This window comes from Oryx dammah, unplaced genomic scaffold (assembly GCF_014754425.2).
Source record: "Oryx dammah isolate SB20612 unplaced genomic scaffold, SCBI_Odam_1.1 HiC_scaffold_2, whole genome shotgun sequence".
Lineage (NCBI taxonomy): Eukaryota > Metazoa > Chordata > Mammalia > Artiodactyla > Bovidae > Oryx > Oryx dammah.
Genome location: NW_024070186.1, coordinates 130777806 through 130849894, shown reverse-complemented (window position 1 = coordinate 130849894; position 72089 = coordinate 130777806). Strand labels below are relative to the sequence as shown.

The 72089-nt window shown below is 37.7% G+C and overlaps 1 non-coding gene across 1 annotated transcript; it reads right to left on the bottom strand.

The window, feature by feature from the left end:
* Positions 1 to 34368: 34368 nt before the first annotated feature.
* Positions 34369 to 34441, bottom strand: TRNAW-CCA. The gene has a single exon. It is a non-coding gene; the product is annotated as a tRNA-Trp (tRNA).
* Positions 34442 to 72089: the final 37648 nt, after the last annotated feature.

Here is a 72089-nt window from a genome sequence, read left to right as displayed (position 1 = left end):
CAGTGGATGTTGGTAATCTGCCTTTTCTAAAACCAGCTTGAACATCTGGAACTTCATGGTTCACGTATTGCTGAAGCCTGGCTTGGAGAATTTTGAGCATTACTGGTTAGACATGGACAAATGGTAAAGAAAAACTAAGACGAATTTGTCTTTTAACCGTAAAAGTGTATATTTTCTTTTTTTCTTTTATGACCCTGTTTTTCTTTCTTTAGTCTTGGCTTTTTATATTGTTTTGCACTCTTGACAAAATTTATGTTATAGCTAAAAGTATTAAGAGTCAGTTTATAGGTTTTAAAGGATGACTGTGAGCGGCATAGCAGAGTATTGAAGTACAAAGGCTTTCTCGTCAAATGAACGTGTATTTAAACGATTATTCTACTTTTTTTTTTTTTTTACAGGTAAACCTGTACTTAGGTTTTTAAACTAAAGATTGGAATAAAAATACTATTGACTTCAGGATTGTGAGAGGAACTATATTCAGTGATGTAAAAAGGACAGGAGGATCTACAGAGTAGTCAATCTTTGATGCTAGAAGGGGTGAAACATGATCCCCTAGCAGAGGGTTCAGAAGGTAGGGAGTGTGGATAGGGGATTTATGCAACTTCTATTGTCTTTCTTCCTTTGAATTTCATGCCTTAGATTCTGATTTCTACACTATACCAAGACAGAGTGTCAAATAAACACCATAACTAAATAACATTTAGTTATTTAGTCACTTTCTGGATAAGAATGAAAGTAAATTTAGAGAACAAAATGCAATTCATCCTTAAAAACACAGTTAAATATTAAATATATTATCCTAAAACAATCTCAGAAGTAAGTTTGTTTAGGAATAAAAAAAGTTAATCAAAGGGAAATAATACATGATATCTTAATCTAGTTCAACAATATACAGGAGGCCTAAAATCAACTATTAATACCAAAAATAGCAAAAATAGTTCTAAATAAAGGCTTCTTCCATATTTGCCTACATTATAGAGAACCTTAACATGAAGGGATCAAGTGGAAATTTGGAGAGAAGCTGAGAAAGGGAAGGAATGCCAAGGTTTTTACTCATATATCAAATCTGACTCTCAGAGTATAATGGAGAATAAATGATTCACTTCTCTCCTGATTGATACTTGACTCACATGAAGATTTGTCAGCTTGGGGCTAGCAGTAGGGGTGTGTGGTGTTAGGGAGAATGGGAGAGGGATCTCTTTAGCAGAAAGCTTTTGTTTTTGGAGCAGGTGACACTGAGTTTTCTAGATGTTGTATTGCAATTACAGAAAACTTTTTGCAGACTACATGGTCTATCACTGCAGTTGAGGGGTGTGGGGGAAATCTGGAGGAATATCTCATCAAGAAACCATGGAAAAGAGTAAAAGGAAGCATGGGACATATGGTGGATGAGGTGGCCAAATGAAGACCAGAGAAAATGGACACCATGCAAAAACAAACATCATTTTTAAAGTTTTGCATATTTGGCTTTTTCAGGTGCAATCATCTTGTAAGTGTAATGAAAATAATCTAACATGGGAATTAATTTTCCTTCTTACTATACACTCATTCATACAAATCCTATGACACATTAATCAAAAGAGGTGTAAAAACAATTGCATGGGTACTAACATCATACAAACTAAAGCTGCATTGGAAAAAAAAAAAAAAATCTAACAACTGGACTTCTCCGGTGTATCCTCCCTTATGAAAGAAATTAACAGCAAATCAGAGCAAGACTTACATGATTGAAGATCCTGCTGACCTTTTAAATCCTGACAATTTGATCTTTTCTGGGTATTTCCAATGGCACTATCGCTAACAGTAATGTACTGGAGTCATGTTTTATACTTTGCTCCTCGATTGTGTCTGATATATTTTTCTTTAATTTCTAACTGAGAGAAGGCCCATAAAGAATGTCTGGAGAAAGGCAGCTCTCCTCTGAGACATGACATTAGAAGAAAAGGTCTGTTTTCAGGTCAGCCACTCCAGTGGAATTACTCTCCAAGGGCAACACTGTTTCTCTGAGGGAAGGTGTATCTTCCCCCGTTGCCCTTCACAGAACTAATGAGATACACAGTTCTGCAACGCCAGCCACCTCTTGGACTCACCACCTAGTTTATCAAGGGAAAGTTGACTCTGGGAGCAACTACAAAAGGGAAGCTACTCTGATTTAGGTGGTGCTGAAACACAGGCGAGGATTTCTCCCTCCTGTCTCATTTGATCATTTTTCATGCTTTACCTCTGCTTCTTGGGGCCGATTTATCTTTCCCCCCCGGCATGCTATGCTTTAAGTGTTTTCAGTTCTAACTGGAACTTGTCTTTGAACCAAGAAGATTTACTTCTCTCCTAGTTCATTTCTTCCACTCATTCCTGTTTATTCTCACCCTGGCTCTTACAGCTTTTTTCCTCTACTATGTGAGTGTTCCATCTATTTTCATCTGTCCTCATCTCCTGCCTGAGAACCCCTTGTGTAGTACAGTAGAAAGACAGGGGGATTTGGCTGAAAGATTAGGCTATGTGACCTTTGGCATGTCAATCAGATTTCTCTCTCTACAATGAGGATGTTAGATTCAGTTATCTCAGTGATCATCCTAGCTCTCATTTGCTGGGTTTCATGTGTTCTCACAGTGTTCATTTTATCATGCAAGCACAGAACACGGGTATTTGTTTCCTACTGCTGCTGTAGCAAATCATCACAAATGCAGTGGCTAAAACAGGACAAAAATTTGTCATTCTATAGTTCTGTAGAGCAGAAATCCGACACAGTCTCACTGTGCTAAAATCAGGATATTGGCTGGACTGTGTTCCTTCCTGGAGTCTCTAGAGGAGATTCTTTCAAGAATTCAAATGATCAGATTGAGTATGTTTTGATAATTCAAGATAATTTGATAATCTATTGATTTCAATGTCAGGAGACATTAGCTTAATCACATCGGCAATTACCCTTTTGCCATGTAAGGTAACATATTCACAGGGTGTGAGCATCGTGGGGGACCATTATCCTGCCTACCACAACATGTTACTTGCTAACACAAGAGTTTAATGTCTAGTAGCACCAAATTGAGCCAAAGCAATCAGATACTTCCCTTTTCTGCTTTTCTTGTTTCAGAAGGATCCTGGAATGACCCAACTCAACCTCAAATTGTCAGACACTATCAGTGTCTGAGATATGCACTTCGGAAGCCACCCCATACCATCTTTTACATTAGCTCTGAATCTCTATTGTCCCTGCTCAGTCTTGCAGTATGTTACTAAATGTATTCTAAGGACTGTTCCTTCTCTACTAAATTGTCAATATCCTACAGCAGGATTCCATTATTGGTTTCCTCTCCTTTGATCTTCAGTCACTCTAAGTGGCTGCTGCTTTCTGATGATATACTTTACGTCCCTAATGGGGACAAACCTGGACACTCAGATTTTGGCTTCCTGCTGTGGTATCTAAACCTTTGAATAAAAGGAGTAATATTTATCTAGCCCTCTAAACTTTTTCTTTCAAGATTCCTGCACCAGCCGTATACTTCATAATCCTCTCCAGCTGTCATTATAGTTTCTGGGCCGACTTCATGGGTGATGGACCAAAGCGATCACACAGGGCCTCACACTCAGAAGGGGCTGGCACGCTAAGGATATAAAGCTGTTTGTTCACCATCTAGAAATTTTTAATAGCTCAGTTTGGGATTTATATACTTTTGTATATTTATAAAAAGTTTTATACTTATAAAATATAAATTTTTTATATATTTTAATATATTTATAGTGCAATATGATAGTACAACTGAAGCGCATACTAGTGGCTTAGAGCCTTGGTTCACTGACCTGCTGATTCCTTCTGCTTCTCTGTCTCCCTGGGGTGGGTTCACTGCCACCGGCTCTCCATCCCTGCCCAGTCATTTGGTCACTTGTACCATCCTCTTCCCTTGGCAAAGTCTGGATGTAGACAACGAGAGAGATGAAGTCAGTACCCAGTTGTAGGGTAGAGCTCTGAACATCAGTGAAGACCTGCAATTGCCCAGCCACTAATCTTGCCCAAGGAAAGTGACTTCCCTTAGCAAATAAAAATCACCATGACAGATACAGTGAGGCATGGGAAAAAGAAAAGAAACATTTTTTCCTCAATGTTTTGGGTATGGTACCCTAAATTTTCATTTTATACCAGGACCCATCAATTATGTAATTTGCCCTAATATTTTAGTTCAAGATTTCTGAATTTCAGCACTTTTGACATTCTTGGCTCAGTAATTGTTGCGAGTTAACATCCTCTAAGTCACAGAATATACAGAAGCAGCCCTAACATTTACCCACTAGCACCATCTCTCAGTTGTGACAATCCAAAATGCCCCCTAGAAAGAGAGTAAAACTCTCCCAGTTGAAAATCACTGGTTGGTTTCTAGAAACTTAATCCTGGCTCTTGAGCTTCCTATTTGATGAAGGTGCTGATATCTATACTCTAAAGTGAAAGTGATAGTGTTAGTCAGTCTGTTAGTCAGTCATGTCCCACTCTTTGTGACCCCATGGACTATAACACTCCAGATTCCTCTGTACATGTAATTCTCCAGGCAAGAATACTGGAGTGGGTTGCCATTCCCTTCTCCAGGAAACTTACGTGACTCTTACTTTCTAATATTGAATAGCATCACAGATTCCAGACTGAAGGCTAGATTTAACCTTGATTACTAGTATTAATCATTTGACCTTGATTAGCAGTATTACTTTGAGCAAATTACTTAATGGCTTACAACCTGGTTTTCTGACCAATTAAGTAAAATCAATAGTAATAACAGTAAGTACAACAGAAAGTTGTTGTGAGAATTAAATGACACAATATATGTAGAAATCTTAGCATTGTGCTTGGATTGGCACATAGTGAGTAATCAATAAATGATTTTATTATTATTACTATTAGAGTCAACTCTGTCACTACTAGAGAACTTGACAATGTTGGCTCCTTAGAAGTACAAATGTCTCCCTTTTACTGATTTTTTTTCATTAACCATTTCATTGTTTAGCACAATCATTAGTAGTTTTGGCTTAGATAAAGTTTATCTTTATTGTTCTAAGTTAACAGTAGAGGCTTTCTTAGAGGTCATGGGGTCCTGACAGCAGAAGCCAACATAGTTGTGTCATTTCTGTTCTGCATAGCAGCCCAAATGCCATCTCTTTACATTTTATCTCATTTGAACCTTCAGCAGAATTGCTGTTTACTATGGGAGTCATTTACAGAGTAGAGACTGACTGTGTCCAGCCTACCAAGAGTCTTTCCATTTCATCCATCTGTCTTCTCTGATTCTTTTAGGGCTTCTTCAAGTGCTCACCAACCCCAAGAAAGGCCACTTTCATAAAATAATAATTCAAATCATATAAAAGTAAATAGCTATTATTTTCCAAAAAAAGAGAAAATGTTGATGCCTCACGTGAGTAATAAATAATTACCAATAAAAAGCATGTGGACAAAACCTATAGACTTAAGGAAGAACCTGTGAGGGTATAGCACAAGAAAAATCCTTTCACAAATTACACCATTTACAGATGTGCAGAAAGTTAAAACTAGTAGTGACTAAAAGTAACATTTCTGGGATAAAGCTACAATAACATAGCATTCTTATAAAAGTAAATATTTGGATTAAATATAGACAACATCATCTTTACACACACAAACACAGTGTAATCAGGAACCTGTTGGGTAAAGCATCATTTGAGCAATAAAAGCTTCAGCTCCTTCTTTCTGACTTTTTTTTCAAATAATAGGTAGGAAGTTATTCAGACTGACCAAAGAGTCATTTGAAGCAATACCTTGAGTCAGTTGCTCACCTTCAAGTTCCTTGCACACTTTTTTCCCTCCTAAAACTTTCAAATAAATGAAATAAACTAATTTGACTAATCACTTAATTTCCTGGATGGTTTATTGTTATATTCAAAGAAAGAGCAGAGGTGTTGTTAAATATGTTGGCAGTGGATTCAGCTGAGATTTGTGTGTCCATAGCTCTCTGCACATGACCCGTTACTGCATTCATCAGTTTGTATTCTAATTATGTCATCATTTTCCATCTGGGCACTGGACTGTCGTCTCCTTGTGCCAAAGTGCCTGGCATAGGTTATACCTCAAAACATATTCACTAATTTGTGAATTATCTATGCTTCAACAACTTCCACCTGCTTGAATATTTTTTTTTTAAATGATAAAAATGTAAACAGAAAACGTTGGGAAAATCAAAGGCCTGTAATGGAAAAATCAAAGTACTATAGATAAAATACAAGCCTGTTATATCAAAAATTGCTTATAAACTCTTACTTGAAATGAGGATATATAGTTCCAATTTTTTAAAAAGTACTAAAACACAAACACAGAAATCCTTTCCTTTTGAAAGGGAAGAAATTTGATCATGAACCAAAAAAATGCTTGAATGGAACTGAAATATGCTATTTACCTAATGTAAAAGAATAAGCCTAAGTCTTAAAAATTAGAATGTAAAATTAAAAACCTTTTATTATTAAAAAAAATTATACTCATCTTGGTTGTATTTTGGGTAAGAACTTTTTCAAAACAGATGACGTTTCCTTCATAACCTAAAATGTTTCATGCATATTCATTTAGATTCCTAAGAGGATCTCATTGTCTCATCCAAGAAAGAATTAATAATCCTTAATGGTTTCCGATGACACTTTGTCTTTGTCCCTTTTTCAACTGTGCAGATGACTTTAAGCATACAAATGTTCCTGTTCATGCTTTGACCTCTAAAATCTCTTGCATGATCACAGGATTGAAAAGAAATCATTCTTCCTACACTATCATGAATTTTGTATTTTTCTTTTACACATTAGAAAAAAAAAATGTACCAGGTTTACTTTACATATTTGAACCACATATCTGGGCTTCCCTGTTGACTCAGATGGTTAAGACCTGGGTTCAGTCCCTAGGTTGGGAAGATCCCCTGGAGAAGGAAATGGCTACCCACTCCAGCTTTTTTACCTGGAAAATTCCATGGATAAAGGAGACTGGTAGACTACAGTCCATGGGGTTGCAGAGAGTTGGACCCAACTGACTGAGTGACTTTCACTTTTACCACATATTTAGAAATAAAAAACAGCAAAACAAGAAAGAGATACTTGTTGAGTCATAAAGAAAAACAAAGTACTGATTATAAAAGACCCTCTAAGCCTTTATGACCCACTCCAGTGTTCTTGCCTGGTGAATCGCAGGGACGGGGAGCCTGAGGAGCTGCCGTCTATGGGGTTGCACTGAGTCAGACACGACTGAAGCAATTTAGCAGCAGCAGCAGCAGCAGCCTTACAGAAATGGGAAATCACGGGAGTTACTAGAAATGAGCAAATCAGACAGACCTGGGTTTAAATATAGCTTCATGTCCATACAGTTCCCTCAACTCCACAATGGGCATAAAAATAGTAACTTATAGCTTAATAGGTTACTGGGTTTCTCCAGTGGCTCAGTGGTAAAGAATCCACCTGCCAAGGCAGGAAACACAGGAAGCACAGATTCGATCCCTGGGTCAGGAAGATTCCCTGGATATGGAAATGGCAACCCACCCCAGCATTCTTGTCTGAAAAATCCCGTGGACAAAGAAGCCTTGTGGGCTACAGTCCATGTGGTCGCAAAGAGTCAGATGCGGCTGAGCATAATAGATTATATGGCTGAAATGAATATAAATGATTTAGTAATAATATGCTGCTGCTGCTGCTAAGTCACTTCAGTCGTGTCCGACTCTGTGCCACCCCAGAGATGGCAGCCCATCAGGCTCCCCCGTCCCTGGGATTCTCCAGGCAAGAACACTGGAGTGGGTTGCCATTTCCTTCTCCAATGCATGAAAGTGAAAAGTGAAAGTGAAGTCATTCAGTCGTGTCCGACTCATCGACCCCTTGGACTGCAGCCTACCAGGCTCCCCCATCCATGGGATTTTCCAGGCAAGAGTACTGGAGTGGGGTGCCATTGCCTTCTCCTAATAATATGCTACTGGCACCTAATAAACACATACACATAATATAGCCTGTTCAAAAGTTTATTTAGAAGTTTATACTATGTGTAAAAATGAACCATTGATGATTGAAAGCTTCTAGAGAGGGTAGAAGGCATGATTTGATTTCATTCTTCTCCCTCCATTATCTTGGTCTGATTTTGAAATGAAAGCAATCTTTCTCTCCCCAAGGCCTAAACTTTTTCTATTTGGTGGTTAAGCAGGGGGAAGACAAGAGATAGCTGTCTGCTTACATCCCTGGGCATCAACCCAAATTAGGATGGCATTTCTCATCCCATACTAGCTCTGTTTCTATCTGTATCTAGGATGTAGTCTCATGATAGTCTCAGTTAGACTGTGTGATATTCCTTTATGGGGATACATTACTCATTCAAAACTGGGCATTCCCTCAGATAATGGCAGATACTTCTCTGTATGGCCTGATAATGATCCAATCCCCAAGTGCTCCATGGATGGTATATTGCTTTCTTCAACTGACCCACCTAGAAAGTTCAAAAGCTTTTGCTTTTCTCCCTGCTTGATCCACTGTGCTCCTTCCTATAAAAACATGACAGCTACTAAAGGTCTTTCTAAGAAACCTGGTATGGGAAAGGCACTCTTTTCTTCCCAGGCACTCTATACCAAGTTACAAACAACAGGGAAAAAATTTCCCTCCCAGTCTCCCAGCTATTAAATCTTTGGGTAAGAATCATGAACCATACTCTCAATTCATTGTTGTTTAGTTGCTAGGTTGTGTCTAGCTCCTTGTGACCCCATAGACTGTAGCCTGCCAGTCTTCTCTGTCCATGGGATTTACCAGGCAAGAATACTGAAGTGGGTTGCCATTTCCTTCTCCAAGAGATCTTCCTGACCCAGGGAACAAACTCAAGTCTCCTGTATTGGCAGGCAGATTCTTTATCACTGAGCCACCAGGGAAATCCACTCCAAATTCATACACATCTCTAAACTCTAAGTGCAGTTACCAAGTTTGCTCAAAAACTACTTCATCCTGTTCCTCTCTGTTGTTCACTGAGTAGTTTTTGTTTTGTAGATTGCAACTGAGAAGCCTCAAGCCTAAGGCCAAGAAGTCAGTCTCCCTTTCTTTCAGGGATCTCTAATCCCTTTTGATTCTCTCTGACTGTAAGTTCCACTGACTGGTGAAAGTAAAGGGGTAGGATGGGTTAGGTCCTTTCACCTTGAATAATTCATTCCCCTCAAAGCAGATGATCCCGGATTCTGAGTCTTCCCTCTTCTTTCCCACCCTCAGGTACAGCCTTATATGATATGGGGGCGGGATGGGGGATGGATGATAAGGAGACAGAGGCTTGTTTTATCTTTTTCTGATGAAAATGTGGAGGAGGATTCCACCTAGTTATTGTGGGGGTAACTAAGCTACTTCTTCACCTGGAGATGGAATAATCTAGTATGCAGAGAAAATATAAAAAACCAGCTATAGTTAGGGCAGTGGAAGAGAACAGAAATGAGTAGATTGAATGTTTTGAACTAAAGCGATAGCTCACATGAGAATTAAGATACGAAACAAATAACCAAAGAAGTGGATGGGAGTATACCACTGTAATAATCTGTTCATACTCGTTTGGGCTTGTCAATAACTAATTTTTCCCAGACTGCTTCATTATGTATACAATATAGTAAAGACGTTTGAGAGTTAAGGAATATTAACAAAATCCATATGCAACATTGTATTCCCTTTTGCATCATGAAGACATGGATTCTGTGTCACAGATGAGACTTTCTTCATCACTTCATTGGCTTTGTTTTGGGAATCCTGCTGGTAACTCATTTAATTGTTGGCATGGCTCCTGATGAATAGTAGAGTTGTGGGGGTGACAGTTATACAAGTTTTTCTGCTAGAATTGTTTTATGTTCCTATCAGGATTGGAAGTCAAATCTACATTTTAAAAATATATGGTCATGTTTCACTTTTCTTCATTCATTTTTTGGTGCTTTTATTATTTAACTTCTTAATATCTCAATTTGATTATTTGAAACCATAACTGGCAAACCGTATATTTACAGTTGCAAGTAGTCAGGGAAAGTTATATTTTGTGTTATCCTTAGGCATCATAAATTCCTGAGTGTTATGCGAAGTATTAATAGAATGAGATGCACAATGGGGGATTCAGTTTTTAATAAAAGTGACTCATTTTTAATTATAGCAATTAAGATCTTTTTATTGGCAAGAAGACTACCACGTTGCAGTTGTAAGGCTTTGTTTCTGTGCTTCCACTGGGCTTAGAATATATCCTACACTTTTGAGGATGGTTATTTCCAAATCTCGAGATTACTAAAACTAGAAAAGTGATATACAGAAGGCAGAATTTTTCAAAATATGTCTGAGGAACTGTTTTTATCTTTAGAGGCTCAGTTTCTCATCATATCTTATGAAAAGACAAGAAAAAGCAGCAATGCCGAAGGAATGAATATGCGCCTTTGTGGAAACCTTGGTAGAAAATATTTTGTCACTCTAACATATTGTGAATGGATATTACACTTCAGCTTGGGTATATACTTAAATGATATGTTTTAAACAAATGACATTTTCATTTGTTCACCCTCTATACATGATCTTCTTAAAGATGAAAACTCATACAGTAATTAAAACTACCAAAATGCCAAGTCTGTATTAGTTCTATTACAGTGGTAGACCTAATTAAACCTGAAAGTTTCCCATATTTTCACTGACATCATTTGTGTTGTAATTAACATGTTTTACAGGTAAGACAGTTATTTTCAGGTAAAGTCTTTCATCTTGTTGTGTTTAAAACTACAAAATTTAAATAATAAAACTATGATTATGAAAATTTCCTAGCCACAAGTTCCCACATGATACGGCTCAACACCTGAGCAAAAATGAAAGGTAATTAAATGCAGATGGGTATAAGACTACAGAAGTCTAGAGCACTGCCTAGCATTTCTATCTTTTTGGTATATTTTAACAATATTTGCAATTTGGCAAGCTATTTAAATGAAAGTATTATTCTGAAACTATAAAAATGCATCTTTTTGAGCAGATGGCATAGAAAACTACAACAGTGTAGATGATGAAGAATCAGAGAACTATATATAAATATTATGATGACACCTGGAAGTCTGTAAAATGTATATAAAGTAGCATCACAGTTGGGAACATATGAATCTGTAGTCTGACATATATACAAATACATACATACATCTTTTTAGATGTAAAATGTTGGACTAGGTAATACACATATTCAATAGATAAGTAACCAAACATATTTCTTAATATCATTACAATATTTACAATGGGTTTTTTAACTCCCATATTTTACCTAAATTCATTTCAGTAAGAATTAGTATAAAGAAACAGAGCCCCATTTATAGTAGTTTTCTTTTAAGTGGAACAAGATTGGAATAAATGGGGAAAAAAATGGCATTTCACCTTACTGGTCATCATAAAAAATGAAAGAAAAAGACATGGCTGTTAATAGAATGATTTGATCTGTTGTATTGATGGGCAGAGATAAAAGTGCTGAGAACCATACCTCAAGTTGGCACAGCTCACTGAAAGCAAATTTGCTGTGAATGATGATAATTTGTACTGAAAGAAATTAGTGCCAATTTGATTAGGAACTGCCCTTCTGTTCAGATTGCAGTGGCTAATATATCCTGTTGCAGTTACAGCTTTATCTAGGATACAGGAGTAAAACAAAAATTGTTCATAGAAGAAAGAGAATGAATATTTTACTTCTTTCATTTGTAATCTTTTGGAGGACCAAGAGAAGGAACAGGAAAGAGATGATATTTAGTTTACATTTCATGAAAAACTATACATTTTTTCTACCTGTATTTGTTGTTCATTATTCAGTCACTCAGTTGTGTCAGTGCTTTATGACCCCAAGCACTGAAGCACACCAGGCTTCTCTGTTTTTCACTATCTCCTGGAGTTTGTTCAAATTCATGTCCATTGAGTTGATGATGCCATCCAACCATTTAATCCTCTGTTGCTCCCTTCTCTTTCTGCCTCAATCTTTCCCAGCATCTAGGTATTTTCCAATGAGGCAGCTCTTTACATCAAATAGCCAAAGTATCACAGCTTCAGCTTCAGCATCAGTCTTTCCAAAGAATATTCAGGGTTGGTTTCCTTTAAGATTGACTCATTTGATCTTGCTGTTGGGACCCTTAAGAGTCTTCTCCAGCACCACAGTTTGAAAGCATCAGTTCAGCACTCAACCTTTTTCATGGTCCACCTCTCACATCTGTATATGACTACTAGAAAAACCATAGCTTTGACTATATAGACCTTTGTCAGCAAAGTGATATCTTTGCTTTAAAATGTGCTTTAAGGTTTGTCATAATTTTTCTTCTAAGAAACAAGCAGGGCATTATTACAAACTATCTTAAGCTCAAATAATGCAGGAAATAAAAATGACATTTATTATGCTTATTTATTTGCTCATTGTGTCTCTATTAGAATGCTATTTCATGAAGTTAACCACTTTGTCTATATCTAAATAATGCCTGTCACATGTTACTGATAATAACACTCAGAGTCCTTAGGACATCATTCACTTATTTAATTTAGTATGAAATAGGTACTAGAGCCAGTTTCTCCATTTCAGATATGAGAAGACTAAGGCACAGAAAGGTTAAGAAATTTGTTCAAGGTCATATTACTAGACCTTGATAGAATTATGATCTGAACCCCAAAAGTGTGGCCCCAGAGTCTATACCTAACCACAGTGGTACAGACTGAAAATATATGCTCAATAAATAAATTGGTAAATAAAATTTTATTACTAGTGAAGTTTTGAGTACTATATATAACACACTTTGTTAAAAAACACTTCTGGTGGTATATATATACAATGGACTATTGCTCAGCCATTAAAAAGAATGAAAGAATGCCATTTGCATCAATGTGGATGGACTTGAGACTGTCATACTGAGTGAAGTAAGTAAGACAGAGAAGGAGAACTATCATATAACATCCCTTATATGTGGAATCTAAAGGGAAATAATACAAATGAACTTACTTACAAAACAGAAAGAGACAGAGAATGAACTTATGGTTGCTGGGGGAAAAAGATAGTTAACGGATTTTGGGATAGACATGTATACACTGCTATATTTAAAATGAATAATTAACAAGGACCTACTATATAGCACATGGAACTCTGATCAGTGTTATATGGTAGCCTGGATGGGAGGAGAATTTGGGGGAAAATAGATACATGTATATATATGGCCGAGTTCCTTCACTGTTCACCTGAAACTATCACAACATTGTTAATCAGCTATGCTTGTGTCCATGCGAAGTCACTTTAGTCATCTCTGACTCTTTGCGACCTTCACTTCAGTTCACTTGTTCAGTCATCTCCAACTCTTTGTGACTCCATGGACTGCAGCACACCAGGCCTCTCTGTCTACCATCAACTCCTGGAGCTTGCTCAAACTCATGTCCAGTGAGTCCGTGATGCCATCCAACCATCTCATCTTCTGTTGTCCCCTTCTCCTCCTGACTTCAAGCTTTTCCAGAATCAGGGTCTTTTCCAGTGAGTCATTTCTTTGCATCAGGTGGCCAAAGTATTGGAGTTTCAGCTTCAACATCAGTCCTTACAATGAATATTCAGGGCTGATTTCCTTTAGGATTGACTGGTTTTATCTCCTTGCAGTCCAAGGGACTCTCAAGAGTCTTCTCCAACACAACAGTTCAAAAGCATCAGGTCTTCTGCACTCAGCTTATCTTATTATCCAACTCTCACATACATATATGACTACTGGAAAAGCCATAGCTTTTACTAGATGGACCTTTGCCACCAAAGCAATATCTCTGATTTTTAATATGCTGTCTAGGTTTGTCATAGCTTTTCTTTCAAGGAGCAAGTATCTTTTAACTTCATGGCTGCAGTCACCACCTGCAGTGATTTTGGAGCCCAAGAAAATAAAGCCTGTCACTGTTTCCATTGTTTCTCCATCTATTTACCATGAAGTGATGGGACCAGATACCATGCCTTTTGTTTTTTGAATGTTGAGCTTGAAGACACCTTTTTACTCTCCTCTTTCACTTTCATCAAAAGGCTCTTTAGTTCCTCTTCACTTTCTGCCATAAGTGTGGTGTCATCTGCATATCTGAGGTTATTGTTATTTCTCTCAGCCATCTTGATTCCAGCTTGTGCTTCATCCAGCCTACATTTTGCATAATGTACTCAGCATATAAGTTAAATAAGCAGGGTGACAATATACAGCCTTGACATACTCCTTTCCCAATTGGGAACCAGTCCATGTCTGTTTCTAACTGTTGCTTCTTGACCTGCATACAGATTTCTCAGGAGGCAGGTAAGGTGGTCTTGTATTCCCATCTCTTTCAGAATTTTCCAGTTTGTTGTGACCCAAACAGTCAAAGGCTTTGGAGTAGTCAGTAAAGCAGAAGCAGATGTTTTTCTGGAACTCTCATGCTTTTTTGATGATCCAACGGATATTGGCAATTTGATCTCTGGTTCCTATGCCTTTTCTAAATCCAGCTTGAACATCTAGGAGTTCTCAGTTTACATACTGATGAAGACTTGCTTGGAAAATTTTGAACATTACCTTGCTACCATGTGAGATGAGTGCAATTGTGCAATAGTTTGAACATTCTTTAGCATTTCCTCTCTTTGGGATTGGTTTTAAAATGGACCTTTTCCAGTCCTGTGACCACTGCTGAGTTTTCCAAATTTACTTACATTATATTTGCCATTCTTTGTTATTATTTTTCTCCAATTTGTGAGTCACCCACCCAGCAGTTATGGGCTTTGATTTAATGTGATTGTGCCCCTCCTACTGTCTCATTGTGGCTTCTCTTTTATACATAACTGTCCAAAATCTTTTGAAATATCAATCATTTACTTTATTCCCAAATGAAAGCACACATTGGTTATCTACAGGAAAAATCCAAATCTATTAGCATGACATGAAAGACTCCAAAGCAAACTTTTTTTCCTTACCAACAGACTCCTCTTTCTTCCTCACATGTCTATTTACAGTGCTCTCTGTGCTTGGATTGTCACCACTCTCAAATCATGGAGCCACTTAAGACTTGCAGATAAGACCTCTTCTCTCTGTGGAGCATTTCCTGTGTATTCCAGCTCCTTCCTATAGTCAGGAAATGATCAGCATGCCCTTCTTTCAGCCTTCTCTCATACTGAGTACACACTTCTTTTGTGGCATTGCATTATACTGATTTGTTTCCATGAATTTTCTCCAACTAAATGGCATCTTGAGGCCATAAATTTTTATTACACAATATTTTTCTTTGAGCACCTAACACAGTGTGTGGAATGATAGACACTCAGTAAAGCTTTAAGGGATTCTTAAAACGAAATAACAGGATAATGGAAGGAATGCAGTCAAATAAAAATAAATTTGAACCCTGTGAAAGTGGAAAAGAGATGGAAATTTGAAAGTAATGTGGAAATAGAGTTGATACCGATTTTAGGAGTAACATGAGTGCTTTAATACATGGTGAATTTACAGAAGAAACAAAAATTTTTGAGTGAAAAAGAAGAGACTCATGATATTGGACAGGGAGAGTGTGCAAGATCCCTGGGGCATTTAAGAGGCCCAGGGAAAACTTTTAGTAATAGAGAGTAGTTTGAATATGTTTTCTGGAAGTTCACAGCTCACGTCCTATTAAAGTCTGGCTTGGAGAATTCTGAGCATTACTTTGTTGGCGTGTAGGATGAGTACAACTACACAGTAGTTTGAGCATTCTTTGGCATTGCCTTTCTTTGGGACTGGAATGAAAACTAACATTTTCCAGTCCTGTGGCCACTGCCAAGTTTTGTAAATTTGTTGTCCTATTGAGTGCAGCACATTCACAGCATCATGTTTTAGAATTTGAAATAGCTTAGCTGGAATTCAATCATCTAAACTAGTTTTGTTTGTAGTGATGCTTTCTAAGGCCCACTTGACTTCACATTCCAGGACGTCTGGCTCTAGGTGAGTAATAAAACCATCATGGCTATCTAGGTCATTAAGACCTCTTTTGTATAGTTTTTCTGTGTATTCTTGCCACCTCTTAATATGTCCTGCTTCTTTTAGGTCACTACCACTGTATAATCCTAAAATATTTGATTCAGGTAATACTTGAATGGTCTTGCTTTTTCCGTACTTCCTTGAATTTAATTTTTTTTAATTAATTAATTTATTTTTAATTTTTACTTTACAATTCTGTATTGGTTTTGGCATAGATTGACATGAATCCACCACAGGTGTACATGCGTTCCCAAACATGAACCCCTCTCCCAACCCCCTCCCCACAACATCTCTCTGGGTCATCCCCACGCGTCAGCCCCAAGCGTGTCATATCCTGCATCAGACAGACTGGCATTTCGATTCTTACATGATATTATACATGTTTCAATGCCATTCTCCCAAATCATCACACCCTGTCCCTCTCCCTCTGAGTCCAAAAGTCCGCTAAACACATCTGTGTCTTTTTTGCTGTCCTGCATACAGGGTCATCATTGCCATCTTCCTAAATTCCATATATATGTGTTAGTATACTGTATTGGTGTTTTTCTTTCTGGCTCACTTCACTCTGTATAATCAGCTCCAGTTTCATCCATCTCAGCAGAACTGATTCAAATGTATTCTTTTTAATGGCTGAGTAATACTCCATTGTGTATATGTACCACAGCTTTCTTATCCATTCATCTACTGATGGACATCTAGGTTGTTTCCATGTCCTGGCTATTATAAACAGTGCTGCAGTGAACATTGGTGTACATGTGTCTCTTTCAATTCTGGTTTCCTCTGTGTGTATGCCCAACAGTGGGATTGCTGGGTCATAAGGCATTTCTATTTGCAATTTTTTAAGGAATCTCCACACTGTTCTCCATAGTGGCTGTACTAGTTTGCATTCCCACCAACAGTGTAGGAGGGTTCCCTTCTCTCCACATCCTCTCCAGCATTTATTGCTTGCAGATTTTTGGATTGCAGACATTCTGACTGGTGTGAAGTGGTACCTCATTGTGGTTTTGATTTGCATTTCTCTAATAATGAGTGATGTTGAGCATCTTTTCATGTGTTTGTTAGCCATCCGTATGTCTTCTTTGGAGAAATGTCTATTTAGTTCTTTGGCCCATTTTTTTATTGGGTCGTTTATTTTTCTGGAATTGAGCTGCAGGAGTTGCTTGTATATTTTGAGATTAGTTGTTTGTCAGTTGCTTCATTTGCTATTATTTTCTCCCATTCGGAAGGCTGTCTTTCTACTTTGCTTATGTTTTCCTTTGTTGTGCAGAAGCTTTTAATTTTAATTAGATCCCATTTGTTTATTTTTGCTTTTATTTCCAGAATTCTGGGAGGTGGATCATAGAGGATCCTGCTGTGGTTTATGTCGGAGAGTGTTTTGCCTATGTTCTCCTCTAAGAGTTTTATAGTTTCTGGTCTTACATTTAGATCTTTAATTCATTTTGAGTTTATCTTTGTGTGCGGTGTTAGAAAGTGATCTAGTTTCATTCTTTTACAAGTGGTTGACCAGTTTTCCCAGCACCACTTGTTAAAGAGATTGTCTTTACTCCATTGTATATTCTTGCCTCCTTTGTCAAAGATAAGGTGTCCATATGTATGTGGATTTATCTCTGGGCTTTCTATTTTGTTCCATTGATCTATATGTCTGTCTTTGTGCCAATACCATACTGTCTTGATGACTGTGGCTTTGTAGTAGAGCCTGAAGTCAGGCAAATTGATTCCTCCAGTTCCATCCTTCTTTCTCAAGATTGCTTTGGCTATTCGTGGTTTTTTGTATTTCCATACAAATCTTGAAATTATTTGTTCTAGTTCTGTGAAAAATATCGCCGGTATCTTGATAGGGATTGCATTGAATTTGTAGATTGCTTTGGGTAATATACTCATTTTCACTATATTGATTCTTCCGATCCATGAGCATGGTATATTTCTCCATCTATTAGTGTCCTCTTTGATTTCTTTCATCAGTGTTTTATAGTTTTCTGTATATAGGTCTTTAGTTTCTTTAGGTAGATATATTCCTAAGTATTTTATTCTTTTTGTTGCAATGGTGAATGGAATTGTTTCCTTAATTTCTTCTTCTACTTTCTCATTATTAGTGTATAGGAATGAAAGGGATTTCTGTGTGTTGATTTTATATCCTGCAACTTTACTATATGCATTAATTAGCTCTAGTAATTTTCTGGTAGAGTCTTTAGGGTTTTCTATGTAGAGGATCATGTCATCTGCAAACAGTGAGAGTTTTACTTCTTCTTTTCCAATTTGGATTCCTTTTATTTCTTTTTCTGCTCTGATTGCTGTGGCTAAAACTTCCAGAACTATGTTGAATAGTAGTGGTGAAAGTGGGCACCCTTGTCTTGTTCCTGACTTAAGGGGAAATGCTTTCAATTTTTCACCATTGAGGATAATGTTTGCTGTGAGTTTGTCATATATAGCTTTTATTATATTGAGGTATGTTCCTTCTATTCCTGCTTTCTGGAGAGTTTTTATCATAAATGGATGTTGAATTTTGTCAAAGGCCTTCTCTGCATCTATTGAGATAATCATATGGTTTTTATTTTTCAATTTGTTATTGTGGTGAATTACATTGATTGATTTGCGGATGTTGAAGAATCCTTGCATCCCTGGGATAAAGCCCACTTGGTCATGGTGTACGATCTTTTTAATGTGTTGTTGGATTCTGATTGCTAGAATTTTGTTGAGGATTTTTGCATCTATGTTCATCAGTGATATTGGCCTGTAGTTTTCCTTTTTTGTAGTATCTTTGTCAGGTTTTGGTATTAGGGTGATGGTGGCCTCATAGAATGAGTTTGGAAGTTTCCCTTCCTCTGCAATTTTCTGGAAGAGTTTGAGTAGGATAGGTGTTAACTCTTCTCGAAATTTTTGGTAGAATTCAGCTGTGAAGCTGTCTGGACCTGGGCTTTTGTTTGCTGGAAGATTTCTGATTATAGTTTCAATTTCCGTGCTTGTGATGGGTCTGTTAAGATTGTCTATTTCTTCCTGGTTTAGTTTTGGAAAATTGTATTTTTCTAAGAATTTGTCCATTTCTTCCAGGTTGTCCATTTTATTGGCATATAATTGCTGATAGTAGTCTCTTATGATCCTTTGTATTTCTGTGTTGTCTGTTGTGATCTCTCCATTTTCATTTCTAATTTTATTGATTTGATTTTTCTCTCTTTGCTTCTTGATGAGTCTGGCTAATGGTCTGTCAATTTTATTTATCCTTTCAAAGAACCAGCTTTTGGCTTTGTTGATTTTTGCTATGGTCTCTTTTGTTTCTTTTGCATTTATTTCTGCCCTAATTTTAAAGATTTCTTTCCTTCTACTAACTCTGGGGTTCTCTAATTCTTCCTTTTCTAGTTGCTTTAGGTGTAGAGTTAGGTTATTTATTTGACTTTTTTCTTGTTTCTTGAGGTATGCCTGTATTGCTATGAACTTTCCTCTTAGCACTGTTTTTATAGTGTCCCACAGGTTTTGGGTTGTTGTGTTTTCATTTTCATTAGTTTCTATGCATATTTTGATTTCTTTTTTGATTTCTTCTGTAATTTGTTGGTTATTCAGAAGTGTGTTGTTCAGCCTCCATATGTTGGAATTTTTAATAGGTTTCCTCCTGTAATTGAGATCTAGTCTTAGTGCATTATGGTCAGAAAAGATGCTTGGAATGATTTCGATTTTTTTGAAATTATCAAGGTTATATTTATGGCCCAGGATGTGATCTATCCTCGAGAAGGTTCCATGAGCACTTGAGAAAAAGGTGAAATTCATTGTTTTGGGGTGAAATGTCCTATAGATATCAATTAGGTCTAACTGGTCTAATGTATCATTTAAAGTTTGCGTTTCTTTGTTAATTTTCTGTTTAGTTGATCTGTCCATATGTGTGAGTGGGGTATTAAAGTCTCCCACTATTATTGTGTTGTTGTTAATTTTCCCTTTCATACTTGTTAGCATTTGTCCTACATATTGCGGTGCTCCTATATTGGGTGCATATATATTTATAATTGTTATATCTTCTTCTTGGATTGATCCTTTGATCATTATGTAGTGGCCTTCTTTGTCTCTTTTCACAGCCTTTGTTTTAAAGTCTATTTTATCGGATATGAGTATTGCCACTCCTGCTTTCTTTTGGTCTCTATTTGCATGGAATATCTTTTTCCAACCTTTCACTTTCAGTCTGTATGTGTCCCTTGTTTTGAGGTGGGTCTCTTGTAAGCAGCATATAGAGGGTTCTTGTTTTTGTATCCAATCGGCCAGTCTTTGCCTTTTGGTTGGGGCATTCAATCCATTTACGTTTAAGTAATTATTGATAAGTATGATCCCGTTGCCATTTGTTTTATTATTTTGGGTTCGGGTTTATACTCCCTTTTTGTGTTTCCTGTCTAGAGAATATCCTTTAGAATTTGTTGGAGAGCTGGTTTGGTGGTGCTGAATTCTCTCAGCTTTTGCTTGTCTGTAAAGCTTTTGATTTCTCCTTCGTATTTGAATGAGATCCTTGCTGGGTATAGTAATCTGGGCTGTAGGTTATTTTCTTTCATCACTTTAAGTATGTCTTGCCATTCCCTCCTGGCCTGAAGAGTTTCTATTGAGAGATCAGCTGTTATCCTTATGGGAATCCCCTTGTGTGTTATTTGTTGTTTTTCCCTTGCTGCTTTTAATAGTTGTTCTTTGTGTTTGATCTTTGTTAATTTGATTAATATGTGTCTTGGGGTGTTTCGCCTTGGGTTTATCCTATTTGGGACTCTCTGGGTTTCTTGGACTTGGGTGATTATTTCCTTCCCCATTTTAGGGAAGTTTTCAACTATTATCTCCTCAAGGATATTCTCATGGTCTTTCTTTTTGTCTTCTTCTTCTGGGACTCCTATAATTCGAATGTTGGAGCGTTTCATATTGTCCTGGAGGTCTCTGAGATTGTCCTCATTTCTTTTAATTCGTTTTTCTTTTTTCCTCTCTGATTCATTTATTTCTACCATTCTGTCTTCTATTTCACTAATCCTATCTTCTGCCTCCGTTATTCTATTATTTGTTGCCTCCAGAGTGTTTCTGATCTCATTTATTGCATTATTCATTGTATATTGACTCTTTTTTATTTCTTCTAGGTCCTTGTTGAACCTTTCTTGCATCTTCTCAATCCTTGTCTCTAGGGTATTTATCTGTGATTCCATTTTGACTTCAAGATTTTGGATCATTTTCACTATCAATATTCGGAATTCTTTCTCAGGTAGATTCCCTATCTCTTCCTCTTTTGTCTGGTTTGGTGGGCATTTCTCCTGCTCCTTTACCTGTTGGGTATTCCTCTGTCTCTTCATCTTGGTTATATTGCTGCGTTTGGAATGGCCTTTTTATATTCTGGTAATTTGTGGAGTTTTCTTTATTGTGGAGCTTCCTCACTGTGGGTGGGGTTGTATCAGTGGCTTGTCAAGGTTTCCTGGTTAGGGAGGCTTGTATTGGAGGTCTGGTGGGTGGAGCTGGGTTTCTTCTCTCTGGAGTCAACTAGCTTGCTCTCTCCTCTTTTGATCTCACCGCATCTCATCCCAGTCACCTCTAACTACCCCCTCCCTCTTCTCTTCTCCATGTAACCCAGTGAACCTCTCTGGGTGCCCCTCAATGTGGAGAAACCTTTTATCTTTAGCCTAGATACTATATCATTGGTGCTGTATAGATGGAGAAGTCTAGAGACCACCGTAAAAATAAAACCGAAAACCAGAAGCAGGAGGCTTAAGTCCAAAGCTTGAGAACATCAGAGAACTCCTGAATTCAGGGAACATTAAGCAATAGGAGCTCATCAAATGCCTCCAAACCTACACTGAAACAAAGCTCCACCCAAGGGCCAACAAGTTCCAGAGCAAGACATATCACACAAATTCTCCAGCAACACAGGAACACACCCCTGAGCTTCAATATACAGGCAGTTCAAAGTTACTCCAAAACTTTAGACGTCTCATAACTTCCTTGAATTTAAGTCTGAACTTGGCAATAAGGAATTCATGATCTGAGCCACAGTCAGCTCCCGGTCTTGTTTTTGCTGACGGTATAGAGCCTCTCCATCTTTGGCTACAAAGAATATAATAAATTTTATTTCAGTATTAACCATCTGGTGATGTTCATGTGTAGAGTAGTCACATGTGTTGTTGGAAGATGATGTTTGCTATGACCCGTGTGTTCTCTTGGCAAAACTCTGTTAGCTTTTGCCTTGCTTCATTTTGTACTCCATGGCCAAACTTGCCTGTTACTCCAGGTATCTCTTGACTTTCTACTTTTGCATTCCAGTCCCTTATGATGAAAAAGATATCCTTTTCCTGTGTTAGTTCGAGAAGGTCTTGTAGGTCTTCATAGAACCATTCAACTTCAGCTTCTTTGTCATTACTGATTGGGGCATAGATTTGGATTATTGTGATATTGAATGGTTTGCCTTGGAAACCAGCAGAGAACATTTTGTCATTTTTGAAATTACATGCAAGTACTGCCTTTCTGGGTTTCACTTACGTTGGATGTGGGGTCTCTCTTCATGGCTGCTCCAGCAGAGCACAGCCACTGCTCCTTACCACAGACACGGGGTAGCTTCTCTGAGCCACCGCCCCTGAACTCAGGCACAGGGTAGCTCCTCTCTGAGGCCGTCACAGCCATCACACTGAGAGAGGGAATCAAAGGGCAGAAAGACTGAAACTACAGTCATAGACAACTAGCCAATCTGATCACATAGACCACAGCCTTGTCTAACTCAATGAAACTAAGCCATGCTACTTGGGGCCACCCAAGACTGACAGGTCGGTTTGACAGAATGTGGTCCACTGGAGAAGAGAATGGCAAACCACTTCAGTATTCTTGCCTTGAGAACCCCATAAACAGTATGAAAAGGCAAAAATATAAGACACTGAAAGATGAACTCCCCAGGTCAGTAGGTGCCCAATATGCTACTGGTGATCAGTGGAGAAATAACTCCAGAAACAATGAAAGGATGGAGCCAAAGCAAAAACAACACCCAATTCTGAATGGGATTGGTGCTAGAAGCAAGGTTCAATGCTGTAAAGAGCAATATTGCATAGAAACCTGAAATATTAGGTCAATGTACCAAGGCAAATTGGAAGTGGTCAAACAGAAGATGGCAAGAGTGACCATCAACATTCTATGAATCAGTGAACTAAGATGGACTTGAACGGGTGAATTTAACTCAGATGATCTACTACTGTGGGCAGGAATCCCTTAGAAGAAATGGAGTAGCCATCATAATCAACAAAAGAGTCTGAAATTCAATACTTGGATGCAATCCAAAAACAACAAAATGATCTTTGTTCATTTTCAAGGCAACCATTCAATATCATGGTAATCCAAGTCTATGCCCCAATCAGTAATGATGAAGAAGCTGAAGTTGAACACTTCTATGAAAACCTAACAGACCTTCTAGAACTAACACCCAAAAAATATATCCTTTTCATTATTGGAGACTGGAATGCAAAAGTAGGAAGTCAAGAAACACCTGGAGTAATAGACAAATTGGCCTTGGAATATAGAATGAAGCAGGGCAAAGGCTAATAGAGTGTTGCCAAGAGAATGCATTGGTCATAGCTAACACCCTCTTCCAACAACACAAGAGAAGACTCTACACATGGACATCACCAGATGGTCAAAACAGAAATCAAGCTGATTATATTCTTTGCAGCCAAAGATGGAGAAGCTCAAAACAGTCAGCAAAAACAAGACTGGGAGCTAACTATGGCTCAGATCATGAAGTCCTTCTTGCCAAATTCAGAGTGAAACTGAAGAAAGTGGAGAAAACCACTAGACCATTCAGGTATGACCTAAATCAAATCCCTTATGACTATACAGTGGAAGTGAGAAATAGATTTAAGGGACTAGATCTGATAGCCAAAGTGCCTGATCAACAATGGATGGAAGTTCGTGACATTGTACAAGAGACAAGATTCAAGACCACTCCCATGGAAAAGAAATGTGAAAAAACAAAAGGGCTGTCTGAGGAGGCCTTACAAATAGTTGTGAAAAGAAAGGAAGTGAAAAGCAAAGGAGAAAAGGAAAGATATACCCATTTGAAAGCAGAGTTCCAAAGAAGAGCAAGGAGAGATTAAAAAAAAAAAAGCCTTCCTCAGCGATCAGTGAAAAGAAATACAGGAAAACAATAGAACGGGAAAGACTAGAGATCTCTTCAATAAAATTAGATCTACCAAGGGAAAATTTTATGCAAAGATGGGCTCAATAAAGGACATAAATGGTAGGGACCTAACAGAAGCAGAATATATTAAGAAGAGGTGGCAAGAATACACAGAAGAATTATACAAAAAAGATCTTCATAACCCAGATAATCACGATGGTATGATAACTCACCTAGAGCCAAACATCCTGAAATGTGAAGTCAAGTGGGCTTTAGAAAACATCATTGCAAACAAAGCTAGTGGAGGTGATAGAATTCTGGTTCATCTATTTCAAATCCCGAAAGATGATGCTGTGAAAGTGCTGTAATCTATATGCCAGAAAATTTGGAAAACTCAGTAGTTCTACAGGACTCATTTCAAGTCAATTCAGTTCAGTCACTCAGTCATCTCCGACTCTCTGCGACCCCATGAATCACAGCATGCCAGGCCTCCCTGTCCATCACCAACTCCCAGAGTTCACCTAGACTCATGTCCATCAAGTCTGTGATGCCATTCTCTGTCGTCCCCTTCTCCTCCTGCTCCAATCCCTCCCAGCATCAGAGTCTTTTTCAATGAGTCAACTCTTCCCATGAGGTGGCCAAAGTACAGGAGTTTCAGCTTCAGCATCAGTCCTTCCAAAGAACACCCAGGATTGATCTCCTTTAGAATGGACTGGTTGGATCTCCTTGCAGTCCAAGGGACTCTCAAGAGTCTTCTCCAATACCACAGTTCAAAAGCATCAATTCTTCAGCACTCAGCTTTCTTCACAGTCCAACTCTCACATCCATACATGACCACTGGTAAAACCATAGCCTTGACTAGATGGACCTTTGTTGGCAAAGTAATATCTCTGCTTTTGAATATGCTATCTAGGTTGGTCATAACGTTCCTTCCAAGGAGTAAGCGTCTTTTAATTTCATGGCTGCAATCACCATCTGCAGTGATTTTGGAGCCCCCCAAAATAAGGTCGGACTCTGTTTCCACTGTTTGCCCATCTATTTCCCATGAAGTGATGGGACCAGATGCCATGAATTAGTTTTCTGAATGTTGAGCTTTAAGCCACCTTTTTCACTCTCCTCTTTCATTTTCATCAAGAGGCTTTTTAGTTCCTTTTCACTTCCTGCCATAAGGGTGGTGTTATCTGCATATCTGACTGGAAAATGTCAATTTTCATTCCAATCACAAAGAAAGGCAATGCCAAAGCATGCTCAAACTACTGCACAATTGCACTCATCCCACAGGCTAGTAAAGTAATGCTCAAAGTTATGGAAGTCAGGATTCAACAGTACATGAACTGTGCATGAACTTTCAGATATTCAAGCTGAATTTAGAAAAGGCAGAGGTACCAGAGATCAAATTGCCAGTATCCCTTGGATCATTGAAAAAGAAGCCAGTTACAGAGAAACATCTGTTTCTGCTTTATTGACAATGCCAAAGCCTTTGACTCTGGGGATCACAATAAAATGTAGAAAATTCTGAAAGAGATGGGAATACCAGACCACCTGACCTGCCTGTTGAGAAATCTGTATACAGGTCAGGAAGCAACAATTTGAATTGTACATGATACAACAGACTGGTTCCAAATAGGGAAAGTAGTATGTCAAGGCTGTATATTTTCGCCTGCTTATTTAGCTTATATACAGATTACATCTTGAGAAATACTGATGAAGCACAAGCTGGAATCAAGATTCTTGGAAAAACACCAATAACCTCAGATATGCAAATGATACCACACTTATGGCAAAAATTGAAAAACTAAAGAGACTCCTGATGAATGTGAAAGAAGAGAGTGAAAAAGTTTGTTGAAACTCAACATTCAGAAAACTAAGGTCATGCCATCTAGTCCCATCACCTCATGGCAAATAGATAGGGAAACAGTGGAAACAGTGACAGAATTTATTTTTCTGGACTCCAAAATCACTGCAGATGGTAACTGCAGCCATGAAATTAAAAGATGCTTGTTCCTTGGAATAAAAGCTATGACCAACCTAGACAGCATATTAAAAAGCAGAGACATTACTTTGCTAACAATGGTCCATCTAATCAAAGCTATGGTTTTTCCAGTAGTCATGTATGGATGTGAGAGTTGGACTAAAAGGAGCACCAAAGAATTGATACTTTTAAACTATGGTGCTGGAGAAGACTCTTCCGGGTCCCTTGGACTGCAAGGAGATCCAACTAGTCCATCCTAAAGGAAATCAGTCCTGAATATTCATTGGAAGGACTGATGCTGAGGCTGAAACTCCAATACTTTGGCCACCTGATGCGAAGAACTGACTCATTGGTAAAGACCCTGATGCTGAGAAAGATTGAAGGCAGGAAGAGAAGGGGACAACAGAGAATGAGATGGTTGTATGGCTTCACTGACTCATGAGTTTGAGTAAACTCCAGGAGTAAGTGATGGACAGAGAGACCTGGTGCTGCTGTCCATGGGATCTCAAAGAGTCGGACATGACTGAGTGACTGAACAAAACTGAACTGAAGCTTTAATTGGAGACAGTGCTTCTAGGTGAATATCATTTTTGAAAGTTGCTTATCTTTCATTGCTCTGCCTGATTCCTACAAAGCTAGAATCTGTGTGATGTACTTTTCTAGGTTTCAATTCTGATCTGCTCTGCTGCCTGGAACAAGATGAAAAATGAACTGAAAAATCTTTGAAAGTAAGGGCTACCTGGAGTTTTATTTACTCAATTTATAGCTCTAACCCAAAGGAAGCCCTTAGGGATTGGAGTAATAAATAACATTCATTTAAAAATAAATAAATAAATAGAATATGTCAATTTCTTCCACCATAAGTCTTACCATTATCTCAATAACAAGGCTTTCTAATGCTGATGTTTTACTATTTGGAATGTTCAGTGTAGAGAAGCTCTGATACATTAAGGAAGTAAAAATGATTTAATATTTAATATGGGATTATTTATTTATTCTATAACAAAGTGCCATTGCCTATGTTTTTAGAGAAAGGGTAAATAATAAATATATTTTCAGTATCAATAAATTATTAGGACTCAGTTTGTACATAGTAACAGTATGACTACATTTTAAACTACATACAAGACAGAAAAGCAAACTTTTGCCAAGTTACTCTTCACATCCAAGCCGGTCCTTGAATGTCATATGTAAAAAAAATGCTGAATAGCATCTGGTTAACTGTATGACATTTCATAAATATACAACTTTGAATTGAATTGAATTGTCTGAAAACACTAAATATAGAGAGACTTTTTTGAATGATAGTATATTTCTTGTCACTGAAGGAACACTTAATCTAGAGAAAATTTCTAAATGCATTTGTCTTTCTACTTACACAGATTAAAAACAGACAACACACTTTAAAAGAAAAATGAATGTAAAGTGAAGCCACTAAAAATATTTTAAATATCTTTGTTTCATTTTTTTTTTCTTTAACAATGGCATTCAGTCAAAGTAAGTTAGTATTGAGTGTAATTCATTCCTGAGCTTATCCCAGGTTTAATAAATAGGGCCTTGCTGATATGGAAGACCAGAAATCCAAATTGTCCTCTTGAAACAAAGTCACATTCATTGTTCTGGCTCCAGTGGGAGATGTCATAAAGGTGATGTGTATGGATTCAGAAATCTCATTTTTAGCAGTAAAAGCCTAGACTAGAAACTCATAAACTTCAGCCACTGTCTGTAAAGTTGAGTCTACTAGCAAGTAAAGAATTATAGTCCCTGGAACCTCCTGTAAGAAACTACTAAATTTCTATGGCTTTTTTCATGCTACTTGTGATTTGCTGTTTTCTCATAGTACCTAGTGGTAAAGAACCTGCCTGCCAATGCAAGAGACATGGGAGATGCATGGGTCAGGAAGATACACTGGAGAAGGGCATAGCAACCTACTCCAGTATTCTTGCCTGGAGAATACCATGGACAGAGGAGCCTGGTGGGCTACAGTCCATAGGATTGCAAAGAGTCGAACAGGATTCAAGCAACTCAGCTTTCATGCACACAACAGTGTTAATGCGTAACATTTTTGATCATTTACTACATGCTGGGCACTGTTCTAAGAGACACATATTAGGTTCAGTTCTTATAAAAAACCTTATGAGAACATTTAACATACTACAGACTGATTTTCAAAGAGGATGGATTAGGAAAAAATCAGTTCTTAATCAAAGTTGAGTATCATTCTATGGGTCACTTCTGCCTCCATAACCACATTCATTTTCCCTTTAGTTTTGTTAATACAGTCCTGATTGCCACCCATCGGCTTCTGTCCAGAAGTAAACATACAGCAGCCTTGTCCAGAGATGGAGCACATGTCATGTCCTATAAAGTGACTAAATTTTCTGCAACAACTGGAGAGCTCTGTGAGCAGGAGGACCCAGAGAAAGAGAGAGAGAGAGTGGATGTACTTTTCTACTTTCTATTACATCTGGCATCAGACAGGCTCTCTCTAATCCCACCTAGTCGAGAGCTGTATCACCAGCTCCCTCTCATCTGGCTCCCATCCAAGTGCATTCCTACTTTGCTTGGCACACTCAGACCAACTTTCTCCTGGTTTTCTTTCTGGCTCTGAGCTTAGCTAGTACGCCTCTCCTTCATCCCTGCTCCTATCCCCATGCATCTGCCTTGCCAAGACAGAGCAGAGTGTTGCCTGAATAAGAAAACTGAAAAAAAGGAAAATTTTCAGACAGTCCACTATAAAAGGCAGAGCAAACTTAATGAAAGCAGAAGCCACAGTTGAAGAGTGGTCACCTATCAAGTTAGACACCACCCCTGCTGCTCTGGCTGCAGCCCCAGCCCCAATCTTGGCCCGCAACAGGCTATCCAATGTGACTTCCTCTTCTACTAAGCCCCCCTTGAGGACTACCATCCCCAAAGGGAACACAAAACTTCTAGCTAAGAGGGGAACAGCCAAGAAAAAGAAAAGAGAGGGGAAGAGGAGGGAAGAACGCACAAGACGAAAGAAAAATTGTCTCAAAGATAGCTGGAGAGTAGACTCTCAGAGAGGAAGAATTCTGGTGGCGAGAAGCTGAGGAAGCCAAAATAACGAAGAACAACTGCAAAAATGACCAGAAGAGACAACAAAGCAGCAGGGAGGAGAGGGAACATATTCAGAAATAGAAGCAGTTTGTGATCCTGAAGAAAAGAAGATCCCATCAGAATGAAAGCAGCATTTCTAGCGAAGAGAACTGGAGGGTATGAACACAAAGAAAGAACTTGAGCAGATTATGAAAAGAATTAGAAAAAAAGGAAGCTATGGATAAGAAAGTCCTGGATCTAAGAAATGAACATATCAGCAAGGGAACTAACCCTGGAGGAACAACAGCATCTCCACTCCCATGTGAGACAAACTCCAGGGAATGGAAAACCAGTAGCAATCTATAGTCACTGTGTTCCAGTTACTCCCCAGGCGATAATCATAATCAAATGCATCTGAAACATTTCATGAGGTTTGCCTGACGGACAGGCAACATTTTCCAGATATTGTGAAATTTTAGATCAAGCCAGATCAGTAGGAAATTATCCAATGGAACTCTCATAAAAAACAGTTTCAGCAGAATTAAGAGACAGAAATAGGATAGAAGCTGGTTGGGGATTCATCTAATGGTAAGGGGACCCATGATACAAGATTAATACTTCGAAAAATGTGAATGAGAGAGGAGGAGGTAGACACTGGACTGAGAATCTAAACTCAGAAGAGAGCTGTGTTTCCTTGGTTTGGCTTGTTTTTTAGAAAAGAAGAACTTTAGCATGTTTGTGCAGGTTAAAGGCAAGAAGACAGTAGATAAGGAATAATAGAAGCTATAAGAGAAGGAAAAGATAATAGGCCAAATAAGACTCTAGAATAAGTGAAAGCATTTGGAATTAAGAAAACAGGTACATGGGAAGATTGCCTTTGAATAGATAGAAAAGAACTCACTGTGTCAATGATTATATAAATCATTCTATGCTGCTGCTAAGTCACGTCAGTCATGTCCGACTCTGTGCGACCCCATAGATGGCAGCCCACCAGGCTCCCCTGTCCCTGGGATTCTTCAGGCAAGAACACTGGAGTGGGTTGCCATTTCCTTCTCCAATTCATGAAAGTGAAAGTCGCTCAGTCATGCGTTCTGGACTAAAAAGGCTGTTGGAAATATGAAATGTGTGATGGACATGAATTTAATGGAAGGCATGTTTATGTCTGAGTTTTCTCTGTGAGATGGAAGGCAAAGTCATCAACTAAGAGGTGGGTGGGAGTCAGGAAAGGTGGAAATGTTGGGAATAAATGTGGAGAGAAACCAGATGGGAGATGACAAAAGACAAGTAACAGTGACTAGCAGTATTAAACTTTTAGCAAGCATTATCGCATATAAAATTCATAATTTATATGTATATATTACTCTGTGTTATTGCTTCTGCTGCTAAGTTGCATCAGTCGTGTCCAACTCTGTGCGACCCCATAGATGGCAGCCCACCGGGCTCCTCTGTCCCTGGGATTCTCCAGGCAGGAATACTGGAGCACGTTGCCATTTCCTTCTCCAGTGCTTAGAAGTAAAAAGTGAAAGTGAAGTCGTTCAGTCGAATCTGACTCTTCCCGACCCCATGGACTGTAGCCTACCAGGCTCCTCCCTCCATGGGATTTTCCAGGCAAAAGTACTGGAGTGGGTTACCATTGCCTTCTCCCACCCTACGTTATTAGATTTTAGGTAATATACTTGGGAATATTTGGTAAGATCTTGACTTGGATTTGATACAAATATGTAGACTATTAGGTTACCTCTTTGACACAATAAAAATGTCTGTACGGCTTTATAGCAAAAATGACTTTCTTACTACCCCAGTTTCCTCCATTCATGATTCACTCATCTAACTATGAAAAGCTTTTCAATTCAAATACTTTTTCCTGAAATTTCCCTAAAATCGTGAGCATTTTAAGGTGAGGACAAAGTCCTGGAATAATGCAAAACTAATATGTATAATAGAAGGCAAACTTCTAGGGACAGTTACCAGGTGGGTTTTAAAAACAGGATTTGGAGGAATAGATCCTAAAAATGGACAAATAGTGCTGTATATTTTTAAGAGCTACTTTGATTTTCATTTTTTGCTTTTGTAAAAATTTGAAGTTCTTACCTCAAGAATCTTTTAATAAATAGTTGGCACACTAGGAATATTTTTTTAAGGTCAGAATTATTTTTCCTGGAGCTTATCCACCTCTGTTGAAGTTATGGATATATTTTTCTTTGGATTTCTTCTATTACATATAGGCTACTATGTGTCATTCATGTGTGTGTGTTTCTCCTCACTGAAGCTACAACACAGAAAGCATTCATTGATTTTGTTGTCTGAAAGAATACTATATTCTCAACACAAATGATAACTTGCCATTTATTATGAAATCTGACCTCTGTGTTACAGCAATGAAACTCCTGAAGATCAATGTGATATGTTGGAAAAAACAAAACAAAACACCATTAAAAATCAAAGTTGATGAAGGTCACTCTGGCTCATAATTCTCTTTTGTACCATTTCCAGTCCCTAGGAGAAATTAAGAAAGAAAAGACTAATATTTTTATTTCTTCTCTGAGAAACAATGAAAATGGAGGAAACCTCTTATTGTAGTAGAATAAAATGGTCAGTATATGGCTCTTTGGAGAAGAGAAACTAAAAGACTTTGCAAAATTAAACTGGGATCTTCCCAGAGAAGAGCCTTGGGAGATTTAAGGACCAGGCAAAGTACTTGGGTAGAGTCTACCCAAAGGTCATCACATTTGCATTCATGCAGAATGAAGAGTAAGAGCAACCTGAAGGATGAGATGAAAGTAAAATGGAGTGAACTGAAAATCAAAACATGGCATAAGAGAGGGCCTTGCAACTATAACCTTCTAGAAGTTACATATATTTGGGGATGGCCTTCCCACAGTACTGGAGTAGTGGGGCCAGCCCATTTTATTCTAGAATGTTGTAGGACAAGATGACTTCAAGTGATATCTAAGTTACAAGTGATATCTAGGTTGCTTCTTCATAAAAGTTTTAAATTACTAGAAAATTTAACTTAGTTGGGCTATCAGTGCCTCATTGATATCATTTGAAGGGGAGACGGTGCACATCACTATATTGCCCATCGAAAATGCAAATGAGTATCTATGTGGCTCATCTCCACTTAAGGATGTAAGTCTTTAACTCAACCTCAGCTCACACGTTCTGTACCTTGAGTCTCACTGCAATGACTAGTGAGCAAACTGAAGAATTTCCTGGAATATGGCTAGCATAAACACAAATACCTAAATATGATGCCTAATATAGATTTAAATAAATTTTACCCACTAATGAACAGCACTATGCCTCTTGTTGTTCAGTCTCTAAGTTGTGTCCAACTCTTTATGACCCCATGGACTGCAGCACACCAGGCTCCCATGTCCTTCACCATGCCTCATGAGAAATATGTAAAATAAATTAATTCCAAATTAGTTCATATTATACTATCTTTTTTCAACATTCATTATATTTTTCCACAGGTATTTTTAAAGTGATTGTTAAATGTGAATGTCAACAGATTTGGTACTGGCACAGTGTTCTTGCCTGGAGAATCCCAGGGACGGAGGAGCCTGGTGGGCTGCCGTCTATGGGGTCACACAGAGTCGGACACGACTGAAGCGACTTAGCAGCAGCAGCAGCAGCAAAGAAAGAGAATTAAATTTTTAGGTAAATCAAGTAAAACATATACAAAACCATCAACTAATACACTTATTAAAAGTAGTTTGCTTAATAGTGAAGAAAAAGAGACTAAAAATTATCTAATCAACATTGTAAAATGACAAACAAAACTGATGAATTTCTTACTACTTTCCTTCATATTTCTCTATAGACTCTGCCCCCTCACTCCCAGCCACCATATCATGACTGTTTTAAAACTGATAGAATGAACACTCATTTATCTTTAGTCAAGAAACTTTGTCAGGTCTGGAAACATAGAATTGGTGGTTGTGAGTTTAAAAAAAAGAAAATTAGATTTTAAAACAGAATAATAATTTGTAATGTTTTCTTGATCTAATTTCTCTTAGGGTTCATGCCTCATATTACCTCACAGATAAATTAGGAAAAAAAAAAAAACACTGCCTCATATTTTACAAAGTTGTAAGTTTAAAATGAAAACATTGCTGAGAATCTCTCAGTGAATAGCTCTACTCCCCATAGAGAAACTAAACATTTGAGACAATGCATCAACTCTTCAAAGTCATAGTTTTGTTTAATGTGTATACCATCAATGCAACGAGTGGTACCTTTGGGTTCCCCACATCTCTGAGGCACATGCATTTATATTAGAGCACATGAAAAGGGTTAAAGTAAAACTATCTCATAAATATTTATTTGCGAGAATTTATTTTTGAAGGTGGTAAAAATGAAGTCTTCCATTGATGAAGTGGCTGCTGCTGCTAAGTTGCTTCAGTCATGTTCGACTCTGTGCGACCCCATAGACAGCAGCCCACCAGGCTCCCTCATCCCTGGGATTCTCCAGGCAAGAACACTGGAGTGGGTTGCCATTTCCTTCTCCAAAGTGGAGGAAAGCATTAAGTCAACTGAGTCAATATTTGAAGAGGGAGGGTGAATACCAACTGCCAATTTGCTAATCAGCTCTCATCAATGTCCAAGATGACTGTCTTTCGTTGAGAATGCATTTCAGTCTTTGTTTATTAAATTTCAGATGGTTTACTAAAACTGCCAACAAGAGAACTAATTGATGCCAATTATAGGGTCTTTCTCAGAGGAATTGGAATGAGTCCACACATTCATTTCACACACATGACTCATCTGCCCTCAATTTAATAATGATGATTAGCCACCTTGATACCATTTGAAATAAAAATGCAGTCCTTGATTTGTCTTGTATAATATCTGATCTGACATTAAATCAAGATATTACTGGTGCTGATATAAACAGATTTCCTAGAATTTGGATTTAATTTTCCATTTTCCCTATATTACCATGTCTGTAGGAATGCAAAACTCAGTTTCAAAAGAAACAAGAATCTGGTTTTCAAATATTATTGAAATGCTACTCTTGAAAAGTCTTTTTATAGAAAATTCAAAAATAACACAAGCTGTGCTCCTATAGTGCCTGTCTAAATTGACAATGCAAAAGCACAATTTTAGTCTAATTCTGAAGGGCAGTTGCTATTTATGATGTTGCTTTTTTAATGTAAGTGAGTGAGTGAAGTTGCTCAGTCATGTCTAACTCTTTGCAACCCCGTGGGCTGTAGCCTACCAGGCTTCTCCATCCATGGGATTCTCCAGGCAAGAATACTGGGAGTGGGTTACCATTTCCTTCTCCAGGGGATCTTCCTGACCCAGGGATCGAACCTGGGTCTCCCGCATTGGAGGCAGACGCTTTAACCTCTGAGCCACCAGGGAAGCCCACATTATTTTTTGCATTATTTTTAATGTAAATAACTGATCATATCTCCAGAAGTTAATGTCTTTCTTCCCCAAGCCCTACTGAAACTCTGACACCTATATATTAATGTTCTGCTTCTTCATATTTTATTGAAATATTCATTCTACTTGAAAGCTACTGTACAGACTCTGATGCTGGGAGGGATTGGGGGCAGGAGGCGAAGGGAACAACAGAGGATGAGATGGCTGGATGGCATCACTGACTCAATGGACATGAGTTTGAGTGAAATCTGGGAGTTGGTGATGGGCAGGGAGGCCTGGCGCGCTGCAATTCATGGGGTCGCAGAGTCGGACACGACTGAGCAACTGAACTGAACTGAACTGAACACTTCTCTATAAGTAACAATGCTTTTATTCTTATAGGCAAAGAATGAAATTCTTACACTCCAAAAGAAAGACTTTCCCTTACATGCATTCTTACTAAAAATCATAGGATTTTGCCTTAAAATGAAGTAAGAGAAAGGAGAATACAATCTATCATTCATCATGTTCTACTACATACCAAACATTACACTAAGTATTTTTTAAGCATTTGTTTAATTTAATCCTCAAGGCACCATTATGTTGTAGATATAGTGAGCCCATCGCAAAGATGAGGAAATGGAAACTAATTCTCTGGTGACAAAGTTATGTAAGGGAGAATATAGCATAGAAATGGAAGGAGACCTGGGACAATGAGTTGTAGTAACTACAGAAATTAAGTGGTGTATGACTTTGCTTTGGGGGTAAAGATTTTTGTATGAGTTAAAGTGACTATATACATATTTAAGCAAATATAATGTCAATTGGAATTCTTTCTTACTTGAAAATAAATGAAAAAAATTATTTTGGTTCTACATGTAGTATATAATCTTGGTACAAATAGTATCAGCAGATTGGCAGAGGTTCTCAGCAAAGTAAAATATTCTAAATCCATCAGTCCACCCTCTCTCTTTGGGTGATTGCCTTCTTGAGAATACAATATATACAAGCAAAGCCTGGTTTAAAAAGTAACCAATGCTTATATTTCTAAACAAATAGAAGAGGAGAAGATCCTGAGGATCAAAAGTGGTTAATGTTACCTGAATAACAGGGAGATTAACAAAAATCACAAAACTGGTGCTTGCAGTTTACAACCGTCACTCCTCTTATGTTGTTGGTTTAAGCTTTCTCTTTTTCATGTGATTTACAATAAACTTGGAATATGCAAATACCTTATCTCTCTTTGGACTAATGTTTATACTTTATTCTTTAGAATAAACTCTTTCTGAAAATAACCTTGTATGAAATGTTGTGACACAAATTGTCATAATATCTAAAACTTCTATATTCAGTTCAGTTTAGTTCAGTCACTCAGTCATGTCTAAATCTTTGAGACCCCAAGGACTGCAGCATGCCAGGCATCCCTGTCCATTACCAACTCCTAGAGCCTACTCAAACTCATGTCCATCACATCAATGATACCAACCAACCATCTCATTCTCTGTCATTCCATTCTGCTCCTGTCTTAAATCTTTCCCAGCATCAGGGGCTTTTCCAATGAATCAGTTCTTCACATCAGGTGGCCAAAGTATTGGAGTTTCAGCTTCAGTATCATTCCTTCCAATGAATATTCAGGACTGATTTCCTTTAGGATTGACTGGATTAATCTTCTTTCTGTCCAAGGGACTCTCAAGAGTCTTCTCTAGCCCCACAGTTCAAAAGCACCAATTCTTTGGCACTCAGATGTCTTTTTGGTCCAAATCTCATATCCATACATATCATGAGAAATGCTAGACTAGGTGAAGCACAAGCTGGAATTAAGATTACCAGGAGAAATATCAATAACCTCAGATATGCAGATGACACCACACTTATGGCAGAAAGCAAAGAACTAAAGAGCATCTTGATGAAAGTGAAAAAAGATAGTGAAAAGTTGACTTAAAACTCAACATTCAGAAAACTAAGATCATGGCATCTGGTCCCATCACTTCATGGCAAATGGATGGGCAAACAGTGGAAACAATGACAGACTTTATTCTGGGGGGGCTCTAAAATCACCATAGATGGTGACTGCAGCCATGAAATTAAAAGACGCTTGCTCCTTGGGAGAAAAGCTATGACCAACCTAGACAGCATATTAAAGAGCAGAGACATTACATTGTTGCCAGCAAAGGTCCATCTAGTCAAAGCTATGGTTTTCCAGTAGTCATGTATGGATGTGAGAGTTAGATTATAAAGGAAGCTGAGCACCAAAGAATTGATGCTTTCAAACTGTGGTGTTGGAGAAGACTCTTGAGAGTCCCTGGGACTCAAGGAGATCCAACCAGTCCATCCTAAAGGAAATCAGTCCTGGGTGTTCACTGGAAGGACTGATGCTGAAGCTGAAACTCCAATTCTTTGGCCACCTGATGTGAAGGACTGACTCACTGGAAAAGACTTTGATGCTGGGAACGACTGAAGGCAGGAGAAGGGGATGACAGATGAGGTGGTTGGATGGCATCACAGACTCAATGGACATGAGTTTGAGTAAACTCCAGGAGTTGGTGATGGACAGTGAAGTCTGGTGTGCTCCATTCCGTTGGGTCACAAAGAGTCGGACTGAAATAAACTTGACTAGACAAACCTCATATGAAAAGACCCTGATGTAGGAAAGATTTATGGCAGGAGGAGAAGGGGATGACAGAGGATGAGATGGTTAGATGGCATCAGCGACTCAATGCACATGAGTTTGGGTAAATTTTGAGAGTTGGTGATGGACAGGGAGGACTGGCATGCTGTGGTTCATGGCGTCGCAAAGAGTCAGACACGACTGAGCGATTGAACTGACTGAGACCAATCTTTGTTGGTAATGTTTCTGTTATTTAATATGCTGTCTAGTTTGGTCATAGCTTGTTGGAGAAAGCTCTTGAGAGTCCTTTGGACTGCACGGAGATCCAGCCAGTCCATCCTAAAGGAGATCAGTCCTGGGTGTTGGTTGGAAGGACTGATGCTGAAGCTGAAACTCCATTATTTGGCCATCTGATGCAGAGAGCTGACTCATTTGAAAAGACCCTGATTCTGGGAAACATTGAGAGCAGGAAATGAAGGGGACAACAGAGGCTGAGATGGTTGAATGGCATCACTCAAACATGAATTTGAGTGAATTCTTGGAGTTGTTGATGGACAGGGAGGCCTGGCGTGCTGTGGTTCATGGGGTAGCAGAGTCAGACATGACTGAGCGACTGAAGTGAACTTGACTAGACAAACCTTTGCTAGCAAAGTAATGTCTCTGCTTTATAATATGCTTTCTAGGTTGGTCATAGCTTTTATTCCAAGGAGCAAGCATCTTTTAACTTCATGGCTGCAGTCATCATCTGCAGTGATTTTGGAGCCCAAGAAAATAAACACTGTCACTGTTTTCATTGTTTCCCCTTCTATTTGCCATGAAGTGATGGGGCTGGATGCCATGTTCTTAGTTATTTGGATACTGAGCTTTAAGCCAACATTTTCACTCTCCTCTTTCACTTTGATCTAGAGTCTCTTTAGTTCTTCTTGGCTTTCTGCCATAAGGGTGGTGTCATCTGCATATCTGAGGTTATTGATATTTCTCCCAGCAATCTTGATTCCAGCTGGTGCTTCATCCAGCCCAGCATTTTGCATGATGTACTCTGCATATGTTAAATAAGCAGGGTGACAATATACAGCCTTGACATACTCCTTTCCCAATTTGGAGCCAGTCTGTCGTTCCGTGTCTGGTTCTAACTGTTGCTTCTTGACCTGCATACAGATTTCTCAGGAGGCAGGTCAGGTGGTCTGATATTCTCATCTCTTGAAGAATTTTCCAGTTTGTTTTGATCCACACAGTCAAAGGATTTGGCGTAGTCGATAAAGCAAAAGTCATTGTTTCTCTGGAACTTCCTTACTTTTTCAATGATCCAGTAGATGCTGGCAATTTGATCTCTAGTTCCTTTGCCTTTTCTAAATCCAGCTTGAACATCTGGAAGCTCACACTTCACGTACTGTTGAAACCTGGCTTCAAGAATTTTGAGCATTAGATTGCTAGTGTGTGAGATGAGTGCAATTGTGCAGTAGTTTGAACATTCTTAGGCACTGCTTTTCTTTGTGATTTTAATGAAAACTGAACTTTCTAGTCCTGTGGCCACTGCTGAGTTTTCCAAATTTGCTGGCATATTGTGTGCAGTACTTTCACAGCATCATCTTTTAGGATTTGAAAGAGCTTAACTGAAATTCAATCACTGCCACTAGCTTTGTTCATAGTGATGCTTCCTAAATCCCACTTGACTTTGATTCCAGGATGTCTGGCTCTAGATGAGTGATCACACCATCATGGTTATCTGGGTTGAAGATTTTTTTGCATAGTTCTTCTGTGTATTCTTGCCACCTCTTCTTAATATCTTCTGCTTCTGTTAGGTCCAGACCATTTCTGTGCTTTATTGTGCCCATCTTTGCATGAAATGTTCCCTTGGTATCTCCAATTTTCTTGAAGAGATCTCTAATCTTTCCCATTCTATTGTTTTCCTCTATTGCTTTGCACTGATCACTGAGGAGGTCTTTCTTATCTCTCTTTGCTATTCTTTGGAACTCTTCATTCAGATGGGTATATCTTTCCTTTTCTCCTTTGCCTTTCACTTCTCTTCTTTTCTCAGCTGTTTGTAAGGCCTCATCAGATCATCATTTTTCCTTTTTCCATTTCTTTTTCTTGGGGATGGTCTTGATCCCTGCCTCTTGTACAATATCATGAACCTCTGTCCATAGTTCTTCAGGCACTCTATCAGATCTAATCCTTTGAATGTATTTGCCTCTTCCACTGTATAATCGTAACTGATTTGATTTAGATAATACCTGAATGATCTAGTGATTTTCCCTACTTTTTTTCAACTTAAGTCTCTATTAGTAAGACTTTAATTCATCATTTGAAAAGGTACATTAATGGACTAATAATTTAACATTTATTTTAAAAAATAATTCACTTCAAGTAATCATTGCATATGAATAAACTCTATAATAGTTATTAGTCTTTTACATGACTCTAAAATAGATTTAAAATTTTTAATTGGGAATATTGAGAATGTCCTTGCATAATGCAATGTGTTTATTAATGAGAAAAGTGAAAGTGAAAGTAGCTCAGTTATGTCCGACTCTTTGTGACCCATGGACTATACAGTCCATAGAATTTTCCAGGCCAGAGTACTGCAGTGGGTAGCCTTTCCCTTCTCTAGGGTATCTTCCCAACCTAGGGATAGGACCCAGGTCTCTCGCATTCCAGGTGGATTCTTTACCAGCTTAGTCATAAGGGAAGTCCTTGTTACAGAGGGATCTAGGTAAATATTAGTTTATATTTTTCTGCATGCCTCATTTTTTTTAATCTTCATAATAAAACAGATATGCCCGTAGTATCCACCTGGTTTTTAAAAGAAAAGTAGTGGATAAGGAAAAGTCCCCAAGTGAAATAAGTGTCTGCCTTATATAGCTTCCAGACACTATAAAATTATTTGTCACGACAGAAGCAACAAAATCACGGTTACAAAATACTCAGAAGTACATGTTTTTTACTTTAATTTTGATTTTACTAGTGTCATTCATAGAAATTTTCATCAACTCTGCTCTTTGCTTTCTATTTGCATGTGGTGGCACCCATTCTGTCCATCTCTCTATTAATTTTCAGCTTAAATAGAAGAAATTCCTTTGTCCTGAGAACTTTAGCATAAGTGACTGAATGAAGGATACAGAAATACAAAAGGATTTACTTAAGGATCTAATGAAAGAGAAAAGCTTTTCTAGGAATTTCAGGATAAATATTTCATTATTTGAGATGAAATATAGAAACATTTGTAAAGGGATTTCAAGAGCTATGTTAATGAAGCCATGAAAAGTTTTGATGTCTCCATAGATAAGGAAAATAATGCTATGATACAGAGGAGAGAGCTTTTTGTTGTTTTTTAATGCCATTACACAACCTTGAACAAATGATTCAAGTGAACAAGTGAATGACTATATACAAATAACTGAATGAAAGTTAAGCATAGCATGGGAAAAGACTTTAATGATAGTAAAGGATTTTTAAAATATCAAACCATAGCAGAGCTGAACAAAATGGTTTTCTCCTAAACTTATTTATTTCAAAGGCAATATGTATCAGATATTGTACACTGTGGAGAAGGCAATGGCATCCCACTCCAGTACTCTTGCCGGGAATCCTGAAATTTTTTTTCCCCAACATTACAAAATGTCTGTAGAGAATGAAGCCACAACATGTTGGAGATGTTATTTTTAACTGTGTAATTTACACACTGGGAATTTGACATAAAGAAAAATATTTCACTGTTGTAGTAGAACATCATTTTGAATGTCAAAAAATCCTCAGAGGACCTGGTAACAAGAGCCACTCAGTACAAAATATTCCATGTACTGTGATATACTGAGAACTATTCACTAATGAGAAGCAGAAAATAGTAAGAAATAAATGTAGGTGCTTAGAACACTTGCCGGAATTGCCAGAGGGATAAAGGGAAACTCTCATCCATATGTTATGGGAAAGAATAACAAAATGTTTGTCAAAAGAGACTTCTATCTGAATTAACTTAAAATCCATGTACTCTTCATCTAGGTGTTTCAACAGACTGTTTCACTTTTAAACAATCTCAACATGAGATCATTTATGCCAGTAAATATCTAGAGTCTGAAATAATCACTTAGCTGGATAAATCAATAAACAGCAATATTAGTTTAAAACAAGGGAAGAAAATATAGTGATTATATATGCTCTACAAATTTGCAAGCTATTTTGTGCTTTAAATATAATTAAGGATGAATTTAGGGATTATCAAATATATTTATCACAAAATGGGCAGTTTATTTCTAAGAAATACTTACATCATCAATACTCAGTATATGTTAATCTTCTAATTTATAAATACATTTTAATTTATAGTCTAACTCCAGTCAAGAATACTGGAGTGGGTAGTTATTCCCTTTTCCAGGGTATCTTCCCAACCCAGGGATCAAACTCTGGTCTCCTGCATTGCAAGTGGATTCTTTACCATCTGAGCCACCAGGAGGCCCAAAATATATATTTGTAATATAAATATATTCTCCTTCTAAACATTTTTGTGAAACTTCACATATGTTCCCTATTAAAAAATTCATTAAAATATGTTTTATACACTTGATATTATTGGTAATGCTTTATATAGAAATAACTGTGACTTTGCTTTTCTTATGATTTAGAGAAGAAAGTTCAAATTGAAAGGAAAATTTTTGATTGCAAGAAAATAGTTTATATGTAGAATAATGAAACTTTAGAACAAAAAATAATTGTGACCCCATGTACTATACAATCCATGGAATTCTCCAGGCCAGAATACTGGAGTGGGTAGCCTTTCCCTTCTCCAGGGGATCTTCCCAACCCAGAGATTGAACCCAGGTCTCCTGCATTGCAGGCAGATTCTTTACCAGCTGAGCCACAAGGGAAGCCACAACAAAAAATAGACAATAGGAAATTCTTACTAATGAATTTTACTAGCCTTTTGCATTATTGTGATAATATGTGAAATATATTTAAGGCATTTTACACTGGTGTCTTATACCAGACATAGCTGTAACTACAACAGTATCTAATAAAGAATATAGAGGCACTAGGCTAAGGACTGTAAGTACACATTAATCTGCATAATGTAGTATGTCTACAGTTAAGCCCATTTTAGAGACATGGAAACCAAGGTGTATAAATGATAAAAGAATATAATGTTAATTAATTGTAAGTACTGACACAAGGATTTTTAACCAGTGCTGTCTGAAACCAAACCCTCTGTCCTTTCCACACCATACTTCTTCTTGCATGTACTTATTCATAAGTATTTATGGTTTGTCTAGGATGAATCAGGCATCATGTTAGGTGCTAGGTACTATGCTAGGTGCCAATAGATAAGGAGGCTGAAAGTACACAAAACGGTATGCACTTTGCCAGAAAAATTGAATTTAAATTCCAGTTCACTCACTATAACTCAGCTGGTAAAGAATCTGCCTGCAATGCTGGAGACCTGGGTTTGATCCCTGGGTTGGGAAGATCCCTGGAGAGGGGAAAGGCTACGCACTCTAGTATTCCTACCTTGAGTATTCCATGGATAGAGGAGTCTGATGTGCTATAGTTCATGGTGTTGCAAAGAGTCAGAAACTATGGAGTGACTTTCACTGTCACTCACTGTAAGACCATAGACTGATTATGTAACTTGTTAGGGTGTGATTCCTCCTCTACAAGTTGTAAATGACTATGGAATCTCCTTCACAGAGTTGTTATGAAGATTAATTTTTGTGAACATTAGCACAGTACCAAGACATGATATATACATATACTATGGTATGTGTTATTATTGGCACTTCAAAGAGTTGTATTAAAAGTTAAATGAACTACCACTATCAAATCTTTGGCACATCAAAAATATTATTTTTATACTTTTCCATTCTACTAGAGAAAGATATAATATATACTTACTGGCTCAGATAATTCTCATTTTCTACAACATTAAAACCACAGGTGATTAACAGAAAATTACAGATATAGTTTGTTGAAAACATAGTTATTATTGACTAATTGCTTATGAATCCAGTCTGTTTTGTAGATTAAATAAAATAAGTTAATAGTTAATATCTAGGACTCTTTTTTGCTCATTAAAAAAGAAAAAAAAAACTGCCTTTTTGGCCTCATATATTAACACCAGAAAGATTGATATTACTTTATTTGGATTCAACAAATAATATTTTTTGAATGAACATATGATTCTCTGTTCAAGATCTCAGAGTGCATGTGTGTGTCGTTTCAAATTAAGCTAAGTTGAGATTATGCTAGGAACAAGACAGACAAGAAAGAGAAGAGAATAGGCAAAAAATCATTTTGGTTATGGAAAAAAATTGTCTTTCATTAAAATTAATAAAATTGTTTAGTTCTAAATGTTTTTGGCCCTGGAGTAGTGGGACTTCTCAGGCAAAAAAAAAATTTTTTTTTTTTAAATTGGGTCTGGTTCTGCCTTTGCTACTAAATGACTGGAAATAAAGCTCCTCATTTCTTTAGAATACTTAGTGTGAATAATAATAATGTCTAAAATATATTGAGTACTTACCATTAAGTCATTTAATCTGCCAAGTAATATTATTCCATATTACCAATTAGGAACCACTGGCACTGTGAATTTTTTTAAATGTCCTGAGTCCAAAGCTACTTTGTACTGGAATCTGGATTAAAATCTATATAGTTTACTACCAGGGCTGTAGTCTCAACCAATGCTGCTGCTGCTAAGTCACTTCAGTCGTGTCTGACTCTGTGTGACCCCATATTTGGCAGCCCACCAGGCTCCCCCTTCCCTGGGATTCTCCAGGCAAGAATACTGGAGTGGATTAACATTTCCTGCTCCAATGCATGAAAGTGAAAAGTGAAAAGTGAAAGTGAAGTCACTAAGTCGTATCCAACTCTTGGTGACCCCATGGACTGCAGCCTACAGGGCTCCTCCGTCCATGGGATTTTCCAGGCAAGAGTACTGGAGTGGGGTGCCATTGCTTTCTCAACCAATACACAGTGTAGAAATGAAAGAATGTAGATCCATGGATCCTCATCCAGCACTAATATTCTTTGAGTTTATAAGGGTGTGAAAAATGACTTAATGTGAATGTGTCTATTGAAAAACTTGGAAATCAAATAGGAAAAAATACTATACCACAAGGAAACTAAATAACATGCTACTAAAAGCAAATGAACCAATGAGAAAATCGAAGAGAAAATCAGAAAATACCTTGAGACAAATAACAATAAACCTAACTAAATGTATGGGATGTAGCAAAAGCAACTCTAAGAGAAAAGTTCATGAAGATATAGGCATTCCTCAAAAAACACAAAAAAATACAAATTAGCAACCTAACCCTCCACATAAAGAATTAGAAAAAGAACAAACAAAATATAGTCAATAGAAGGAAGGAAATAAAAAAGATCAGAGAAGAAATAGATAAAATAGAGAACAACAACAACAAAACAATAGAAAAGATCAATAAAACCTAGAGATCTGTTTTTGAAAGGATAAACACAATTAACAAACCTCTAGGCAGGCTTACCAAGAAGAAAAAAGAGAGGACCTAAAGAAATAAAATAAGAAACTAAAGAGGAGAAAAAGTGACTGATACCACAGAAATACAAAATACCAAAAGAAAATATGAAGAATTATATGCCAAAATAGACAACCTAGAAGAAACAGATATGTTTCCAGAAACAAACAGCATGCCAAAACAGAATTAAGAAGCAAGTAATTTGAATATACTGATCAATAGAAGTAAAATAGAATATGCAATTTAAAAAATTCCATGCAAGTGAAAGTCCAGAATGGGATGGCTTCACTGGGGAATTCTATCAAACATACAAAGAAGAACTTATGCATATCCTTATCAAACTATTCCAAAGAACTGAATAGGAAGGAACACTTCCAGCTTAATTTTCTGAAACCACCAAAACAATCAAAGCCAGACAAGGACACTACAAAAAAAAAAAAGAAAGAATATTACAAACCAATAATTTTGCTGAATATAGATGCAAAAGTTCTCAAAAAATATTAGCAAATGGAATTCCACAATATATAAAAAGGATTATATGCCATGATCAAGTTGGATACATTCCAGAGTCACAAGGATAGTTCAACACATGCAAATCAATCAATGTAATACACTACATTAAGAAAAATACGAAAGGCAAGGCCGAAGAATGCTCAAACTACCGCACAATTGCATTCATCTCACACGCTAGTAAAGTAATGCTCAAAGTCTCCAAGCCGGGCTTCAGCAATACGTGAACCATGAACATCCTGATGTACAAGCTGGTTTTAGAAAAGGCAGAGGAACTAGAGATCAAATTGCCAACATCCTCTGGATCACGGAAAAAGCAAGAGAGTTCCAAAAAAACATCTATTTCTGCTTTATTGACTATGCCAAAGCCTTTGACTGTGTGGATCACAATAAACTGTGGAAAATTCTGAAAGAGATGAGAATACCAGACCACCTGACCTGCCTCTTGAGAAACCTATATGCAGGTCAGGAAGCAACAGTTAGACCTGGACATGGAACAACAGACTGGTTCCAAATAGGAAAAGGAGTACGTCAAGGCTGTATATTGTCACCCTGCTTATTTAACTTACATGCAGAGTACATCATGAGAAATGCTGGGCTGCAAGAAGCACAAGCTGGAATCAAGATTACCAGGAGAAATATCAATGACCTCAGATATGCAGATGACACCACCCTTATGGCAGAAAGTGCAGAGGAACTAAAAATTCTGTTGATGAAAGTGAAAGGAGAGAGAAAAAGTTGGCTCAACATTCAGAAATCTAAGATCATGGCATCTGGTCCCATCACTTCATGGCAAATAGATGGGGAAACAGTAAAAACAGTGTCAGACTTTAATTTTCTGGGCTCCAAAGTCACTGCAGATGGTGATTGCAGCCATGAAATTAAAAGATGCTTACTCCTTGGAAGGAAAGTTATGACCAACCTAGACAGCATATTGAAAAGCAGAGACAGTACTTTGCCAACAAGGGTCCGTCTAGTCAAGGCTATGGTTTTTCCAGTAGTCATGTATGGACGTGAGAGATGGACCATGAAGAAACCTGAGCGCTGAAGAATTGATCCTTTTGAACTGTGGTGTTGGAGAAGACTCTTGAGAGTCCCTTGGACTGCAAGGAGATCCAACCAGTCCATTCTAAAGATCAGTCCTGGGTGTTCTTTGGAACGAATGATGCTAAAGCTGAAACTCCAGTACTTTGGCCACCTCATGCGAAGAGTTGACTCATTGGAAAAGACTCTGATGCTGGGAGGGATTGGGGGCAGGAGGAGAAGGGGACGACAGAGGATGAAATGGCTGGATGGCATCACCGACTCGATGGACATGAGTTTGTGTGAACTCTGGGAGTTGGTGATGGACAGGGAGGCCTGCAATTCATGGGGTTGGAAAGAGTCGGACACGACTGAGCAACTGAACTGAACTGAAGAAAAATAAAAGACAAAAGCCACAGGATCATCTCAATAGACTCTGAAAAAGCATTTGACAAAATTCACTGTCCATTTATGATAAAACCTCATGTCAAACTAGGTGTAGAAAGAACATATCTCAATATAAGAAATATCATTTATAACAAACTCACAACCGATGTGAAAAGCTGAAGCCTTAACTTGAAATTCAGAAACAAGAAAAGGATGCTCACTCTCACCACTTCTATTCAACATAGTGTTGGAAGTCCTAGCAATAGCAATCAGACAAAAGTAATAAATAAAGTTATCCAGATTGGAAAGAGGTGAAATTATCACTCTCTGCAGATAACATGATAATATCTATAGAAAATCTTACAGACTCCAAACAAAAGCTATGAGAATTGATAAACATTCAGCAAAGTAGTAGGATACAAGTTTAATTACAGAAATCTACTGCATTTCTTTATAGTAGTAATGAAATATCAGAATGAGAAAGTAAAAACAAATTCTGTTTAAAATTGCATCAAAAAACAAACAAAAACCTCAAATAAATTTAACCAAGAATGTGAAAGACCTATATGCTGAAAATTATATTGATAAAGGATATCAAAGATGATTCAAAGAAATGGAGAGATACCTTGTGCTCTTGAATTGGAAGAATTAATATCATGAAAATGGCCACATACTACCAAAAACAGTCTATAGATTAATGTGACCCCTGTCAAAATAGTCATGACATTTTTTCACAGTACTAGAACAAATAATCCTAAAGTTATCATGAAAATGTAAAAGACCCATAATCACCAAACCAATCCTGGGGAAAACGAGCAAAGCTGGAGGCATAGCCTTACTAAAATTCAGGCAATATTACAAAGCTATGGTAGTCAAAGCAGCATGGTACTGACACAAACACAGACATATAGATCAATGGAGCAGAACAGAAAACCCAGAAATAAGCCCAAAATCTTATGGTCAATTGATCTACAATAAAGGAGGCAAAAATATACAATAGAGAAAATGGTGTTAGGAAAGTTCAGTTCAGTTCAGTTCAGTTGCTCAGTCGTGTCCGACTCTTTGCAACCCCATGAATCACAGCAGGCCAGGCCTCCCTGTCCATCACCAACTCCCAGAGTTCACTCAGACTCACGTGCATCTAGTCAGTGATGCCATCCAGCCATCTCATCCTCTGTCGATCCTTCTCCTCCTGCCCCCAGTCCCTCCCAGCATCAGAGACTTTTCCAAAGAGCCAACTCTTCACATGAGGTGGCCAAAGTACTGGAATTTCAGTTTCAGCATCATTCCCTCCAAAGAAATCTCAGGGCTGATCCCCTTCAGAATGGACTGGTTGGATCTCCTTGTAGTCCAAGGGACTCTCAAGAGTCTTCTCCAACACCACAGTTCAAAAGCATCAATTCTTTGGCGCTCAGCCTTCTTCACAGTCCAACTCTCACATCCATACATGACCACAGGAAAAACCATAGCCTTGACTAGATGGACCTTTGTTGGCAAAGTAATGTCTCTGCTTTTCAATATGCTATCTAGGTTGGTCATAACTTTTCTTCCAAGGAGTAAGCGTCTTTTAATTTCATGGTTGCAATCACCATCTGCAGTGATTTCTAAATGTAAATCAATGAAATAAGAAATTCCCTCACATCATATACAAAGATATACTCAGAATTGTTTAAAAACCTAAACGTAAGACATGACACTGTAAAACTGAAAATAACATCGGCAAAATGTACTCTGACACAAACTGTAACAATATTTTCTTAGATCTGCCTCCTAAGGCAATAGAAATAAAAGCAAAAATAAACAAATGAGACAATCAAACTTAAAAGTTTTTCACAGCAAAGGAAATAATTAACAAATTTTAAGAAAACAACCCATAGGCTGGGAGAAAATATTTGCAAATGATGCAACTGATGAGGGCTTAATTTCCAAAATATGCAAATAGCTTATACAACTCAATACGAAAACAACAAACAACCCAACCAAAAAATGGGCAGAAGAACTAAATAGACTTCTCTTAAAAAGGCATACATATGGCCAACAGGCACATGAAAAGATGACCACCACTGCCAATTATTAGAGAAATGGAAATCAAAACCACAATGAGGTATAATCTCATACTGGTCAGAATTGTTGTTTTGTTTACTCATCGAGTCATGTCCAACTCTTCTTCATCTCCATAGATCGTGACCCACCAGGCTCCTCTGTCCTTGGGATTTCCCAGGTCAAGAATACTGGAATGAGTTGCTATTTCCTTCTCTAGGGGATCTTCTCACCCCAGAGATTGAACCTGTGTCTCCTGCTTGACAGGTGGATTATTTACCACTGATAGACCACGGAAACCCATCAGTTAGAATGACCGTCATCAAAAAAATCTACAGATAATAAATGCTGTTGGTGGGAATGTAAATTGTTGCAGTCACGATGGAAAACAATATGGAGGTTCCTCAGAAAACTAAAAATATTGCTACCATTTGATCCTGTAATCCTACTCCTGTGCATATATCCTGAAAAGAGGAAAACTCTCATTTGAAAACATACAAGCACTCCAATGTTCACACCAGTGCTATTTACAATAACCAAGATATGGAAACAACCAGAGTGCCCATCAACAGATTGGTTTAAGAAAATGTGATGTGATGTGTGTGTGTGTGTGTGTGTGTGTGTGTGTGTGTGTGTGTACATATATGCTTCCCAAGTGATGGAGCAGTGAAGAATCCACTTGCCAATGCAGGAAATGCCAGTGATTCTGGTTCAGCTCCTGGGTTGGGAAGATCCCCTGGAGTAGGAAATGATAATCTGCTCTAGTATTTTTGTCTGGAAAATTCTATGGACAGGAGCCTGGCAGGCTACTGTCCATGAGGTCACAAAGCGTCAGACACTACTGAGCACACATGCACACACATATACATATATACACACATATATAATATTGCAATATTACTCAGCCACAAAAAAGAATGAAACATTGCTATTTGCAGCAGCATGAAGGGACCTAGGGAATATCATATTGATATGTGATATCACACATGTGGAATCTAAAAAATAATACAAGTGAATCTATACTCCAAATGGAAACAGACTCATAGACATAGAAAACAAACCCATGGTTACCAAGGGGGAAAGGGAAGTGGTTGGGATAACTTATTTTTATTTTTGTATTTATTTATTTTTGGCTGCACTGGATCTTCATTGCATCTTGGGCTTTTCTCTAGTTGTGGAGAATGGGGGCTACTCTTTAGTTGTGGTCTGCTGGCTTCTCATTGCTGTGGCTTCTCTTGTTGCAGAGCATGAGCTCTGCATGGGTGCATGGTCTTCAGTAGTTGCAGTCTAGGGCTCAGTAGTTGCAGCTTCAACTGCCTGAAGCCTGAGCTTCATGCGCAGGCTCAATATTTGTGGCACATAGGCTTAGATGCTCCAAGGCACGTGGGTTCTTCCAGGACCAGGGATTGAACCCACCGTTTCCTGCATTGGTAGATGGATTCTTTACCACTGAGCCACCAGGGAAGCCCTTATTTTTTCATTTTTGGCCTCAAGGAGCAGCTCATGGGATCTTAGTTCACAATCAGGGATTGTATCTGGCCCCAGCGCAGTGAAAACACTGAGTCTTAATTTCTGGACCACCAAGGAATTGCCAGGAGGGACAAATTATGGGTTTAGGATTAACAGAGACAAACTACTATATATACAATAGATAAGTAAGAAGAATATACTGTATAACCCAGAACAGGGAACTATATCCAAAATCTTATAACAAACTATAATGGAAAACAATCTGCATATCTCTATATATATCAATTCAGTTCAGTCGTTCAGTCGTGTCCAACTCTTTGTGACCCCATGAATCGCAGCACGCCAGGCCTCCCTGTCCTTCACCAACTCCCAGAGTTCACTCAGACTCACATCCATCGAGTCCGTGATGCCATCCAGCCATCTCATCCTCGGTCGTCCCCTTCTCCTCCTGCCCCCAATCCCTCCCAGCATCAAAGTCGTTTCCAATGAGTCAACTCTTCGCATGAAGTGGCCAAAGTACTGGAGTTTCAGCTTTAGCATCATTCTCTCCAAAGAAATCCCAGGGCTGATCTCCTTCAGAATGGACTGGTTGGATCCCCTTGTAGTCCAAGGGACTCTCAAGAGTCTTCTCCAACAGCACAGTTCAAAAGCATCAATTCTTCAGCACTCAGCTTTCTTCACAGTCCAACTCTCACATCCATACATGACCACTGGAAAAACCATAGCCTTGACTAGAAGGACCTTTGTTGGCAAAGTAATGTCTCTGCTTTTCAATATGCTATCTAGGTTGGTCATAACTTTCTTCCAAGGAGTAAGCATCTTTTAATTTCATGGCTGCAATCACCATCTGCAGTGATTTTGGAGCCCCCCAAAATAAAGTCTGACACTGTTTCCACTGTTTCTCCATCTATTTCCCATGGAGTGATGGGACCAGATGCCATGATCTTCGTTTTCTGAATGTTGAGCTTTAAGCCAACTTTTTCACTCTCCTCTTTCACTTTCATCAAGAGGCTTTTTGGTTCCTCTTCACTTTCTGCCATAAGGATGGTGTCATCTGCATATCTGAGGTTATTGATATTTCTCCCGGCAATCTTGATTCCAGCTTGTGCTTCTTCCAGCCCAGCATTTCTCATGATGTACTCTGCATGTAAGTTAAATAAGCAGGGTGACAATATACAGGCTTGACGTACTCCTTTTCCTATTTGGAACCAGTCTGTTGTTCCATGTCCAGTTCTAACAGTTGCTTCCTGGCCTACATACAGATTTCTCAAGAGGCAGGTTAGGTGTTCTGGTATTCCCATCTCTCTCAGTATTTTCCAGTTTATTGTGGTCCACAGAGTCAAAGGCTTTGGCATAGTCAATAAAGCAGAAGTAGATGTTTTTCTGGAACTCTCTTGCTTTTTCCATGATCCAGCAGATGTTGGAAATTTGATCTTTTGTTCCTCTGCCTTTTCTAAAACCAACTTGAACATCAGGAAGTTCATGGTTCACATATTGCTGAAGCCTGGCTTGGAGAATTTTGAGCAGACTTCCCTGGTGGCTCAGACAGTAATACATCTGTCTACAATGTGGGAGACCTGGGTTTGATCCCTGGGTCGGGAAGATCCCCTGGAGAAGAAAACGGCAATCCACTCCAGTACTATTGCCTGGAAAATCCCATGGACAGAGGAGCCTGGTAGTCTACAGTCCATGGGGTCACAAAGAGTCTGACACGACTGTGTGACTTCACTCACTCACTTACTAGTGTGTGAGATGAGTGCAACTGTGGGATAGTTTGAGCATTTTTTTGGCATTGCCTTTCTTTGGGATTGGAATGAAAACTGACCTTTTCCAGTCCTGTGGCCACTGCTGAGTTTTCCAAATTTGCTGGCATATTGAGTGCAGCACTTTCACAGCAGCATCTTTCAGGATTTGAAACAGCTCTGCTGGAATTCCATCACCTCCACTAGCTTTGTTCGTAGTGATGCTTTCTAAGGCCCACTTGACTTCACATTCCGGGTCATGAAGATCCTTTTTCTACAGTTCTTCTGTGTATTCTTGCCATCTCTTCTTAATATCTTCTGCTTCTGTTAGGTCCATACAATTTTTGTCCCTTATCAAGCCCATCTTTGCATGAAATGTTCCCTTGATATCTCTAATTTTCTTGAAGAGATCTCTAGTCTTTCCCATTCTATTGTGTTCCTCTATTTCTTTGCACTGATCGCTGAAGAAGGCTTTCTTATCTCTCCTTGCCCTTCTTTGGAACTCTGCATTCAGATGCTTATATCATTCCTTTTCTCCTTTGCTTTTCACCACTCTTCTTTCCACAGCTATTTGTAAGGCCTCCCCAGACAGCCATTTTGCTTTTTTGCATTTGCTTTCCATAGGGATGATCCCTGTCTCCTGTAGAATGTCATGAACCTCATTCCATAGTTCATCAGGAACTCTATCAGGTCTAGACCCTTAAATCTATTTCTCACTTCCACTGTATAATCATAAGGGATTTGATTTAGGTCATACCTGAATGGTCTAGCAGTTTTCCCTGCTTTCTTCAATTTGAGTCTGAATTTGGTAATAAGGAGTTCATGATCTGAGCCACAGTCAGCTCCTGGTCTTTTTTTTGCTGACTGTATAGAGCTTCTCCATCTTTTAACGCAGAGTGTATAATCAATCTGATTTTGATGTTGACCATCTGGTGATGTCCATGTGTAGAGTCTTCTCTTGTGTTGTTGGAAGAGTGTGTTTGCTATGACCAGTGTGTTTTCTTGGCAAAACTCTATTAGTCTTTGCCCTGCTTCATTCCGCATTCCAAGGCAAAATTTGCCTCTTACTCCAGGCGTTTCTTGACTTCCTACTTTTGCATTTCAGTCCCTTATAATGAAAAGGATATCTTTTTTGGGTGTTAGTTCTAAAAGGTCTTGTAGGTTTTCATAAAATTGTTCAACTTCAGCTTCTTCAGCGTTACTGATTGGGACATAGACTTGGATTACTGTGATATTGAATGGTTTGCCTTGGAGACGAACAGAGATAATTCTGTCATTTTTGAGATTACATCCGAGTACTGCATTTCGGACTCTTCTGTTGACCATGATAGTTGCTCCATTTCTTCTGAGGGATTCCTGCCCACAGTAGTAGATATAATGGTCATCTGAGTTAAATTCACCCATTCCAGTCCATTTTAGTTCGCTGATTCCTAGAATGTCGACATTCACTCTTGCCATCTCCTGTTTGACCACTTCCAATTTGCCTTGATTCATAGACCTGACATTCAAGGTTCCTATGCAATATTGCTCTTTATGGCATTGGACCTTGCTTCTATCACCAGTCACATCCACAGCTGGGTATTGTTTTTGCTTTGGCTGCATCCCTTCATTCTTTCTGGATTTATTTCTCCATTGACCTCCAGTAGCATATTGGGCACCTACTGACCTGGGGAGTACCTCTTTCATTATCCTATCATTTTGCCTTATCATACTGTTCATGGGGTTCTCAAGGCAAGAATACTGAAGAATATATATGTGTGTGTGTGTGTGTGTTTGTGTGTGTACAAACTATAATGGAAAACAATCTGTATATATGTGTGTGTATATATATATATATATATATGTATATATATACATATATAGGTGTGTGTCTGTGTATACACACACATGTAACTGAATCAACTTTGCTATATACCTAAAAGTAACATAATATTGTAAATTAACTTTATGTCAGTAAAAAATATTTTTAAATTAAAAAAATTAAAACATCAAAATTATTTCAGCTCATGATCAAGATACTTCACAAATGCAAATTCTATTTTTCAGGTATAATAAATGGGAGTAGATCTTTAATTCTTAAGAACAATTCCTTTGGGGTATTTTTTTTTATTATTATTTTCAGAGGATATCTTGAAGAATCTTTTACTAAGGGATATTTTAACTCTTTGAATATATTTTCATAGGGATAGGGTTTATTTTCCTGTAGAATTTTCCTTCTTTAATGTTAATATGACTTGTTATTGATTTTAAATCTTTTACTATACTAGTTTCTGTTCATAGTTACAGGGCTAAGAAGAAAATGCAGTCCCTAGTAGTATAGTTTAGTAGCCTCTGGAAGACAGTATTAACACAGGTATATTATATGCACATATACGCACATGCATACACATGCACACACACACCCCCAAACATACTCACTCACTACTGGTAGATAAATCAATCCAGAATTTCAGATGCCAAAGCCTATTCATCACCATTGACAATTTAGGCCAGATTCCTGAGAACTGGGAGTGAGCTAGAAGATAGGATGTCATTTTAATCTTCATTCATTTTCACTTTTATTGTTTAATTCATAATACATGTGAATGAAACCTGTATTTGAAAAGGAAAGAGAAGAGATAGCCTATTCCCTCCCTGTAGATGCATGCAAACCTCTTCAAACCAATTATTAATAAGTGTTAACAGAATTGTTAATTATCCTGGGGTCACAACCTTTTGTAAAGCTTTCCATAGTAGAAAGGGGGTGTGGCTTAGCTCACAGCAGGTTAAAACAGCCTTCTAATTGACAAATTTTATGCTTAGCAGTTGGGTTGGCAAGAGGTTAAATCACATTTACTTTCCTTCCAGAGAAGAACATGGATGGATTATTACATATATCCTCCCTTCATTCATGAGACAAATATTTATTGACTCTCTGATTTAGGCTTCAGAGATCCGTGGTAAACAACAGAGGTAGCCATTGTCCCCTGAAGCTTAGATTCTGTCTTTATGAGAAAACACTGTTACTTGCCAGTTTACAATTAAGAGAAATCTATTGCAGGATATGTTAGAAAATTCTAAGTCTAAAGACTTTCAAAGAAAGCCTAGGCTGCCTTATTTCCTAATTCTGAACATCTGGAAGGAAAAAGTGCTATACATTCATTCAAGCTCAAAAAAAATTAACAAACTCCTCCTAATTCCAGCCCCATACCATCAATAAAACACCAGCATTCTCCAGATGCATCACACATTCCAAGACTTCTATTCCTCTTAGATCATTTTAGTGCTTTTCTAACTACGGAAAGATGCAAGAATTCAGGTTCATAAACATTTTTCCTGAAATATATCTAACTATCTAAAGGCCAGTTTTGCCTGTTTCTCAAAGCACCACCACCACCTTCCTATTACTGCTGTCAACTAAAATAAAAATGCACAACTTTAGTTTCAGTTTTATTTGAAAACTTCCTGAGGACAATCACCTCTAAGTTAGTTCTGAGAAACTGCTCAAAAGAGGTAGGGGGAGAGGTCAGTATATTTGGCGATTTTGGCTAAGGGGTACATGCAGTCCAACATGTATTTTGGTAGATTACTACTAGTCATGAGTAATAGATATCTCAGTTAATTTTAGTGCCTAACTATGGAAAGATGCAATAATCCAGGTCCATAAACATTTTTCCTGAAATATATCTAACTAAGAGCCAGTTTTGCCTGTTTCTCAAAGCACAGAGTGCCTCATGCTGTTCTTTGTCATGAATTCCCTTCAGAACTTACTGTAGGTCAGCAATTATAGTGGCTAATAACTTAATCTGTGCAGAACCAGTTGGTGACATTCCTTGTTTTACATGACTATCACAAAATAGAACGTAGATTACTCTGGAACATATACTTTCCCATAGAATCAGTTAAGAATTATTCTTATAAAAAATGGAAACACCATTATTTATCTTTCTTGCTTATTTTTGTGGTTTGCCATTCAGAACCCTACAAATCCTGACTGTGCAGTAGGTAGATTTTGGGATTTAATTCTCTAGTTCTGCTGTGTACAAGCTAAGTGAACTTAGGAAAATTATTTCACCTCCTAAAAGAATTACAAATGATAATAATCTACTTGTTCTTGGTTATTAATCTGTATATTAGGAATATTCATCCAATTCTTTAGGATGTAGTTCTAGTCCTAGCTTTGTATTTAGCAACTCCTTTCTTCTTTTTTTGGATTTGTACAACCCTCTGATGATTAGTCACTAAGTTGTGTCCTATTCTTTGTGACCCCATGGACTGTAGCCCACAAGGCTCCTCTGTCCATGGAATTCTCCAGGCAAGAATACTGGACTGGATTGCCTTTTCCTTCTCCAGGGGATCTTCCTGACCCAGGGATCGAATCCAGCTCTGCTGCAATTGCAAGCAAATTCTTCACCACCTGAGACCATCAGAGAAGCTTTGTCTTTCAATACATTGTTCATCAAATATAGATTATCAAATAGTAGGTTTGGAGTTGCTCATATCTTTGCTAATTTTTAGGGTACACAAGAACAGTAGTGATATCCTTCTTTCACTTCTGATATTAGTAATGTGTTTCTTCTTTCTTTTTTTTCTCTCTCTCTTTCTTTTCTGTTGCTAACCTGGCTAGAGGCTTATCAATTTTACTAATTTTTTTTCAAAAAAATGGCTTTTGCTTTTGCTGATTTTCTCTGTTGGTTTCCTTTTTTAAATCTCATTCAATTCTGCTATAATTTTTATTATGTCTTCTCTTCTGCATACTTTGGATTTAATTTGCTCTTCTTTTTCTGGCTTCTATAGGTGAAAGCTTAGATTATTAATATTATTAGATCTTTACTTTTTTCTGAATAATGGATTTGATGCTATACATTTCCATCTAAGCATTGATTTCTGCATCCCACAAATTTTGATAAATTTTATTTTCATTTAGTTCAAAATAACATCTTTCTCTTGAGTTTCCTTCTTTGTCAATACCAATATTTAGAACTATTTAATATTCAAGAATGTTGACATTTTCCATTTTTCTCTCTGTTATACATGTCTATTCAGTTCTATTGTGGTCTGAGATCAGGTAATGTATCATCTTTATTCTTTCAAATTTGTTAACTTGTGTTCTGTGACCCAGAATGTGGTCTGTGTTGGTAAGTGTTCCATATGAGCTTGAGAAGAATATGTAATACACTATTCTTGGATAAAACTATTGATAGAAATCAATTGTATTCAACTTATTATTGATGTTGTTGGGTTCAACTATGTCCTAACTGATTTATCTGTTGCTGATCTGTCCATTTCTGATAGAGGAGTGTTAAAGTCTCCAACTATAATAATGGATTAAGAGTGAAAGAGGAACTAAAAAGCCTCTTGATGAAAGTGAAAGAGGAGAGTGGAAAAGTTGGCTTAAAGCTCAACATTCAGAAAACTAAGATTATGGCATCTGGTCCCATCACTTCATGGGAAATAGATGGGGAAACAGTGGAAACAGTGTCTGACTTTATTTTGAGGGGCTCCAAAGTCACTGCAGATGGTGATTGCAGCCATGAAATTAAAAGACGCTTACTCCTTGGAAGGAAAGTTATGAACAACCTAGATAGCATATTGAAAAACAGAGACATTACTTTGCCAACAAAGGTCCGTCTAGTCAAGGCTATGATTTTACCTGTGGTCTTGTATGGATGTGAGAGTTGGACTGTGAAGAAGGCTGAGAGCCAAAGAACTGATGCTTTTGAACTCTGGTGTTGGAGAAGACTCTTGAGAGTCCCTTGGACTGCAAGGAGATCTAACCAGTCCATTCTAAAGGAGACCAGTCCTGGGTGTTCACTGAAAGGACTGATGCTGAAGCTGAAACTCCAGTACTTTGGCCACCTCATGCAAATAGTTGACTCATTGGGAAAGACCTTGATGCTGGGAGAGATTGAGGGCAGGAAGAGAAGGGGACGGCAGAGGATGAGATGGCTGGATGGCATCACCGACTCAATGGACATGAGTTTGAGGGAACTCCAGGAGTTGGTAATGGACAGGGAGGCCTGGCATGCTGCAATTCATGGGGTCGCAAAGAGTCAGACACAACTGAACGACGTGAACTGAATTGAAATGACTTTATTTCTCCTTGTGATTTTATCAGCTTTTGTTGAATGTGTTTTAATTTTCTGTTACTAGACACATAGACCTTCAGGATTGTACATGTTTTGTTGGAGAATTGATCCCTTTATCATTATGTAATGTTCCTCTTTATCATTGATAAGCTGTTTTGCTCTGAGGTCTGCTCTGTCAAAAATAATATAGGTATTGATACTTCCCATTCCTTTCAAATAGTGCTAACATATATTTCTGCATTCTTCTATTTTTAATCCATATGTATTTTTATACTTAAAGAAGGTTTTTTGTTGACAACATGTAGTTGGTCTTGTTTTTTGATCTACTTTGACAATTTCAGTGTTTCAATTGGTGCATTTCGACTATCAAAGTTTAAAGTGGTTATTGATACAGTTGGATTAATGTCTACTATTTTTGTTACTGTTTTCTATTTGTTGCCTTGTTGTTGTTGTTGTTTTAATCACTCCCTTGTTTTCTGTCTTTGTGGTTTTAATTGAGAATTTTAAGTGATTTCAGCCTCTTGTGGGATTACTGCTCCTTTTCCCTGGGTCATGGTGTGCACAGGGTTTTGTTTGTGCCCTCCAAGAATCTCTATTTCCTGCAGTCCTGTGGAAGTTCTGTAATCAAATCCTGTTGACCTTCAAAGTCAGATTCCCTAGGGATTCCCAGTCTCTTTGTCAGATCCCGAGGTTAGGAAGTCTGATGTGGGGCCTAGATTCTTCTCAACAGTGTGAGACCTTCCTTGGTATGATTGTTCTTCACTTTGTGGTTGCCCACCCAGGAGCTCTATAGTAGGGCTACAGTCTCTACAGTAGGGCTAATGGTGACATCATTCAAGAGGCATTATGCCACATCTCCCAGGATAGCTGCTGCCTGTGCCCCTGTCCCTGAAGCAGGCCACTGCTGACCCATGCCTCTGCAGAAAACCCTCATTCACAGACAGGTCTGGCTCAATTGCTTGTGGAGGCCACTTCTCCTTTCCTCTGCATTCTAGTGTGCACAGGTTTTGCTTGTGCTCCCCAAAACTCTCTGGAAGGTATGAGGTTTGATTTTAAGGTGATTTCACCCCACCTACCACCTCATTGTGGCTTCTCCTTTGTCCCTGGATGTAAGACATCTTTCTTTGATGGGTTCCAACATCTTCCTGTTGAGGGTTGTTCAGCAGCTAGTTGCAATTTTAGTGTTCTCACAGGAGTAGATGAACACATATCCTTCCACACTGCTATCTTCAGTTCAGTTCAGTTCAGTTGCTCAGTCGTGTCCAACTCTTTGCGACCCCATGAATCACAGCATGCCAGGCTTCCCTGTCCATCACCAACTCCCAGAGTTCACTCAAACTCATGTCTATCAAGTTGGTGATGCCATCCAGCCATCTCATCCTCTGTCGTCCCCTTCTCCTCCTTCCCCCAATCCCTCCCAGCATTAGAGTCTTTTCCAATGAGTCAACTCTTCACATGAGGTGGCCAAAGTACTGGAGTTTCAGCTTTAGCATCATTCCTTCCAAAGAACACCCAGGACTGGTCTCCTTTAGAATGGACTCCACACACAAAAAAAAATGGATACAGTGACAAATTTTATTTTCTTGGGTTCCAAAATCACTGCAGATAGTGACTGCAAGCCATGAAATTAAAAGCGGCTTGTTCATTGGATGAAAAGCTATGACAAACCTAGACAGTGTATTAAAAAGCAGAGACATTACTTTGCTGACAAAGATCTGAATAGTCAAAGCTATGTTTTTCCAGTAGTCATGCATGAATGTTAGAGTTGATCATAAAAAAGGCTGAACACCGAAGAACTGATGTTTCTGAACTGTGGTATTGGAGAAGACTCTTGAGAGTCTCTTGGACTGCAAGGAGATCAAACCAGTCAATCCTAAGGGAATACAACCCTGAATATTCTTTGGCAGGTCTGATGCTCAAACTGAAACTCCAATACTTGGGCCACCTGATGCAAAGAGCTGACTCATTGGAAAAGACTCTGATGCTGGGAAAGCTTGAGGCCAGGAGGATAATGAAGAGACAGAGAATGAGGTGGTTGGATGGCATCACTGACTCAATGGACATGAGTTTGAGCAAACTCACTAAATTAGAATAGATATTTCTCCAAATGCTGTTTTTAGCTCACGTATACAAATAATAGAGAAGTAAATGTGAGAGAAGAAATAGTTATGATACTCCAATAATAATAATGATAAAAAAAACTACAACAAAACAAGCAAAATCAAAAAAACCATCAAATTGGAGGAATACTAGTTGCCAGTTCCTAACTAGGCAAAGCGTTTGACTGTGTGAATCACAATACACTGTGGAAAATTCTGAAAGAGATTGGAATACCAGAACACCTGACCTGCCTCTTGAGAAACCTGTATGCAGGTCAGGAAGCAACAGTTCGAACTGGACATGGAACAACAGACTGGTTCCAAATAGGAAAAGGAGTACGTCAAGGCTGTCTATTGTCACCCTGCTTATTTAACTTCTATGCAGAGTACATCATGAGAAACACTGGGCTGGAAGAAGCACAAGCTGGAATCAAGATTGCCGGGAGAAATATCAATGACCTCAGATATGCAGATGACACCACCCTTTTGGCAGAAAGTGAAGAGGAACTAAAGAGCCTCTTGTTGAAAGTGAAAGAGGAGAGTGAAAAAGTTGGCTTAAAGCTCAACATTCAGGAAACGAAGATCATGGCATCTTCGTCCCATCACTTCATGGGAAATAGATGAGGAAACAGTGGAAAGTGTCACACTTTATTTTGGGGGGCTCCAAAATCACTGCAGATGGTGATTGCAGCCATGAAATTAAAAGATGCTTACTCCTTGGAAGGAAAGTTATGACCAACCTAGATAGCATATTCAAAAGCAGACACATTACTTTGCCAGCAAAGGTCCGTCTAGTCAAGGCTATGGTTTTTCCAGTGGTCATGTATGGATGTGAGAGTTGGACTGTGAAGAAAGCTGAGTGCCGAAGAATTGATGCTTTTGAACTGTGGTGTTGGAGAAGACTCTTGAGAGTCCCTTGGACTGCAAGGAGATCCAACCAGTCCATTCTGAAGGAGATCAGCCCTGGGATTTCTTTGGAAGAAATGATGCTATAGCTGAAACTCCAGTACTTTGGCTACATCACGCGAAGAGTTGACTCATTGGAAAAGACTGATGCTGGGAGGGATTGGGGGCAGGAGGAGAAGGGGACGACAGAGGATGAGATGGCTGGATGGCATCACCGACTCGATGAACGTGAGTCTGAGTGAACTCCAGGAGTTGGTGATGGACAGGGAGGCCTGGCGTGCTGTGATTCATGGGGTCGCAAAGAGTTGGACACGACCGAGAGACTGAACTGAACTGTATTAGTCATGCTAACTTGAAAGCGTCAAGTTCAGAGCCAAATATTAAAAAGGCATCTAATGAATCATTTTCTTTTATAAGATAAACAGCTATAACCTAAGATATTTCTTGGGACTGCTGTGAAGGACAGCTCCCAAATTCTAAAATCAGACATTGTTCTATTTGAGGAGATATTTCAGCAAGAGGTTTGCAGGTTCTGGTTTACATTTTCCAGACTCCAATTTCAGAGTTCTCTTCAACTTCGTTTTGACTCTTTACAGCTAAATAATCACCAAATCTTCTTAATGGAGTCCTCCCATTGCCTCTTGATTTTCACAGCAATGAATGGTTCTTTTAAAACACCAGATTTTTCATATCATAATGATTAGATACTTCCTCAGCTGTATCCAGTCTGTTAATGATGCTATCAAAGCCCTTAATTTCTGTTACAGGATTCTTTTTTTTTTTTTAATCTGTAGTATTCTTTTTCATTCTTTCTTGGAATTTCCTTGTCTCTACTTTCATTCTTACTTATCTATTCTTTCATGCTGTCTACTTTATCCATGTGGCTCTTGTACAGTATTAATTATTATTGTTTTAAATTCCTCATCTGATAATTCCATCATCCATGCCATATCTGAGTCTGATTCTGATGCTTTCTCTATTTCTTCAAACTGCACTTTTTAACTTTTATATGCTCTTTACTTTTTTTTTTTTTTGTTAGCCAGTTATGACATACTGGGTAAAAGAAACTGATGCAAATAGACTTTTTTTGGCTACATGGCTTGTGGGATCTTAGTTCTCAAACCAGGAATTGAACCCAGGCCCTTGGCCGTGAAAGCATAGAATCTTAGCCACTGGACCACCAGAGAATTTCCAATAGACCTTTAGTAATGCAGTAGCAAAATGTAAGGGAAGGGAAAGTGTTGTAGAGTCCTATGATTAGGCCTCTGTCCTTCAGTCAGCTTGTGATTCTTCTTTTCCCCTCTCTTCGGTGGAACAGGATGGCTCAGGTGGGCTGAAATTGTGTATTTCTCTTTCTGTAGTAGTTGACTGGGCTCTGATAAAATCCCAATAGTATAGCCTCTGGTAAGATAGTTTCTCTTGAGTAACTGCAGGCCTGGTTAAGAAGAAAAGAGTGCTCTGACATGTTTCAAAATGGTTCTGTTTCTCTCTCCTCCTACAGGGGAATTTTCCTCTAATACTCACTGTGAAAAGCTGGCAGGGTTCCTGGGGGTAAAACTCACAGAAGTGTGTTGTTCCCCACTGTCTGGGTCTCCTAGAGATTTCGCCTCTAGACTTGTTTGGAGGAGCCTCCACAGTTTGTCACTGCTCACCTAGCACTGTTTCCCATGGAGGTTTCTGCTCCTAAGTTTTGCTCTAATAAGGTGATTCTCTGTATCTGCCTGCCTGCCTTTCTAATTACAGGGGCAGTGGTTTTTGCTCTGTGACATCACTTCTCTGACAGATCCAAGAAGAGTTTTGATTTTTCAGTTTGGTCAGCTTCTTATTTGTTTTTTTAGAACAGAGTGAAAATTTCCAAGTTCTCTACATGCTAGACTGGAAATTCTTCTGCAATTTTTACAGTGTGATTTTACTGTCAAAATTTCCCATTTACATGTAATCTACACACTCTCCAAATTGACCCAGAATTGCCATTGCCACTTCTACTATTGAGAAAACAATTTTTAAAAAACATCTGAAGATGCTATTTTTCTGGTTATATTAAACAGAAATATTATTACTATGGGAAATGCTACAAATACAGCATCTTTCCTTTCACAAGGGGTTATAAATGTGAGAAAAATATGTGTGTGCATGTAAAAATAATTTCTTGTTCTTAGGCTCTAAATACTTTTCTCCTCTTTAAATTCTATACCACCTATATGTAAGCACCATGAAAAGCTTTACTCTCAATTCTTTTTGAAAGCAGTTTGTTAAGCAGAGGCAAACAGAACTGTAAAATTATAACTTCAGACATGATACTGCTACCTAACCAAACTTGGGTCCGCTCACCCACATCCAGTAAAGCCAATCTTCTGAAACCCGGTTGTGGTGAAAGAAAGTGCAGCATTTATCAGCAGACACCAAACAAGGAGTCTGAGACAGCTAAAACTCCCAGACTCCCCACTGGGTTTCAAGAATGCATTTTTAAAGGACAGGTGAGGGAGGAGGGTCCCAGGGCATGTGATCAGCTCATAACAGTTCTCTGATTGGTTGATGGTGAACTGACAAGGTGGTGTCACAAGGGTTAACATGATGAATCTTTAGGCTCCAGTAAGTCTGGGGACTATATGCTCAAGGCCATCGACTACCTAAAGCCTTGCATTTGGTGAGGGTTGTCTTTGAAAACATCTTAGCATCTGTAAAACATCTCAGGAAATGTGCATCACATCCTGTCACCTTGAGAGAGGAACTAAAGCAGGGGATATTGGGGAGGGGTCTCTTCCAGGAAGGCCCCATGGGGTCCTGCTCAGTTACAATGCTGGAGGTACATAGAATTTTGCACATGGAGAATATAATATATTTAAATTTAATTAAGCATGTCAATGAGAGTAATTTTACAGCTTCATGATATCTAATTTCAGTGACTTTAGCAAAGTAGATTTGTCTCTTATCATTTCTGTCCATTTTGTGTGCATGTGTGTTTGTAGTTTAATAGTCCTATACATAAAGATCATCTTAATCTGTTTTAAAATATTCAGACACCTGCAATAACACATAGTCATAAAGCTCTTTTATTATCAAGTTATTCATCCCTCAGCTTGTCCCCCATTACAGGTCTATTGGAAGATTTCCACCCTTAGCCCTATTCTCTTAGCAGTTAATTAAAATATTCTTGCTATTGAAATGGACTGTATAGTCTCTATGAATTAGGGGATGTCAAATATTGTAGTTTGCTTAGAGTAGCTAGAATTCAATTGTTTTTTTTTTTTAATACCCATTATTTCATACTTGCTGTGATTTAGAAAAATTGCTGATGCATCAATTAATGCAAATTGTATAAAGGCTTCTTTAATTTAGGCTTAAAATGCCAGATCCAGCTTTGTATTTTCATGATCTGCAACTTAAAATATGGGGTTCAATTTTCATTTACCTAATGTTCCCCAGTAATAAAGACGTGTCTATTAAGGACATCTGTTACAATTTGGTAACCTCTAATTTTAATGGGAAATAATAGAGTTCAAGTCTGTAAGATTAGAGGTTATGAAATAGGTCTTTACACTGGTTTGGCGTCCTTGATATAATATTCTGCCAGCCAACCTAATATATTCACAAAGGGCTCAAAGTCTTGGTTCTGCAGGCCAAAAAAAGAGAAAGAAAGAAAAAAAAAAACTTTTCTATCTTGTCACTTTGCACATTGCCTTGTTGAAATCTGTCACCACCTGCTAAAAAATAATTTCTCTTTTTTAAAAGCACATGAAGAGAAAATAATCCAGTGCATAATTACATAGTAAAATGTACTTTACCAACTATCTAGGAGAGGAAGAAAGAAGAGGAGAGAAGGCTAGAGCTGGAAATCTTTAAAGCTCTGCCTGTTTCCCAAGGCACCAGTGGAGTCCATGAGCTCTCACTGATGTTCAGGTTTTAGATATTTTCTTCTAGGCAGGGTGTGGGTGATGGGGGTGCGAAGGGGACCAAACCTTTCTCTCCTCTTTCCTCTCTTGAATTGACAACCTATAGATCGTAAAGAAAATGCATCTGAGCAAACAATTATATCTGCCAGCATCAGCAATTGTAACAATGAAATTCTCTTTTTCTCTTTATTCAAGCCTAACTTAAGTATTCCCTTTGAATCCAAGTCCTTAATGGCATTTATGACTCTCAAGGGTATTTATTTTAGCTGAATATCTTGCATTTGCTATGCCAAGAACAATCTCGAATAAAAAAGATTCCTGTCATTTTATTCAGGCTTCAACAAAAAGCAACCAAGCCAGTAAATCACTAAATGGAACTATCAACTTCCTATGACATGCATGAATAATGCCTTAGCAGTCTGCTCACCAGAAAGATTAGAATGGGAGTGAACACAAGCCTGTATAAGTATGCCTAGACAAGCTGAGCCCAGAACTCTATCAAAATCAATTTCTCCCATTTCACATCTGAGTATTTTGAAATGTTCTAACAAGAAGCAATAGAATTAAATTTCTTTCCAATTTGCTTTCAACATAGAGGAAGAAGTATGATAACCAAACTCACCAGGTTTTACTCATTGCTCAAAATCCAGTGTTAACTTGAGGCTACTTTGAAGGGAGAAAAAAGATGAAGGTAAACATTGGTGTTAAACACTAAAACTGTCAAAAATTGAGCAAGTCATGTTTCACACAAATACTTTTTTTTTTCCTTAAGGTGGGTAAAATCAAGGCCCTTGATCTAGACTTTGATCTTGTACTTATATTACAGTGTAAGAAAAGAAGATAAATTACCTATGCAGATTACCCTAAGTAAGATTATGACAAGATTATAACATTTGTAACATGTATAGAAGTTTGATGAATATATTTTATTATCGTCAGTCCTCTAATAACTGTCCTTACCTATGGGTTTATTTGCAAAACTGTAAGAAAATCCTGTGTACATGTTGCTCTGACTATGTACTTTACTCCTCCATGGAAGGAAACAGCTGCTGATGCTGCTAAGTCGCTTCTGTCGTGTCCGACTCTGTGCAACCCCATACAGAAAGAAATTCAAATGTGTTGCTTTCCCTTTTAGTCACAGTGTGTTTTAGTTGCCTTCTCTCTTTAAATATAGTGTGGGTGTGTGCTCAGTCATTTCAGTCTTGTCCGACTCTTTGTGACCCCATGGACTGTAGCGTGCCAGGCTCTTCTGTACATGGGATTCTCCAAGCAAGAATACTGGAGTGGGTTGCCATGCCCTCCTCCAGGGGATCTCCCTGACTCAGATTGAACCCTCCTCTCCTACGTCTTTTGCATCACAAGCGGATTATTTACCACTGAGCCACCCATGAAGCCTTTAAATAGAATAAACTAGTTAAATCATTACATTCTGTCACAAAGTGTATAAATGACGCCTTTCATATTTCCAAGTGAATGTCCTTCTTTATGCTTTATCTTTCTAAAAAAAAATTTTATGTTAAATTGTTTACCTCCTACCAAAATGACAAAGAAACTTTCAGATTCTAGAGAAGAAATAATATGAAATTATTTATGGCCTACCTAATCAAACACAATTCAATTTTCAAGTAAACTAAATTGTCTTAAGGTATTTTTAAACCTTAAATAACTCTGTGTTTTCCTGAGTTTATTTCAAAATGATTTAACAGTAGTAACTAAAGTCTTCATATATTATTAATCAAGATTCTTTTCTTGGATATTTGAAAGACTTGAACATTTTTTTTATTGGAGAACTTAAAAATTAAAAATAAATAAGAAAGCTGGGACATTATTTTCAGGCTCCTGTGACTCTTTTGGTGATTTATAGATTAATCAATCATCAATGGGATTAAAGGCCATTTACACTAAACAAATTGCTTATGGCTGCAGCAAATTGTGTTTTGAGATTTAGTGATAGGGACTATAAATTGCCAGTCATGTTATTAGACATATAAATCAGAGAGTTACTGAAAATTGATAAGCTGACTCCAATTTTTCTGAATACTTTGTTACTCTAGGTTATTATTTTTCTTTCCCAGGTCAAAACAGTTCAACTATAAACTGAGTGAAGGAATGTGAATTTCTATAACTAAGGCTAATAATTAGGGGGGTTTATTTTTGTTGTTACATTTTTATAAGATGTTCTTATAGATCAAGAAAGCTAGATTTTTGTCTTTATGTGAAGACTGCAATTTTTTTTAAATTCATTATCTGAGTATAATTATCCTAGGTATAAAAAATAGTATAGTTTAATTAAATAATTGTAAAGCCTTCTGTTCAAGGATGGAATTGAGTTAGAAGAAACCCATAATGAACACAGGTTTCCTCAGCCTTTAGCACTTTCCCAAGATCCCAGTTTTATAACCCACTTTAAAGAATAGAGAAATCACAAAAAAGGAAAGCATGTACTATGCATATTTCTGTTGTTGTGAGGACCTTTATGGTATTCAACCATCATGAAATGACAGAAGAACATTCATTTTTTTTTTTTTTTAAGCAAGCACAAATTATTTGCTGTCTGGGTGAGTGATTGATTTAGGGGAATTAGTCTGTATACAGACTTTGAGTTCGGAATCAGTCTGCTAGCTTGCCTGACACTTCCCTCTTCTTATAGCCATATACCCCATGCAAAATTACTAGAATATTCTTACATACAGCCTTCATTATATTATTGCCTTGTTAGAAAATTTCAATGTCTTCCCAATTATCTGCAATATAACATTCAAAAATTCCATTTTCTCAAACTATTCTTTACAAACTCTATCAGAATCAGAGAAAATGTACTTTGAAGAACAGAAAAGTGTCACAACCATATCACTAGCTAGCAATCTATAGTAAACAATTATCAAATAATTGAATTAATCTAAAACCAAGTATACTTACAAATTACAAATAAATTTCAAATATGTTATCAAATATCCCATTCTCATCAACTCCAAAAATTCAAATAGCGGGATGATAAGAGAAAAAACGGGTGCTCTTCTTCTCTGATAACCCATCACTGAGCCAAACTGCTGGGCAGTGCATATATACAAGTTAAGGTGAGAACTGTTGGATTTAGAGTAATCTGGGTTGAAATTTTATCTCTTATGAACTAGCTATATTATGATGGAAAACACTACTTGTTATTTGATGCATGTAATAATTTGTGACTTGAACTTTGCCAAAGATTGATGTAACATCACAGCTTGGTCCCTTAATCTCCAAATATATCAAGAGCTCATGCTCCCAAAGGAATATACAATTTTTGAGTAAAGATGTACAGCGGACGGCTGGTAGTGTGTATTATATACTCACTCTGTATTTAATCATCATAAATGTCATGACTTGTGCTTAAACATGCAAGCTGAAGTTTCAAACAGAAATGCATATTCAGTTAATTCTGTCACAAATATAAATATTACAGAACTATTTTAACATCCAGGAAAAAGAGAGATTTTCAATTATTCTTGTATTTTTGTCTCAACTATTAGTGTTAGCATTTACAAGAACTTTAATTAATCTGATCTATACCCTTTCAACACATAAAAGTATGCAAAGGGAATATCCAACTGTATGTATCCTTAAAGATTTCTAAAATAAACATTAATATTCATGTTTTACCTTTCTGTCATTTGGTGGTAGAATAACATTTGATTTATGTACAAGACTAAGATGCTGGAGGTGGTAGACTTTTTTCCTTCTTTTTGTCTATTTTCTTCAGCTATGCTATTAGTGATTTCCTCTGAACAAAATGTTTTTCAAAGTTACGTTATGGTTAAAATGTCAAAAATGTTGGTAAATGTTCTGAGGATTTCGCTAAACCACAAACCTTTCTGCAGGTTTTCTTTCTTTCTTTTTATTTATTTTTTATTTTTTTAATCTATATTAAGTTCCCCATGGGTACACTGATTCATATGAACTGTTTTTCCATTGAAATAAAACAGCCCTTTGGTTCAAAGAAATAAAAAGATGTTGTTATTCTTAGAATTACACCAATATTTGCTTTGGTTATATTATAATAAAATTTCTTTTATAGAAACCAGCTGAGGGAAAAAAAAATCTCTCAAAATTGTAACAAAGTAATCCCTCTGGACTATATACTTTTAAAGATATCTATACATGTAAGGAGACGTGCATTCAGAATAATCTCAACAATTCCAGCTCTAATAAATTAGACTAGTGTCTTCTACCTGTCAGTTATTTTCCTTTCTGTTCTTTGTATTTGAATAGTTTTCTGAGTAAGGAAATGATATTTTTTGGCACTATAAAATATGCCAAAGTCAAATGTATTCATTAGCACTGGGAGACCAAGGGTGTGAAAGAATTATTAAAGCCTTCCTGAGATTGAACAACCAAAGCTGATTTTGGACTCTGTTGCTTGCACCTGACTAGGATTAATAAAGACTCAGCATACAAGTGATGTGCAGGTACCACATGAAGGTGGTCAAGTCACATATACATAGGCCAGTCTTCCTTACAAGACTCATCAAATGTGCTATAGTGAATATGGAAGGAAAGACCTTTGCAGTTTTGACAACACATTAAGGTATCATTAATTTTTAGTCTATTTTCCCCATCCCATGCTCATCCCCCTAAAAACTCTTGCTTGGTTTAATGTTGTTGGAATGGCTCTCAGAGGGTGGTGCAGGAATAAGACAGACAATCAAAAATGGTTTGACAAGGCAGTCTGTACTTCTACAGAAGAGTGTGCTGCAAAGGTCTGGGAGCAGGCACACTGAGTGGTAAGTGAACTTGGTTTTTAGCCTTAAGATGCAGGTTAGGGCTGCATTTGACTCCTCATAGGTTGAGGACCACAGAGTTACAATCTTTCCTGGATGTCACCTAAGTTTTTATTGGATGACTGATCTCCATGAGGGTCAGGAGTAGTACTTGTAAGTTCGTGATAGGAGGATTCATGTTAACTATTTTCCCTATCCTTTTAGTTTTTTGTGCATGTCCAGGATAAGGGCCTCAGAATTAGCCCACCAAAATGTGCTTATGAGAAAGGAGAATGAGGAAAAGAACAAAGGATTGGCAACTAGCCACCATTTTAGGAATCTTATTCACATTCCAGTTATATACCTTTTTGTTCTACTATTCTAGGAATGAATCACTTCTTTATTTCTTATAACTTCTCCTTTATAGGAAATACTGTATCTTTATTACAATGTTCCTCTATATCTTTGTATTTTCCTATTTCTGAACCAGTCCCAACTTGATTTTCTACTTGATATTAAGGTAGAGTTTAGAGTGAGTAAAATTTATAATATCAACTCTGTAAAACAAGACAGGCACCAGATATTTAGTTCTTGAATTATCACACTGACCTGAAGTCAGCTCATTAATCTTCTATTTTCACCCCAAGATTCCAAATCGACACACTTATGCAATTTAACAGTTACAGAAATGATTAATAGGTTTCTTTGGTGCTAACCTAATTGCCGTGACACTAAAGACAAGAACATTACAAAAGATAAAGTGTTGAGACCCGAATTATCTCCCTTTTAGGTAGCAGTCAGCTGTTAAAAAGAATTCTAGAACTCCTTTGAGCAATAAACAAATTGTTGTTGCCAAGTATGGTTTTTGCCTTGCTGGATTCAATTGGAAGAGAGTCTCATTAACATATCCTCATGCCCAGCTCACTGTATTCTATTTTATCTGTTGGGGGAGTGTGTAATTTCCAAAACCCAAGACTGCAAGCCATGTGACAGAGCTGTTCTCCTGGGTTCCCTTACCCTACTGCTCTCCACCTGGGTGCCCTTTCCCAATAAAATCTCTTGCTTTGTCAGCACTTGTGTCTCCTCTGACAATTCATTTCTGAGTGTTAGACAAGAGCCCAGTTTCGGGCCCTGGAAGGGGTCCCCCTTCCTGCAATTGTTCTGTCTCACAAGAAAAATTTGAAGCATTGGACAAACCATTGTTACAGCCCTTGGATGGATCATTGTTACCGCTGCATGTTATAGTTCAGTTTTATTTAGAAAATAAAGGAAAATACATCCTCCAGCTATGAGGGCATGCCAACCCAAAAGACGCTAAGAGAAGAGAGGTCCCCAGTCCAATTTTATCTTATCTTTTTATATGTTTTTTCTCCTCCCCCTGGGCCTACCCTAGGTAAATTGGGTTGGCCAGGAGTGTTGTTTGTTTTACCTGAGGTCCTCACTCTGGTCTGGTCCTGGGACCTTCCTTTTTTATGTTTTTGTGGGCTTTTCCCTTCCTTGTCTTTTAGACATCATTCTGGACTCCTTTTTCCTATTCTAACTACCTAACATATCCACAGTTTCGGTTATCAAGTTTCTCCAGAAAGAAAGTCCTTTTAAAAAAAAATCTAAATAATATTAATGTATTTTCCTTCTAAAGTGTCATATCTTCACATGAGCCATAGTCTTGAATTTTTGTTTAATGTACACTAAATGAATACGTAGATGTATTTAACAAATAAGAAGTGGAGAGGGAAAGAGACAATACTTCAAAACATCCATGTATTAGTTTTGCTTGTGCTAAATAAGATAGAGGACTATGTCATCCTCAAATATGCCATTTTGATATAAGAATTATTCTGAGCTGAGGACAATTGAGAAGAATCAGATATAAGAAAATATTTCTGCCTTCTATATGCTTAAAAGGACAACATAACGTTGTAAAGAGGTTCCTCCTCTTTTCTTTGTCAAGAAGGACAAAAGTTAATCATTGGAGATAACCTTAGATTTCTATCAGCCCAAAGACAGCACCAGAAGAATGTACAAAGCAAACTTTGTTATCTAAACTTTATCTTCCTTATTTCCATATATTTGCCTTCCCACAATTTGTCTATTTTTTTTCCCTTTATCTTGTCACTACTCTAAAAATGTGTTGTTCTTTTGTTAAAGATGCTATATAAGCCCAAGTTCTAACAACCACTTTGAGTTACTCATCACTGATTACTCTCAAATGTATTTGAAATGCACATGTTAATAAACTTCTGTTTTTCTCTTGTTAAATCTGTCTTTTGTTAGTCTAATGTACAAGGACCCAGACAATGAACCTAAGATGAGTAGAGGGAAAGAACTTTTTTCCCCTAACCTACAGTGCCATCTACATATTTCCAAGAAAAATATTGTTTTTATTTTTCTATCGGGCTTTCTCTGTTTAGATGACCTAAACACAAAATGTCCCTTGGGTTACAAAGTACCAAAAAAATATATACTATGAAATGAATTAACAAATATCTTACTTTATCAAGTGTTTTTTTTTTTAATTTGTTTTTAAAATTTTCACATCTAGTTGAAATGTAGCTTTTAATCCCTTAAATGAACATGAGTTGGCAATTTCTAGAACAAACTGAAGTCTCCTCTTGGCTTTCTCTCTTTATCAAAATCAAGTTCATAAGTAGATGGCCATATTTTAAAGTCCCCAACAGTAAT